We start from the raw sequence: 72,089 nt of genomic DNA on the forward strand, positions 1-72,089 counted from the left end.
ATAAGTACCAAAATCCATCCTGAATCTGGGACAGGGGCTCTTGGCCTGGTGCCCACTGGCCACCAGTGTCTTATCCATATGCCAAGAACCATCCTTGGGATCCCTGGGATGCTCCTTATTCACTGAGGTTCCACTCCAGAATGAGATCACCAGTCCTGATAGTGGTTCCCACTCCCAAACCATCTGCAAGTGACCGCTGAGCCCATTCCCTCTGGGATTATTTCAACTGGATCCTGTGGTGCAAGAGTAAGGCATATCAGGACCTCCTGAAGTGTATGGCTTCTACTTATGAATTCCTGCAGAACAATATGCATAAGCTGCTGGATATTCTCCAGTCATCAGCTCAGGGAGAGTAGACCTCCCAATAAATAAGGGCTCTTTTGGAGCCTGCAAAGACCCTCTGTAATACTCCAGCTTTATTGCCCCCTACAGCGAAAGATTCAGAGATGTGATACTTCATTCCCATGCACGGTTTTGAGGGTTTCTACTCCCACCCGGCCTCTAACTCTTTAACTGTAACTGCAGCAAATAATAGGACATGATAGGGTTTAAATCCACTCCTGAGGACAAAGAGACCAAAAAAATGAACTTAATGGGGAGGAAGAATCATACCTTCTCTTGCCTGCAAATGCACATCACAAACCAGCAAGTGGTGTTCTCTAAATATGAGTGTCAATTAGGTAGCCATGTCTAAGTTTGTTGAAAAGTAGCCAGAACTCTCCGACGAAGAGTTTATGGCATTCACTGAGGAAGGCCATATGGTGGCCAAGATCTCATTGCCGTCAGCTCTGGACATGGTGGATACCCTGGCCAGAATTATGGCATCAGCCAAGATCATGAGGAGCGCCACATTGGCTGCAGAATTCGGGCATTGAGGACTCGCTATTTGATGGCCAGGTTTTGTTTTCAGAAACACACTATGAAATCCTGAACTTCTTTAAAGACGGCCAAGACTCGTTATAGTCTTTGGGACTCTAGAGTCTGACCATGAAGAGATGCCACTAGGAGCAGTCAGCAATTACAGCAGCAATAGCATTTTTTCAGGCAGCCTCTCTCTCCCTGCAAGGCAGCGGAACAACTCACGTAAGGGCCACAGATCCCAGGGGAGAAGGTCCTCTGGTCCTGGGTTTAACCAGACACCTCTGCCTGTCTCCCAGAATCCAAGAAGCATCCATTTTCACTTGTGTACAGGACAGCAATCCTCTGGTGACCTAGCCTTCTCCATCCCCTCTGTTCTTGGGCAGACTGGCTTGTTTTTACCGTGTTTGGGACTTGATTACCATCGACAACTGGGACCTAACCCCATCAGATTTTGTTATGCCACATACGTCTTCTCCATCCCCCTTCCTCGCCACTCTATCCTGTCCCCCTTCAAGGATCCCCTAACAAGACACTGCTCCACAAGACACTGCTCAATCCTAGGAAGCCCTCCACCAGAGTGATCTATTCAGCCAAGTGGAAGCCATTCTCGATATGGCCATTAGCCTGGGGAGTTCATCTGAAGCTGGCTTGTATCTTGGAGTACCTGTTACACCTTTAGTCTTCTGGTCTTGTGCTTAGTTCATTGAATGTCCACCTGCTGGTGATTTTAGCATCAGATCCACACATTCATGGAAAGTCAATGTTCTCAAACCCCATGGTAGTGAAGTTATTGAAAGGAGTAACTCCTCTCCACCTAGCGGTTAAAGAGCTCATTCCTTTGTGGGAGCTTAATACTGTTTTAGCAGTTCTTAAGGGGGCTTCATTTGAGCCTCTGGCAATTTCTTCTTTCTCCCTTCTGTGACAGAAAACTGGCTTCCTTGTGACGATAATATCTGCAGGGAGGGTAGGTGAGCTGCAGGTTTTTGATGGTGGAGTTCCCTTACACACAATTTTCTAAAGATTAAGTAAACCTTAGGCCACACCCTACATTTTTGTCCAAAGTGGTTTCTCAGTTTCACCTGAAAAAAGCTATGTATTTACCAGTGTTTTTCCCTAAACCACAGTCAGCCCAAGAGGAACATCTTCACACATGGACACCAGGCAAAGTTTAGTTTGTTTACTGATTTGTTAGTCCAACTTGTCTTTGTAATGGACAAACTAGGTTGGTTTTGATTTTGCAAAACCTTCTCAATCCTGCTAGACCAGGGTGATTCCAATCCAAGCAAATCATCAAAGTTTGGGTGTGGAATTCCAAAAAAAGGTTTGTTCTGACCTAAGTCTTTAAAAAAAATAAAAAAAATAAAAGGTTTGCTTTACCCTTTCTTGAAGTGCGTAAAAGTTTTTTAAAAACATGTGGTCCTACCTAGTATTCTGGGCTTTGCTGTATTATTCCTTTCTCTGGTTTCACCTTTACTAAAGGCTAATTTCTACACTCCATCACATCTATCTGATTGTCTAGTTTCTTACCAACTCAGCTATCAATTCGTATCTCATTCATCACCTGCCTGTAACTCATTTCTAAAATCCTCTCCCCAGATGACTGTTATATCACTGTCTGATGTGTTCTCCTGGATTCTAAGCTTTTCTCAACAGAAAACTATCTCATTACCATCTTGTTTACACATTTGTGGACCAAATTTTTCTTTGCTGTCATACCATCAATGAAATGACGCGAGGCAGGACTTGAGACAGTATCTTTCAGCAATAACATAATATAATTATCAAAATCACAGGATAATAGATTTAGAAATGCCTCTACTTTTTTTATTTTAGTCTTCAGTATTTTGGATCCATAGATAGTATTTTAGAGTAAAGAAAATTGCTTCCCTGAAAGCAGACATTTCCATTCAGACTTTGGAGGGTAGGTGAAAACTGTGTGTGTATGTGTGCATAATATGTTTATGAAGGGGCCAGTCATAAATCCATAGTTAAGTTTGGGTTGAATTTTGCACTTAAAACAAGGATTCAACCTCTATGTTAGGTAAAAAGAATAGTATGTCTCATCGTCTAAACTGCAGCACTTAGTTTTGGGGTACAGAATTAATTTTCTGAGAATTTACAAGTAAATCCACAAATTAATTTGAGTTAAAATTAATTGTAAAGGGTCATTTAAGAAATTCCATTGATTTTAAGCCCAGAAGGGACCATTATAATCATTCGTCTGACCTCCTTTGTATCACAGGGCATGAAGCTTTACTCAGTTGTTTCTGCATCAAGCTCATAATTTCTGTTTGTACTACAGCATATGTTTTAGAAAGATTTAGCACTGGATGTAACTGCCTTTTTTATTTTGTCCCAAATGATCTCCGTAATGGAATAACACAGACTCATCAAACTTCCCATATAGCTAAAACTAGCTCAAAATTTGCACCAGGCAGTGTCCGGGAGTGGCTCTGTCCTGCTTCCTGCCCTGTTCTGGCTGCCAGGAAGAGCAGCTGAACATGCCGGGGGAGGAGCCAGCGCAATGGGAGGACAGACACACACACACACACAGGTAATGTGGTGTGGGGAGAGGGTGGAGAGAGCACGGGGGCCCCGAGCTGGGGGCAGGGCAGGGCGGAGACACATGGGGAGTGTCACATGGGGAGGTCACATGTCCTTCCTTCCAGTATGGGGGGCATCAGTCGTTTGTTACTTTTGAATGATTTTTTTAAAAAGATTAATGGTCATTGTTTGCCATTATTCTTCCCAAGAGCAAGTTTCTTCTTCAGCATAGGCTGAAAAAGGATATTCTTCAGAGAATTCCACAACCTACTTCTCTCTTTTTTATAATGGCTGCCATCTCCTGTTCTCATTGGAGCTGAGGCCTAGGGTTGCCACCTGCCAAGGTTTTCCCAGGATCACCCCTTTTTGAGGTAGCTGTCCTGGGGAATTTATAAGGGTGCTCAGTACATACTGCCAGCTGTCCAGTGTTATGGGCTCAGGAAGATCCCAGATATCCCAGTGTTTTATATCTCAAAGGTGGTAACCCTAGTGAAGCCACAGGCTGCTCATAGCAAAGATGGCCACTGCCTCCATTCATCTATTTTGGTGGTGGCAGTGGTGGTGGTTATTTAACCAGTTTGGGCCCCATAGTGCTTGGCAGTTTATACATAGATATATAAATGACAGTCCCTACCCACAAAGACCCCTACCCTGAAGACCTTACCTGTTCTTCATAATGCTTCTCTCTGCATCCTGACAGCATGGGGTGGGGGGAAACATCTTCCCAAAGGACAACTTTGCTTCACTTTTACTGAGACCAGTGATGGGTGGTGGCCATTTTGAAAAAAGCCCTTTATTAAGGAAGGGTATCCTGTGCTGTCAGTCCCATTGAGAACAATGGGAGGTGGCAAGAGGCCATCTGACAGTTAAAGTTAAAATAAAAATATTAACTTACGATTCTATGTATCTTCACATCATTGGAAGGATCACATAGAAATGCAGAATTAGGGCACACAGACAAACTGAACTCCACCCTGTGTGACATTATAAGGGGAGAAAAAAACTGTAAAATTCTAAAATCTTTAAAAATCAGTGTAATCTACTTTGAGACTACAAACATCGTAATGTATTAATAATGTTTGTATGGCTATTCCATGGTGTCACTACAGGGCAGAGTTATGGTTGTTAGGGTGCTCCAACTGTGCATTTCCATACCTTAACGTGTTTGGACATTTTTAAAGTTTAACCTTAATTCTGAATTTCCTGGATTTATAGTTCTTGATTTGGGGATAATTCCAACACACTAATAATGATTTTTAACCTTAAATTACTTATAGGAGCTCTCAACCTTAACTCCATCTTAAGTTAGTTTCTGTCTGAGAAAAAAGTCAATGTGCATGCACCTGTTTCAGGGAGTGTATATAATACCTGCATATCTTTTATATGACACAGAAATCCTCGAGGCAGATTTAGCTTGATGGACACCCCACATATCCTGTGAGTCAGGATAGAATTTTGCTGTGTATTGACTTTTCCATTACTATGAGTTGGAGACTATAGACATGTGCACTACAGGAGTGTGTTTCTGAGGATAATACTTCAGAAAACTCTGCTAAGTCTGTGGTGATGGAAGAAACAGAAATGTCATATTATTATGTGAGAAGTGACATCTTGATATATTGCTCATAGCCTCATATAAGGTAAAGTCTTATTAGAAAGTAATAAAAGTGACTCCTGCTTTTCCTCCCATAATTGTGAAATAGGTTGACTTGGAAGTTCAGAGCTGCATTTGTTTACCATTGCTTCTATAGTATATGCAATAAGAGAGCAAAACACCAAGCTCAGAGGTGGACAAATTGTAAGACAGAACACTGTCTAGAGCAATAATATAAAATGCTGATAAACATAAAAAAGACAAATACACTTCCCCGTGGCTACGTGTTTGTGATAGATAAGACAAATAGAGTCTACTTTATCTTCATTTATAGTATATTTGAGATTGAATAATTGCCAAGTTCCAAATGCTGCAAATGATATAAAATCTTTTGAAATGCTGTAGAACTGAAAGTCATCTTGCAATCTAAATCAGAAGTAAGAGCTCAATATGCTTGTGACCCAGATTATATTGGTAATGGCACTGCTATGGTGTTAAGAAATGGAGAGAATACTCAACAATATTACATACTGCACACAATTGATCTTTGAACTGGCTCTTATAAGTAAACTTAAGCACTGCAGAGAGAGTCACATGCCCTTTTGTTGGAAGTGCTAGATTTGGGAAACTATCCAGGAATATTAAGCTAATAATATTTTTCTTCTAAAACACACACATGCAAAAGTAACTTGGCCATTAATTTTTTTTTATTTAACTTTAGAAATGTCTGGCATTTTGTCTATATGAATCAAAAATATTAATATAAATTTAATTTAATGCAATTTAACTTGAGCTTGTCCTGTGTTAGTGATTTTACTCCAGGGAGAACAAAACTGGTTGGATTGGTGAAATTAGAAAAGTTGTTTTATGTCATATTAGTTAACATATGCAAGCTTATTTAACATGTGGACCACAAATAAGTGTAATTACATTAAAACAAGGATCTGTAGCACAGAAGCAATAAAAATAAACTAAGTTGTATTATTAATTTTTGTGTTAAGGGTTTTGAGCCATGTTGATTGGCCTGAATTTTTTGATTTTGTTATGGTACAAAGGGATTGTTTGAAGTAATTTGTCCCCAAGAGAGGCTCACAATCCCAAGCGGGATTCAATTCAGCAAAGCAAATCTAATTTTGTTTGCTTTATGCAAACCAGAAGGGGTTGTGGTTCATTCTGTTTTCACTGGAGGGGAAAGGCACACTAATGGGACCTGCTGAAATGCATGCATTGCAAACATCATACCCCTGCATATATTAAATTTTGCTATGTGATGCACTGTGTTCATCATCTCATTGTGTACACAGATATGCTTTAGAACAAAGCTGTTTAATAGTACAGGAACCTTACTACATTATGCCAACACACTGTTGTATTTATATTTAATGCTACCACCATAATTTCTTCCGTTGGATAAAGTGTGTTGATGTGTGGCATGGTGTGATTGGTTTGGTTTGTTTTTTCCCCAGCAACTTGTTAAAAATAGGCAGCATGCTGAAGACATTACATGGTTAAGCTTTGAGCCATTTGAAGATTAATTATACAGAGGCCTCATAATAATTTTTAATTCCCCCCTCCTTTTTTTTTTACAGCTCAGAGTTAAATAGGAGACGTGCAGGATCTGATTGGGAATTATTGCTTTTTTTGGCAATTGGTCAGATCCAAGCTGGAAGATAAATGGAGAGGAATATCACCTGCGAGACAGGTAATGCTATAGACAATATCTACTGCTTTCACAATTCATTAGTCCCAGTTCCATGTGGTTCCCTTTTAGACTTTTCAGATGCAACATTCATAATGTCCCATAAGTGTTATAGAATTAATCAAATCTTATATCTCACAAACCAAATGTTGCTGTTACTGAAGCCAAGTGGGATGTTGTCATTGATTTCAGTAGAATCAGATTTGGACCCAAAGAAATAATTCATAGGCGACAACAACAACAACAAATCTGATGGCACAGTTATGGGATGGCTGTAGTCATATAAACCAAATTATTTATCTATTGAAATTTCATAATAGTTCTCTATTTCATGTGGTGTAATGTTATTTTTTTTCCAGGGTGTTTCTGTTTGGAAAACAACTTCAGTACTGCAAATAGACGGATACATCTCAAAACCCTTCAATTTGTCACTAGACATTTGGCTGTGTGCCTATTTTTCTCATAATTTTCCAAAACCACATTAATTTACTGAATGACTTTTGTGAATCAATTCACACAAAATTCAGAATGATACTTGTCATGCATCAGGTAACTAACTATTAAAAGTACAAATTACTTGTAGTACTCATTGTGTGGTACAGTTTAAATTTTTGCTTTAGGTGTGTAATTTAAGTTCAAACATAAGTTAGCAATAATGATTCTTTTCCTTCCTAATGCAAGTTCTTTAATGAAACATTGTAGGAAAATTCTTCCTAGTGGATTTGTCTTTTCTGTCTATTTTTTCTTTAATTTATCATCATACGCTTCCTTCTTAATTTCGCTTGTTTTGGAAAACAAGAGACACCTTATTTAATTGAGATTCTGTGGCATAAGAACAATATAGTTTTAATACCATGACCTAAATGATTTGGCTTAATCTCCAAACCTCTCTTCACACAGGAATTTCAATGGGTCTTCTCATGAGTGAGCACTAGTTGTGTGAGCTTAGGTACAAATCATAGGGTTATAATCTTCAAGAAATAATATAGTTAACTGTTCTGCAATTTAAAGAACATAATTTCACCCTTGGCACTGAAAAACATATCTCAAGGTTTAAAAATCCTTCAAGGGTGCTGCTGATCATAGAAATAAGATAATAGGGCCAAGATTCTGGCTTCAGGCCCCTTGGCTGTTGCCAAAGTGGAAATAATAATAATATTAATCTAGCACTGTATGTAATCGTGTGTGTGTGTTAAAGTAAAATCAGAGAATTGCAGAGTAAGTTTTGATGTGATTGTGCTAGAATTTTTCTACTAGGCTGCCTGATAAGCATCTAAATAATTTATCTTTTTTCAGAGATGCTGAGTACCTATTTAAAATCCTCTTAAATGTGGTGGGTGGTTTTTTGGAAGCTGTGGTCAGAGTTGTCATGGGGGGAGGGTGTCCTAAATGGGGCAGATTGCCTGGGCCTCCTATTTGAGAGGGCTCTAAAACTAAATTAACTGAAATTTGGCCTGGCGGCTTCTGTCTAAAAATAGCAGGATCAGGGATGGCTGGACCAAACCCTGAGTAGTGCTGTGACCCCATGCACCACTTTGCAATGCCTGCAGCGGGGTCCCAGGCCCAGCCTCATAGGACAGTAGCTGCTGCCTCAGGTAAGTGTGGGGTGGACTCACTCTCTGAGCCCCCTTGTCCCTCTAGGCTTCCCCACAGTAATAATTTTTTGAAAGGGGTGGGGCTTAGTTTCAGATTTTTGCTCCAGGCCCCCATAAGCCTCAGAAAAAATGTGTTTTCTTTTATACTAATTGGAATATTTGCAAAGGAAATTTGGAATATTTGGAAAGAAACCACATCTAAAGAGATGTCAGTATTTTATGCCAGAAAAAAAAATCTTAAGACTTTGCAAAACTGTATTAAATTCATTAAAGTCCAATCCTGCACTTCTCCCTTAAAGTCAATGGGAATTTTGCTTGTGTCCTTCTGCAGGATTGGGCCTTTAGATTTTATCCTCAACAAAGGGTAATGATGCCCTAAGTTTGGAACTGGAAGAACTGGAAGGGTGGGGGGGGGGGGTTGGGGAAGTAACGATAATAACATTTTGCATAAGCAGCTTTGAAGTGGAATCAGTCAACTAGATCAATATTGGGCTTCTTGTTTCATATTTTGAATTTAAGTGATTTGGGTAATGATGGGTATGTCTACACAGCAATTAAACACCTGAAGCTGGCCCGGTCCTACTGACTTCAGCTCAGGCTTCAGGGCTGTAAAATTTCTGGGTAGGCACTCAGGCTCTGGCTGAGTCCGGGCTTTGGCTAGAGCCCGTGAGGGGGTGAGGTCCTAGACGCCAGGTGCCAGCCCTAGCCCAAACGTCTCCATGGAAAATTTTAGCCCTGCAGCCCGAGCCCTGTGAGCCCAAGTCAGCTGACCCAGGCCAGCTGCAGCCATGCCATGGGTCTTTTATTCTAGTGTAGACATACTGCAGAAGCAAAGCTCCACTTATTGGGTAACTTTATACAGGAAAAATTGAATCATAGAAGTAGGAGATGGGAAGACATTAGATTTCCATGCAAATGTAGGATTGTTCCTTACATTACAATTATGATATAGTAGAATCTGCAAAACATCCATTTAAATTAGGTAGAGGTTAAACAAAACAGAACTTTAAAAAAAAAGTCAAACCTTGTTTACCTCATTCGTGATTCGTACTCCATTTCCTACAGCTGTAAGTAAAAAGAATGGACTCATGGAACATGCATCAGAAATGGCCATTCCCTGGGTTTGTCAGTTATTCTGTTTAGGAATTACATGGCTTGTGTCTCCAAAGTTTACAGTTTGCATATCAGGAAGGAGCTCTGCAGTGTCATCTTGTAAATTCCTAACAAAATAAATAAACTTCAGTTTTGTAGGATTTTCTTGAAGGAAGAATGCTGAAAACGTTTTGTGAAAGTATCTTTGCGCATTGTTAGAGCTGCCAAAGGATTGGTAGTGTTTGTGCTCTGTGTACAATATACTTGCATGGATTTTATTGTGGCAATTATTGTAGTTCATTAACTTTATTACAGCTGAATTAAAATAAAACACAGCCTAACCAACTCCAAAGTAATAAAATCTCCATTGTTTATTCACAGTGATAACTCTTTGCAAATCAAGCATTAGAACCATTTGAAAGGACTGGTCAAATCACTTGTAGTAAGTGGAAGGTCTGTGCTATGAAATTCTTTAGAATATAACATTACCTCATTACACAATCTATTATATTCCTGTTTTAATCATGCCTTCAGTGTAATACTTACAGTTCAAGGGCTCCAGTCTAAGCTTTGATGATAATCTTGAATACCATTGAGTTTGATTCTGCACAATGCAGGTGAAAAGATTTACACATAGCCAATACAAGATAAAAAGTGATTCGCAGCACCAGGAGCACAAGGGAGCTTGATCTTACATTAATGAGAACAAGGCTGAGGAACCAACAACTAGGTATAACTGGAACAGGGCCCAAGCTGGGTATCTCATAAATATGATGAGGAGCTCATTTACTCATTGTTATTCCCCACCTACACCTTCCCTCTTTTATGCCCTCTGCATTTGGTAGGTAGGGAAATGGATGTGCAGGAGAATGAGACTAACCAGCACTCAGTGACAAAGACAATGTGCCCTTAGCCTCACTAAATTGGTGCTTAACCTTATGCCTTGTGCATACGGGGGGATTTGATAGCTGCTTTCAACTACCTGAAAGGGGGTTCCAAAGAGGATGGATCTAGACTGTTCTCAGTGGTAGCAGATGACAGAACAAGGAGTAATGGTCTCAAGTTGCAGTGGGGGAGATTTAGGTTGGATATTAGGAAAAACTTTTTCACTAGGAGGGTGGTGAAACACTGGAATGTGTTACCTAGGGAGGTGGTGGAATCTCCTTCCTTAGAAGTTTTTAAGGTCAGGCTTGACAAAGCCCTGGCTGGGATGATTTAATTGGGGATCGGTCCTGCTTTGAGCAGGGGGTTGGACTAGATGACCTCCTGAGGTCCCTTCCAACCCTGATATTCTATGATTCTATGATTCTAGGTTCTTGCAGAATCCAGTCCACCATGTTATTGCCATAAACCCAAGTCATTTCCATTGAGGTGGGTTTATAAAAACCTTTCCTGTAGCTGTGTTCACGGGGAGTGCAGAGTGGTGGCATGTAACTCTCCTCTCCTCCTAATATCCTTTGCGGGTAGCTGCATAGCACCATTCTGAGATATTCAGGAGACAGCCAACCCTATACCCTATAGACTTCAGAGGTCCAGAGAAATATGCCTGCTCCCCATTCCAAATCTACCTATCTTCAAGAGGCAAAACTTTTCTTCCTTCTTTCCCCACTCCCAAATTTGACAGTAATGGTACTACAGACAGTGCTGTGCCATACTGCCACAGCTGACTATGCTTAACGATATTCTGGGGCTGAGGACACCTTTGTTCTGTACCCTGCTGGCCAAACACAGGGGAGCGAGAGAGGGTGATGAATAGGTAGGCATCCTCTCCCCAGGAGATAACAGGTGGATTTGAAGTTCAGAAGGTTTACCTTGCCAGCCTGCCAACTTGCCCCTCTTCCTTTAACCTGGGTACGTTTTCTGTTTCCTTCCACAGAACAAGTTCACTGAAATGTGTGACCTTCGTTGTCGATAGCATTGTTGATGGACATATTTCTGGTATACATGCTCTTAGACCATGATTGACATTTGGTTTGAATCCTTAGAATGGTTAGTAGGAATTACTTTGTTGATGCATCCCAGTGATCAGCTATTGCTTGACATTCATCTTCATGTCAATTCCATGTAATCACAGTGACACCAGTTGCATCAGAGCACATATCTCATTAAAGCTGGAAGCTTCTCTAAACATCCTTCCTGTGTGGGTGAATTCATGTGCCAGTTCCACACCTAGTATCATCACTTGTGCACACAAAATACCAGATCCAATTCTGTCAGCCTTAAGTAACACTCATATACGTAGGTTTCAGAGTAGCAGCCGTGTTAGTCTGTATTCGCAAAAAGAAAAGGAGGACTTGTGGCACCTTAGAGACTAACAAATTTTTTTGAGCATAAGCTTTTGTGAGCTACAGCTCACTTCATTGGATGCATTCAGTGGAAAAAAAAATGTACGTAGTCTCACTGAGGTCCCAATGGGATGACTCATATGAGTAAATGCTGCTCCATGTGAGTGGCAAAGTCTGGCTTTAAATGAGCACATGTGATGTTTCTCTGTTGTTTTTTGCCTTTGACATAATTCAGCCCAATTGTCATTTCATTGCTGATTGCCAAAGGAATTTTTTCTTAATTCTAGGCTACTCCTCCATTAAAAAAATCCCAAAATGATGCATGTTTATTATAACTACATTACATGTTTATTGTATATTTTGGCATTGTGAGTGCATTTGTGTGACAATACCGAGAGAGGCATATCGAATTCAGCTTGAATCTGTTTTTTGAGCTGCTTAAGAGTATTTTTTTAAAAGATACTTAATGCCAACAGAGGCAATACTTCAATGTATAACATCTTCAGATGAGGTCTGGTACCACTAATTATCATTGTATTTTGAAAATCGGCATATCTTTCTAGCACTGAAGTATGAATCACACACACCACCTTCCTCAGCAGCTTATTGAACCTGTGTCATTTATTCAGATGGTATTGTGAGTTTGGGGCCATGACAGTACATCTGACCCCTTTTGGGTAAAATTTGATCTGGCATTTCATTTCAAAGGCTCAGCCACTAGTCTGTCAAATCTTCATTTTGCTAGTGCCCACTAGAACTGCTGACGCTTGTCTCTAACTCCTGGTGCTTTCATCTTTCAATGGCAATAAACATGTCACACTGCTGAGGTGAAACACAATCTGGAATTAAATTTACTGCATATAAAATATGGTGCCCTCTTTATTGGTTCAAATACTTGTCACTCATAATTTATTTGAAAGTGTATGGCCTTCATGAAGCAAGAGTGCTGCTGGGGACAGGAGCTAGAGAAGTCAGACATACAGCAGCTTGCTAGATTTTTTTTTAAATATATTCCCCCTTTTTTCCCCTTTGCCAACCCTGACTGGTATAAACACATCAAATATGCTATCAACTCCTCAGCCAATGAAGAGCATGCATGTCCACTATAAACAAGCATGAGGATCTTTAGCTGTGCAGCTGGATGCTAGCTATGAAGTGGCTGGAGGAAGATAACCGGTAGTGCTCTCAAAAGAACAAGCCTAAAACAAGTGTGTAAGTGTTTGTATGTGTATGTTTGGAGGAGGAAGGGGTGGAAAGGAGCTGGATTTAGCCCTAGTCCATTTCAATCTCACTTGCCATGCCTTTCCTTCTAGCACTCAACTTTTTATGATTTATTCCAAATACTGTCTATCAGCTTTAACTAATACAGTTCTTGTATGAAGCACCTCTCTAATCTCTTCAAACACAGATGTGGAAGCGCGGCTTAGAGCATGGAGGCCAACAAAAGCACTTTGCCTGTACCAGTGATTAGCTTTGATTGACATAGAACACTTCTGCTTTCACAGGCATACTTTAACACCCATAACTAATTGTTTTAAAATGAGAAGCACTGGGTACTGCAGCTCCAGCTTTAGTAAATATGCAGTACAAACGTATTAGCAGATAACTGAGAGAATACGAAACACTTGATACTCTTTTCTAGCTGGACTACTCCTTTTCAGGGAGTATTTTTCAGCATCAAGCATTCATTCATAACTGTTGAAGAAAAATGATGACAAAACATATTTTGTTTAAACCTTCATTTCCTGTTTGCGCCACCATGCCAGTGGAATGTAAGGCAGACAGCAAGCACATTTTTAAAAAGAAAAGCTAGTTCACAGCTTATTTTTTTCTCTGTTGTAACATCATATTTTAATTTTATTAAATTAAGGGAAACAGAGGGACTGAGCAGAATAGGGCAGCTTGGAGCAACCCAGGTAAAATAAAATGCAAAGTGCGCCAGCATCTTTTCATGCATCAAACCTGTGCGGCAAAATGCATTTGCATATGCAAGTCAAGCAGTTAGATGCCTAATGCAATGCTACCTCATTCTCCTCCTTAACATCTTCCTGTAAAACTCTCCTTTGCTGTGATGCCTACAAAACAACAACAACAACAAAAAACCCAACAACTGCCTACCACAGTTTGCTGAGACCATGGCCTGTCATACTAGCTCATTGTTTCTTTGTACTCCCCATCTGTTTATATCCATCAGTTTTGTCTCTTTTCTTATCCTTAGACTGTAAGCTTTTTGAGGCAGGCACTGTCTTTTTGTTCTCTTTACAGTGCCTAGCACAATGGGGTCCTGGTCCATGACTGGCACTCCTAGATGCTATGGTAATACAAATAATGAATAATAACTACTTTATTTCAGTGTATTCATTTGACGTATTTACAAATTTGGTGCTTAAGCATATGCATAAAAAAATTAAGTTACAATACATACAAATTAGGGCCAGTGACCAAAACCTAAAATAATCCCATTTCCAACAAACTACAAGTTTCCCACTCTCCCTGCCCTCTTGCTCCCCCACTCCCAACCAAAAAAAGGATGAAAATACAAGCTTTGCAGCATGACCTGAAGGTCCATGACTTTATACTCTGGTGGACCAATTTGGGAAGCTAGTTACATTGTTTAGCCCTTTCTGATTAAGCTGGGGACCTGCTGCTGTAGCTCAAGCTGAGCTCAACCTTATGGTCAAACAGGTGTTTTCTGAGGTATCAAGGACCCAATCCATTTAGGGCAGTATAAATTTAAACCAACATATAATACCACACTTGAAAACGAATTGGAAGAGAGGGCAGACACTGGGGCACAGATGTAATGCGATCCTAGTGAGAAACACCCATTAACAAGTGAGTAGCCACAATCTGTACCAGGTGGAATTTCCAAGTGATCTTAAGGTGCAGCCCCATGTAAGGTGTGTTTCAAGCAATCAGTAATCCAATAATGTACATACTGTTGACAGAATAGACTGTTAGGAACTTACGCATTTTAGTCCACGATATAAAGGCCTAAATGTGCAGTTGAGTTACATGGTTTCTTAAAATGACAGACTGTAATGGCTTCTTTGCAGCCATTAAGTAATCTCTAGTGTCAAAACCCTATTGTGAGACTTCTAATGCATTCCAACAGCAAAGTCCTAACAGGGTATTACAGGCAGAAACTGGCACTGCAGCATATTCACAATGAAATGAGGGCAAAGGGGGAGATAGCTGAATTTCACATTAGTTTTTATTCCAAATCCCAAATGCTGGAGAGGCAGGAATTTGCATCCCCCAAGAAAAAAATTCAAATAATTGGTGTAATCTGGAAGCCTTATATTAATTTTAATACCTTTATTGATTTTAAATGTTTTAATAGAAATGTCAATATCAGTGAATAACATGGTATTTTATTTTTGACATTATAGTGAAAACAGAGCAATCAAGTCATCAGAGCTAATTAACTTGTTACAGGTGCATATTCCCAAAAGTCTCCATCAGTTATACATGTGTGAATGAGACAGAGAAAATCAGACAGGCAGAGGGGGGCTGACAAAAGACCAAATAAATGTATGTGATTAATGTAAACACATACAAAATGTAATACCATCTGCTGAATCCATAGGTTGTTAGTCTGAGTGGGAAAGGGTTAAATGAATGCTGTCATTAGGGAGCATTTCCGTCCCTTCTTATCTGAGCTCACATTGTGTACCTTAAAAGTGCAGAAATGCATCAACAAAAGAGAAAACCAATACTTGGTTTATCATGGGCACTGCTTATTCGTATCATGATTAAATTTTCATGATACTGAGCTAAATTTCAGACTGGCTCAGGACATGATTTGGCAGCTTTACATGCCATTTTTGTCCACAGTTGAACAAAAAATGTAAAAACATAAACCATCAAGCAAAAAATAAATTCTGTTATTAGCGTTTACAAGAGAAAAAAACTGATAAATTTTCCAAGAATAAACATCAATTCTGTTGCATTTGAAAATGTTTGTTTCCATTCAATTTTTGATCTCCTTATCTGATTCCAAGGATACTCTGGCCATATTACACCTTTGCACTGTGTCCAGAAGTTATTTGGGTACCACTGCCTCTTAGAAAACTAAGCATTCTCCATGAAAACTACATACAATTTGGCTGAGGGGAGAACAGAGGCCTTAGCTCTTCCTTGCACAAAGGATTTTTTAAGTGGAAGAAATTCTCTTCGTCTCGCCTGAGTAGCGAGGCTGACATCTGGGGAAAAAGAGAATCCTATTCCCATTGTATGCTAGTGATAGAGATTCTTGTGGAGTCTTAATTGTTTTCTGTCTGTCCCTGCTATCCGATACCTTATATGGAGTGGTACATTTCAAGTCTTCTTCCAATTTTTGTCTCCTGACAGGGATCAAAAATGCCTTTTCACATATACTCTGCCACATTTAAAACCCATGGTGCATCCCCTTTTCAATAAAATTAACGAGGTCCTTTCCTTAAAGTCCCTCCAAGAGGCCCATAACTTTCATACTTACCATTCAGATTTCTAACATGTATTTTAGTGAATTGGTTTCTTTAATGGGAGACCCATTGCAATTTTTAACATGGATGATTGGCTAGCCCCTGGATTAGTGTAAATAGACATAGATCCACTGATTTCAAGGGAACTATACTGATTGGTGTCTGCTGAGGATCTGACCCAATATCTCAAAATAGGTTTGCAATAGATTGTTTAATAGCAGAGTGCTTTTCAAAACCCTTCAAATTTATGTCCTACAAACTAATTTTCTGTTTTCTTTTCTTTTGGTCTAAAATAGTACTTGTTAGCAGAATACTGTCCATTTTCTGTTCATCTTGCCCAAGAAAACTTGCATGTGTACATGAATCTTCTCTGCAGCTAAGGAAAAAAAAAACTCTGCTGGCAGTCAGAGAAGGGCAACAATAATGATTAAGGGTATGGACAGCATCCATATGAGAAGAGATTTAAAAGATTGGGACTGCTCATTTTAGGGGAATATGATAGTGGTCTATGAAATCATGACTGGTGTGGAAAAAGTAAATAGGGAAGTGTTATTTACCCCTTCAAATAACACATGAATAAGGGGCCACCCAATGAAATTAACAGGCAGCAGGTTTAAAACAAACATGAAGAAGTAGTTCTTCACACAGTGCACAGTCAATGTGTGGAACGCATTGCCTGAGGATGTTGTGAAAGCCAAAATTATAACTAGGTTCAAAACAGAATTAGATAAATTCATGGATGATAGGTCCATCAATGGCTGTTAACCAAGATAGTCAGGGATGCAACTCCATGATCTCAGTGTCCCTAAACCTCTGACTGTCAGAACTAGGACTAGACAACAGGGGATGGATCACTCGATAAATTGCCCTTTTTTGTTCATCTCTCTGAAGCACCTGGCACTGGCTATTGTCAGAAGACCCAGTCAATTCTGACCCATTATGACCTTTCTTATGGTCTTATGTAGTCCTTGTGCTCTGGGCTCAAGGACAATCAGTATTCATATGGAGAATGACATCTGACACTGATCCCTCTCTCTTCCTCCTCTATGTTATTTTACATTTTTACTATCTAAGATCATTTGATGTAGTCTTTCTCTGTTTCCCTGTACTTCCTGATGCTTGAATCTTCTCATCTTAGGTCAGTGCTGTCGGCCTGGTTTGACATGAGGGAAGTGTCATTTTTTGGAAAACAGGATTAGGAAGGTAAGTAGATCAGCAGGCTAAAAACAGAATGTTTGTGCAACTAAGATAGGTAGGGTCAGTGAGCTTAGAGACAGGAAGTCTGATCTAGCTAAGACAAGGGGAGGGAACACCCAGGGAACCATCTACAAATAACAAGATAACAATGGACAACATAAGTTGGGAATGTAAAAATGAGATAAAAAGTATGTCAAACATGGATGGTGCGTGGACAGAGCATGCTTTAAAGGGATTGGTTCCTACAAAGTAACCAAGACAATCCCAAAATGTGTAATGCAATGAAATGTGTAAATGTATATAAAGGGAGCGGTTTTCTGTGTAACTTTGGATGTGTGATATGTGCTGTACCCGCCTCCTATATTTGAGTCTGATCAACTCAGTGTAGCTTTACTGTATGCCAAATAAAGGAACCTTAGTAACAAAAAACAGAGTCAAACTGAGTTCTTGGGGAACAGAATGGAAGAGGTCTTGGATGCTATCCTAACACAGTGGTGCCATAACTCGGATCAGATCCATTCATCTGGAGCAGCTAATGTATAGTTTACTACAAGTACAGCTTTACTGTCAAGGACCTCAATCCAGCCATTTAGCAATGGCATTGAAAGAGTTGAAATTTTAAAAAGCTCCCAAGGCACTGGGGGAGTAGGTCAAATCTAAGGGCAAACCCTATAGGCTCCCCAGAGAGGGACTGGGGGGAGACTGGGACTGGGTTAAAAAACCAACACGAAGAAATAGTGCTAAATTGTCTTGGAGGCTAACCCAAAAAATGCTTTGTGTCCATGACTGACAAGAAGCCCTGCTTTGGATAGGATGGATTTTCTTCAACACTTTCATCCCCTTGTCTTCACTATGGCCCATCCATTTTTCTCCTGTCTTTTCTGTCCTTGCACCTCTCTCTTCTTCCTTTCTCTTTCCTAGTCACAGTCTCCATCTCACTTCCTTTCCTTTCCAGAAGCTCTTAAGCCCTCTCCAATTCCTTTCATTGTTCATCTTGTTTTTCCTCTTCTGTGTTTTGGTTTCCCTTACCTTCTCTGCCCTTCTTTTTACAATTCATTTCTCGGGCATGTGAAGCCCGTTCCATGAGTGCCCTCTGATTTGTGAACTGAGAAATGCAATCTTGACTTCCATTATTTTAAAACAATGAGCCTGATCTTTGAGTCTGCTCTCTCTGAAGTCAGTTGGAGCAGCAGGCGCTGAACAGATCTGAAAATCAGGCCACTTCTATTTATGGGCCTAAATATGGATTCAGGAGCTTACCATTATGCACACAAGTTTAAAAATGTTGGTTACAATCTTTATTCCTGCAGTATAAGGGAAACTTGTATAGTAGGGTTCATAATTTTTTCTAAACCAAATGTTTACCCTAACAAACCTCTGGGAGACAGTGTGGTTTAGCAGACAGAGAACTGGACTAGGATTTAGGAGGCCTGAATTTTGTGCCCAGTTCTGCTTCTGGGTGACCTTGGGCAAGTCATTTCACTGCTCAGTGCCTCAGTTTCCCTATCTGTATAATGGGGATAATGATACTGACCTCCTTTGTCATGTGCTTTATGATTGACTGCTGAAAAGTGCTATATAAGAGCGAGGTATGCTAATTTACAGAATACAACAGAATCTGATCAAATAAGGAAATGCTATACATAATCCATGAAATACTTTCCATATCAGATTCTCTGAGAAATCTTATGACTTGTACACAAATCAATTTCAAACGCCTAAGCCTCTTATACTCTTCCATAACTATCTCAAAAGAATACTGAGTGAAAATCAGACACTCGATTGCAAGGAAGCCCTTTTTTCCAACCACTACCCAATTCTCCACCCTGGTATTATGTGCTTTGCTACATCTCAGACTGTGTTGCAAGATAAGATTTTCTATGAAGTGAGTCATAGCATGAAAAAGCTGGAGAACTCCTAATTTAGAGGCAACCTGCTGGAGGAGTTGTTATGACTGGAAACATTAGTACCTGTAGGGCAAGAGTAGACCTTCTTTAACCTCAGCTGTGAAATAGGACGAAGCTTAATCATAGCATGCAAGGGTTCAAGTTCCTCAGGGCTTTAGAATTCCTAAGAACTCTGTCATGGCTTATCTTCTCATTCCCACCCACATCCCCGAATGTACACACCTTTCCTGAGGCTTGGATATGCCTCCTGTATTTCTCCAGGTCCCCAGTCCCTATGTTTCTACTTTTGTTAGGAATTCTCCTTTTACTCCTACAACACTCCCTGGCCTCTCTGTTATGTCTCACTATGGCTCTGCTTCCCAATGTTTACCTGGTAAGGAAAAGTGTAAGGCAGAGTGGAGGCTGATCAGAGGGAGAAGAGTTGACTAGGCAGAGTGGGAGGAGAAGGAATGGTCCTCTTAGATTATTGAGTGTCATGTTTTTCCAAGTTCCCTATGCTTTATCTGAATGACTTAAGATAAGCCACAAAACAAAAAAGCACAAAGTAAGGTCTCCATGAGAGAGCACAATGTTTAGATAATTGTCTCCTTTAAAGATTTTGTAACATTCTGGATCAACTCTGCCTTATAAAATGATGGCTTCCCCTGGGATTCCTTAGATATTTAAAAGTGCAGTAAACATTTATATTATTATATACACCATGTGGGCAAATTCCCGCAAAGAATCAGTGGCAGCCTGTCCCCCAAAAAGGTATTGGGGCACCACTGCTGAATCATTGCTGTTGGTCATCAAGTTAATGTCATCGTTGTCTTTTTTTTCTTAACCCTGGCTTGGTTTTATATTCACTATTATCAGTAGTTTAGTTTGTGTCTGTGGATTTTCTCTAGAGAGGAGTGAGACAGATGTATAAAAAAAGGATTGATTTAAAAATCATTATTTTGCCCACTATTTTGTAGCATTTGTGGCCACTACCGCAAATTAACAGCTACCTGGAGCCACAGCTGAGAATTGGGAGCAAAGTGAGGACCAGTGAAAGATAACCACACAATGGGTGTGACTGTTCTGACTTTTTCCTTCTATACCTCATCCACAGCAGTTCCTAAAAAACGCAAGTGTTGCACCACAACAATCACCATTACAGTTGGCATGAATTGTCATCCTGGTTGGCAGCAGAAGTCAGATACTGCCTGAGCATGGAGACTAAACTATCTTTTCTCCCCTGAAGGTGGTTCCACTGGGTTAGGACTGTGGTTTATGAGCTTGGCAATGTTGGAGAAATTCCATAGCTCATGCTAAAGGCAAACCTTTTCTGTTGGTACTCTGAAGACTTTATTTTCTAGAGCTGTCAGTGCAGAACTTTTCAAAACCACTAAATTCATGTAAAATAATGTTAATTAATAATGATAAAAAGAGTGCTTTCATACAGATTTATTTTATATTTTTCCCTTAGCAATAGCCATAAAAAAGCAAACTATTTTACTTGTTGAATGATGTTTATGGAAATATTATTTGAATTTAATATTTCTAGGTTTAGGAGTTAGGGTATGCTTTTAAAAACAATACTATAACCCTTTAAAAACCTTAATTCCTCTTGTGGGGTGAGAGGGGGGAATTTAGCTTTATTTTCAGAACATTCTGTGGGAATATATTTAGAATGAAATTCTCCGCAGAGCAGAGGCTCAGCACAACCCCTATACAATTTAAGCCTTTAATAGCAGGTATAAATGGGACTTGAGTGGTAAACAGGCCTTGGGTGGATCCTGTGCCCAGGAGTAAATGTTACTAAGACTGTGCTGCCCACTATCATTACCACAACAGAGACGCAAACTAAATGTCTACCCCAAATCAAAACAAAATGGTAAGAGGACCAAAACAACAACAACAAACAAACAAAAACAAACGAACCAATGTCACCATGGATAAACAGCAGAGTAAAAGAGGCAGTTACAGACAGACAAAAAGGTATCCTTTCAAAATTGGAAGTCAAATGCTACTGAGGTAAATAAAAAGGAGCATAAACTCTGACAAGTCAAGTGTGAAATTATAATTAGGCAGGCCAAAAAAGAATTTTAAGAGCAACTAGCAAAAGACACAAAAACGAACACCAACATGTATTTAAGTACATCAGAAGCAGGAAGCCTGCCAGTCAGTGGGGCCACTGGACAATCAAGGTGCTAAGGAGCAGTCAAAAAGACAAAACTGTTGTAGAGAAGCTAAATGGATTCTTTTCATTGGTCTTCATTGCGGAGGATGTGAGGGAGATTCCCACCCCCGACCCATTCTTTTTGGTGACAAATCTGAGGAATTGTCCCCGAGTGAGGTGTCAGTAGAGGAGGTTTTTCATCAAATTGATTCATTTACCAGTAATAAGTCACCAGGATCAGATGGTATTCACCCAAGTGTTCTGAAAGAACTCAGATATGAAACTGCAGAACTACTAACTGTGGTTTGTAACCTATTGTTTAAATTAGCCTCTGCACCAGATGACTGGAAGGTAACTAACGTAACACTGATTTTCAAAAAGGGCTCCAGAGGAGATCTCGGCAATTACAGGCCAAACTTTGATACTGGGCAAATTGGTTGAAACTATAGTAAAGAACAGAATTATTGAACACATAGACAAACAAGATTTGTTGGAAAAAGTCAACATGGCTTTTGTAAGGGGAAGTCATGCTTCACTAATCTATTAGAATTCTTTGGGAGTCAATAAGCATGTAGATAAGGGTGATCCAGTGAATATAGTATACTTGGATTTTCAGAAAGACTTTGACAACTTTGACTGTTACCAAAGGCTCTTAAGCAAAGTAAGCGGTCATGGGATAATCGGGAGGGTCCTCTCATGGATGAGTAACTGGTTAAAAGGTAGGAAACAAAAGGTAGGAATAAGTGGTCAGTTTTCATAATGGAGAGAGGTAAATAGTTGTGTCCCCAAAGAATCTGTACTGGGATGTATGCTGTTCAACATATTCATAAATGATCTGGAAAAGGGAGTAAACAGTGAGGTGGCAATGTTTGCAGATGATACTAAATTACTCAAGATAGTTAAATCCAAAGCTGACTATTGAGAGTTACAGAGGGATCTCACAAAACTGGGTGAGTGGGCAACAAAATGGCAGATGAAATTCAATATTGATAAGTGCAAAGTAATGGACATTCGAAAAAATAATCCTGACTATACATACAAAATGATGGGTTCTAAATTAGCTGTTATCACTCAAGAAAGATAATCTGCAGTTATCGTGGATAGTTCTCTGAAAACATCTGCTCAATGTGCAGTGGAAGTCAAAAAGGCTAACAGAATGGTATCAATCATTAGGAAAGGGACAGACGATAAGACAGAAAATATCATAATGCCACTATATAAATCCATGGTATGCCCATACCTTGAGTATCGCATGCAGTTCTGATCTCTGAATCTCAAAAAAGATATTTCAGAATTGGAAAAGGTACAGAGAAAAGAACAAAAATGATATGGGGTGTGGAACAGCTTCTGTACGAGAACAGATTTAAAAGACGGACTGTTCAGCCTGGAAAAGAGACGACTAACAGGATATATTAGAGGTGTATAAAATCATGAAAGGTGTGGAGAAAGTGAATAGAGAACTGTTATTTTCCCCTTCACATGAGACAAGAACCAGGGATCACCCAATGAAATTAATAGGAAGTAGGTTTAAAACAAACAAAAGGAAGTACTTCTTCACACAATGCACAGTCAACCTGTAGAACTCATTGTCAGGGGTTGTTGTGAAAGTTAAAAGCATAACTGGGTTAAAAAAAAATTAGATATGTTCTTGGTGGATAGGCAGAGCAATGGCTATTAGCCAAGATGGTCAGGGATGCAACCCCATGCTCTGGGTGTCCCTAAACCTCCAAGGACCAGAAGCTGTGAGTGGATGACAGGGCACAGATCACTCAAAATTGTCCTGTTCTGTTTGTTCTGTCTGAAGCAACTGACTGCTGTCAAAAGACAGGATCCTGGGATAGATGGTCCATTGGTCTGATCCAGTTAAGGCCAGTCTTCTTATTTTCTTTAAAATGCCAGATCTCAGGCATGTGATTACATGAGGCTCTCAGCTTTCATTTTTTTAAAACGTAATTTTCTAGCCCTCCGAGATGTGGAGAAAAGTTTATCAAAGTAAGGCCTAAAAGTTCAAAAACCAGAAGGCAAAAAGAACCCCCAAATATTATATTTAAAATCTTAATTTTGAAATCAATGTCATGATTTTGGGGCTTGACTTATGAGCTTTGAACATTTATGGTTGGCAATATTATACAGAGCGGTTCCCCCTCCCTTGTCCCAATTTCCTTGAGGACTAAATGGTAGCAAAGGAGTGGTCCCCCTCACAACTTCCTGATCCAGTTGGGGTTTCTATGTCCTTTGGGTACATGTGTGACATTCCCCAGGGTACAGTTTTGACTGTTTGGACAGCTCTGTCCCCTCAATTCTCCAACCTGGGATGCCTTTTACACTGCTTTGCTATGAGAACAATCACTCCTGACATGTTCACACACAGCCTCTAGCATATATATTACTCCCAGCTGAGTTATAGGAGTGCTCTTGGTTAGCCATTCCTGAATTATAGTGCAGGATGACACCAGCAAATTCCCATCTTCATCACGCCTGGAAAAGGAAGAAAAAGAAGAGCTCAGTGTATATGGGGATGCTTGTCTCTTTCTTCAACCGAAGTTGGTCCAGTAAAAGATATTACCTCACTCATCTTGCCTGTCTACTATCCTGGAACGAGCGTGGCTACAAGGCTACAACAACCCTGCAAAACTGTAAAGGTGACATTTTGTTGCCTTATAACCCTTAACATCACTTCCCATAAACTTACTTATGGTGCATGAAAAATGAACAAAAAGTACAAATTAGAAGGCATGATGTTCAGGGTTGCTGAAAGGCTTCACCAATAGTATATTATTTCTTTCTGTGGAACTTTCAAGACATTGACATAATGGCTAGATCTGAACTTTTCTTCCTTCCTTTCTTTTTTTTTTTCAGTGATGGCTGCCAAATTTCATAAGTCATATACTGTTCTGCTCCATAATTAGTTTGGAAGCCTGCAATTGTTTGCGTTTAAGCCAGCAGATAAAGGCTGCCAAACCCCTTGAGCAGAAAAGTTGTGTTAATGGCTATATATTATTGCTTGCTGATTTATTTAATCTCTTTTGATCAAATTGTGAATCTCAAACAAAACAAAGAAAACCAGTGCAATTTTCTTTCATAGCAACTAGGAAATGGCTTTAGTGGACAGGCTGGACACACAGACAAAAGAGATTTTGTAATTGAAAGGCTGTTGCAACAGTCTTGAAGGTCAGTGATGATGCAATGAAAAGTATGCTGTGGGGAGTTATGTACAGTCATGACAGTGAACAAATTCAAAATTTAGTAAAATGCAAAAGGATTTTAATTGTGTTCTGCACTGTGAACTTATGGAGCATTGTTCTCATTGCAAAAGGGGAAACGTACTGACTTTAGTTTTTGTGACTGCATTACATTACACTATGTCAAGCATACGATTAATATGGCTCAGTTTGTTCCTTGATATGGTTTGTTTTATTGTGGGGAAGGAGGGAGATAGACATTACAGGCAAGAAAAGGGGAAACACATGTATTAAAGAAAAAAGTTAAGCGTACATTTGTCAACAGTACACTCAGTTTATTGGAGCGTTTAAGTGGAAGCACCTTTTATGTGCAATAAAGAAAATGTTTAGAATGATCACATTTTATTAATTGTCTCTGTGCACTGTCTGTATAATGCTGCAATTCAAATGTTATGTTACCCCTTTTATAGAGGATGTTTTTTACAATAGGTGTAAATGGAAGATAATTCAAAACTATGATAGGAAGCAGTTGGTTTGACTGCAGTTATCTTGTCCCAGAGGAATCATGGTGTTGTACATTTTGGTATCCCTTTTTATTTCTAAAAAACCTCAGTCCAGATGCAGCTATTAAAAATACTTTTTACTAGCCTTAGAGCAAAAGCACTAGATTTTTACAACCAGTATTACAGTTTGCTCTTATTCTTTGTATCGTTGCTCCTGATGGGAGGGTTCCATTCTAATCCAGTGATTCACTTAAGCAAGTCTTTAACTACAAGTGTGAAAATAGCCTTGTTGGGTATATCTACACCCCAGCTGGGAACAAGCCTTCCAGCCAGGAAGACAGACTCATGCTAGCATGCTAAAAATAGCAGAGTGGACATTGCGGCTCCGCGGAGACTTGGGCTAGCCATCCAAGCTCAGACCCAAGGGGTCGGGTAGGCTTGAGAGCCCAAGTTCCCCCCGAGCTACAACACTGCCATCAACACTAGTTTGAGCCCTGCCTACAGAGTCTGCGAGGCTCGTTCCCAGCTGTAGTGAAGGTATAACTGTTGATTTCAGTGGGACTATTCCTGTGCGTAAAGAATAAAGAGCTGCTTTAAAGGTTTGGGCAACAGACTTCCAACAGGGAATGGAAGACTAGGTGGTGCTGTTTTTATTGTACACAATGAGAATCATCCTCACTCTCTCACTGTTTTTTTACATGCTTGGTGCTGTGTGAATCACAGAGGAAAACATGGTCCCTCACGCCCTACTAGAGCTGACTGCAGGATGACAATTCCATTTTCAGGAGACGTTTGAGATTTCAAATTTTGTGCTTGTTCCTCACTGGAACAAAATCGAAACCTTTTGTCTAGGACCATGGGTCTTGAAGCCTGCTCCACAGGAATCTTAGACACTAGGTAGTGCCGACCTGCCACCCAGTGACCCTCAAGCATAGAAGCTGAACTCTGACAGAGGACTCCAGTCCTGGGATCTGATCTGTGGAATGTTGGAGGACCGTATTGGTTCCCAGTTCTTATTTAAACCAAGCACAGGAACAAGAAGTTGTCCATGCCACTGGGTTCCACCTGCTTAGGACTGCCTCCCTTGCACTACCTGTTCCTACTGCCTGACTATGATCTCATAGTAACTTCACACTGTCTGCCTTCTGAAATCTGAGTTTTGCTTTGCCCACTGGCCTGTCTCAGACCCTGATTGCCTAGTGTCTGACCTGGCCTGGCTTCTAACTCCTGCTCCAACCACTATGTCAGACTGCCCATGTCCCGATCATGACACCTTTCAGAATTCCCACAGAAATGGGATAGTGTCCAAATCTGAGTTTTTCAGACTTGGTTGGTGTCATGGGTGTAGGTGAGGGTAGCCTGGTGGCCAGGGCACTGACTTTGGAGGCCTTCTTCTCTCTTCAAACCTTCCCAACCAGAGCTTCGTTGAAACAGATGCGTCTCTGCAAAACATTTTGACTTCAATGAAACTTTATTCAGACAAAAATATTCCAACCCACTTCACTCCCTACCTGAGTGAGGTTGTTGTGTGAAAGCTAGAAAATTATAGGTATGGACATCTCTGGCTCCCCTATTCAAAAAAGCATATGCTTAACCTTAAGAACATGCTTAATTCCCAATAATTTTAATGCTTGAATGCATTGCTGAATCAGGGCCCGGATGACCAGATGAAGATTGTCACAGGCGTTCTCTGTGTGTGTTTTTGTGGTTTTTATGGAGTTGTATAACTTATATTTGGGATGGACTGACATTAGCAGGCTTGGAAAAATAAATGTTTTCAGGAGGAATTCTGATTATGGGGATAAGGGGGAAGAGTACAAGATACTGTATACATATGGTAGTCACTGTTATCATAAAGCTCAGATATTTAATCTTTCATAGGGTAGAAAAAGACCCTCCAGGCATTTGCCTTTGTAAGTAAGATACTATGTCTATTAAAAATCCTGTTTGAAAATAAAATGTTAGAAAGCTGCTTCCCCACATAAGTAGAGCAACCAGGGCTTAGTCGCTGAGAATTTATATCCCAGAGCCCTCCAGAACCCTCCCCAATTTGGGACTCCAGGCTTCAGCTGTAGGGTGGGGGAGGGGGTTCAGGGGCTTCAGTCCCATGGGGGGAGAAGGAAGCGCTGCAGCTCTGGGCTTCAGCCCTGCAGTGGAGGAGGAGGGGCATGCTGGGGCCTATGGGAGGTGCCCAGGCTTGGGACTTTAACCCCATGGGAGGTGCCAGGGCTCGGGGCTTCTGCCCCACTGGTGGCACCAGGGCTCCCACAGGTTTGAAAATATTTACCGGCGCTCCACTCCAGATCACTCTGGCTGAATTTAAGCCCCCAGGGTAACCAGACATCCTCGTATGGAACTTTACTACCCTTCCCTCCCCAAAAAAGTGTCCCAATTTTTCTCACTTACTATCTGATCACCCTACACATTAGGCAAATTAAATTATTAATACAAATTGAAGGACATAGCACAATATCAATCCAAATTAATAAACTGTATTTTTTCCTTAAAAGGAACCATAAAAGGTTGTTTTGTTTTAAAATATACATAATAATCCATACTAGTGATAGAGATCAGACCCTGGCTAGCTTCAGCAACTTTTATGTGATAGGGTTGCCATGTGTCCGGTTTTTGACCGGATAGCCCGATCGAAAAGGGACCCTGGTGGCTTCGGTCAGCACCGCCGACCAGGCCATTAAAAGTCCGGTTGGCAGTACTGCAGGGCTAAGGCAGACTAGTCCCTACCTATCCTGGCATTGTGCTGCACCCCTGGAAGCGGCCAGTAGGTCTGGCTCCTAGGTGGGGGGCTACAGGGCTCCGTGCGCTGCCCCCACCCCAAGCACCGGCTCCACACTCCCATTCGCCAGGAACTGCAGCCAAAATGGAAGCTGGGGGGGCGGTGCCTGCAAGCGAGAGCAGCATGTGGAGCCTTCTACCCCCTCCCTGCCCCCCACCCCCAGGAGCCAGACCTGCTGCTGGCTGCCTTTGGGGCGCAGCATGGTGCCAGGACAGGCAGGGAGCCTACCTTAGCCCCGCTGTGCCACTGACAGGGAGCCACCTGAGGTAAGCCCGTGCCCCAACCCCGAGTCCCAATCTCCTGCTCCAGCCCTGAGCCCCCCCCAACCCAGAGCCCCCTCCCGCACCCTGAACCCCTCATTTCTGGCCTCACTCTGGAGCCCATACCCGCAGTTAGAGCACTCACCCCCCTCCTGCATCCCATCCCCCTGTCCCAGCCCAGTGAAAGTGAATGAGGATGGGGGAGAGTAAGCCACTGAGGGAGGGCGAATATAATGAGTGGAGGTGGGGCCTCGGGGAAGGGGCGGAGCTAGGGTGTTCAGTTTTGTGCGATTAGAAAGTTGGCAACCCTATTTAGGTGGCCAATAGACATTAAGTTCTTTTCTTGAGGTGACACAGAGAAGGTAACTTTAAAAATTTGGGGCAGCATGGTCCTCCACTGACAGTAAGGGAAGGCTGGGAAGGAGGATGGGCCCAGCGTAGATATTTGCAATACATGAGAAGTAAAGATATAGGCCCTGATTATGGAACTTGCTCTGTACAGGTAGAACCCAGTCATGGGGGCTCCACACAGGCACAGAAGCCCACCTGGGGGGAACTAATTGCAGGATTAGGCTCATAGTTGCCAGGAGCACTTTTAATCCTGCCTAATTCTGCAACTGCTGAAGGTGTCTTGTTTTTTGGCCTTGCTTAGTGGGTGCAACTTTGTTCCATCACACATCCAACATGCAGCAGGCAACTGATAGCAGATGCTGGATCTATTTTTTATAGGAATATGTATCTACCAAATGGATATAAATTCTAGAGCATTTTCAAACAGCATTTCAAACAATCCTGGCATGAAGAATGCCTGTTGATTGCATTATGATTTAACAGCATTCACTGAGGCTGTCTTATATTTTGAGGTTCTTAATTTTTTTTAATTTGTTCATTAGAAATACTAAATGAATTATACAACATGTGCAAACAAGATTATTTCATTTGTGATTATGTCTGTGTGAGAATTAGTCATTTTACTTGAACAATTAAAGCTTCTCCATATGATGCTGTTCTTAGCATTGATTTTTTTTCCCAGTACACTCTGTACTAAGCAATTTGAAGAAAACAAATTAAGGAAGAGGATTTATCGGAAAGCTTCACAAAATCCCAGAGATTATTTTTTTTCCCCTGCCAAACTCAGGTGGATCTGTGTGAGGTTTACAAAAAATAAAGAGAGAAAGAAAGGAGAGGGAAAATAGAAAAGAGTGCAGTCTAAACTCTAGAACAAATTTAATTAGTAGGATCTTAGAGATTCAGGAAAGCTGTATGCCAGTAATCAAATTCTGGGAAACAACCCCCCCCATCCCGCAAGCTCTCATATTTACACTTCCAAGTTTGCTGCCATTTCACATTCATTTTTTTATGAAGTTTGAGCTTTAACATAAAATAAAAATCTACTACAAAATTCCCACTACTCCAAGCTACGGAAAAATCTAAACTATGTTAAGTGCGGCAAACTAACTGGCTTCTGAAACTATTCAGTAATGTTCAACATGAGCGATGGCATTGTGATCTCATTTCTAGGGTTCTGAGAAAGGAGACTCTGAAAAAGTGCACTGTTTTACCCATTCACTGTTGGCCTCCGCTGCAGCTTTTGGAATATTGACATACTTTGTCTGGGACACATGAAAACATTTTGAGGTGTATTGTGCTCAGTGAGTCTGGAACATCAGGCAGCACGAAAGTGGTCAAGACCCTTTTTGTAGTAGTGGTCTTAAGTATCAAAGAGAGTGGTAGGGGAGAAGCAGGAATTGACACTTAAAAGGAGCTCTGCTTAAAGGTTTAGACCAGGGTGGGCAAACTACAGCCCGCGGGCTGGATCTGGCCCGTCAGGGTTTTGGATACGGCCCGTGGGATTGCCATCCCCATGGCGCCGCAGGGCTAAGGCAGGTTCCCTGCCTGCCCTGGCCCGGCACCACTCCTAGAAGCAGCTGGCACCACGTCCCTGCGGCCCCTGAGCGGGGGGGCAGAGGGCTCTGCATGCTGCCCTCACCTGCAGGCACCACCCCCTGCAGCTCCCATTGGCCAGGAATGGGAGCTTCGGGGGAGGTACCCGCAAGCGAGGGCAGCACGTGGAGTCCTCTGCCCCCCCCCCCCCCAGGAGCTGCAGGGACGTGGTGTTGGCCGCTTCCAAGAGCGGCGGGGAGCCAGGGCAGGCAGGAAGCCTGCCTTAGCCCCACTGCGTGCCGCTGCCATCCTGGAGCCGCTCAAGGTAAGTGGCGCTGGGCCTGAGCCCACACCCTGAACCCCTTCTTCACCCCACACCCCAACCCCCTATCTTGAGCCCCTGCTGCATCCCTTCTGCACCCCAAAGCCCTGCCTTGAGCCCCTTCCTGCACACCGCACCCCCCTCACACCCCGCACTCCCTCCCACACTCCAACCCCTAGCCCCAGCCCTACATTCATGGCCCTGCATGCAATTTCCCCATCCAGATGTGGCCCTCGGGCCAAAAAGATTGCCCACCCCTGGTTTAGACCAAGTTTTATAAAAATAGGTGCCTCAGATTAGGCTCATAAATGCATATTTAGGTACCTAAATAAGTGGTTTGATTTTCACAAGTGCTCAACCCCCAGCAGTTCCCACTGAAGTCAGTGTGGAGATTTCTTATTCCTAAAGCCTATCCGCAGGAATGATCTGCTCCCTAGTTCCGATGAAATGCTCAGGACCAGTGTTGTTACAGATCCAAATTAGTATGGAAGCGTAGACCAAAGACATAAGAATTCCGAAACTAGAAAGGGACTCTAGTGGGAGAGGGTGGATGAGGATTTTTACATGCAGAGCACAACTTTCTGTATATGTAATTTTCACAAATATTTTAATGGTTCAAAAATTTGCAGATTTGAAATTCACATAACCAATGGTGAAGTATGAAAAGTTGAGGTTTTGCTTATCTTTAGATTAAACCACAGATGTTAGTAGCCTGGAACGAATGTGTGGGGAGTCACCAGACTGGCCTTTACATATGTGTTAAATGTCCCCAGTTAACTGCCAATAACTCGAGGTAAAAAAAAATCTAGTATAGACATGCCAATAAAGACCGATAGTAGTGGTCGGACAAAAATGTGGCCATTGTGGAAGAACCTACCCCAGAGTTCCAAGCAACACAAGACCACCAGATGTTCTGTGCTCCATTTACTAGAAAATGGTCACTTTTGGGGTATGCATTTTGTGTGTGGATGTATTTTTTAATATGTGTGTGTATAATTTATGGATCCCTATTTAAGATTCTTATCATTTATCAAGATGCTATTGAGACTTGATTTCTCATTTTTCAGACAAAAGGTTAACCTTTGATTGAATTTATTAACTCAATTAAATGAGAAGTAATCCAGAATAAAAAAAAAGCATAATGTCTGAATTAATCCAAAAATGTGTGGTGATGCTTTAACTACTACATTGTAACCTCACATTCCATGATGATGAGTTTAGTATGAATAAATAGATCAGAGATTTTCTCCAGGAGACACCAAACCTCTCACAGGAGAGTCACATCCATCTCTTTCCAGTCCTGGAGAGCTGCAGGGTCACTGCCAATCACACACTCACTCCTTTCTACTCTGCTGCTCCTATTGCCAGGTTTTTGTTCGCTAGCCTTTCACAGAAACTCAGAACTACGAATAGAACCATGTTTTTCTGACTCCCAGTACAGTACCCCCTTTATTGGGCAATGCTGTTTCAAGGTTTTACATAACTCACCCAGCCTACATCTTGGACATGTTCTTTAACTACACCACCTCTACCATTCCATTACACCAATGAGGTCAGCCTGTATGCCCTACACATTTGCTACTCCCACAGCTATTTCCATGCCTTCTCCTACATTCATGCATGAAATGATTTCCCAATTCTAGTCCACAAAGTCCCTACTCTCTCTTCAGTGAAACCCTGTCTAAAGACTTAACTTTTTCTGTTTTGTCAATAAGAAGTGAGTCCATATAATAATATTAGATACATAATATTAATAATAGAGAATATTATTACCATATATATATTAATAATAGACAATATTATATACACACACACACACAAGATTATTTCTTTTGTCTGGGCTGCCATTGGGTTCTGTCTACTGTTTGTCGCATGTAGATTGTAAACTGTTCGACAGAAATTGTCTGTAATTTGTATCATAAAGTCCCAAGCATATTGTTGACACGTAGATGATTTGGCCATTCACTACTGTCCTCAGACACAACCAAGCAATTCCTGAAGCAGTTTTGCATGCGTGTCTGAGGGTGATTTAGGCTTAGCATATAGAATCGTATCTTCTACTGTGAAGGCAGATTTAGATGATATATAGTTTAGTTTAATCACCTTGCTGTTATGTTTACTCTCAAGTAAGTCTAACCTAATATCAACAACAGCTGATGAAGAATGCTACCTATAGTTAGAGAATGAAATATCCTTCTGACACAATCCACTAATTCTTCAATTATGCCTTTTTAGTAAATCCTGTTTTTTCTAGTCACCAAGCAGTGGCTAAAAGCCTCTGAGCTTTTATCTTTATCCTTTTTTCTGTGGGAGCTATTTACTGACTTTCAACACTGGAAAAAAGAAACTCCTACCTAACAGATGCACCACATTCAATTGTCCAATCAATACAAACCCTCTTGGCTGATCATTTGGTTTAATCCAGAAAAAAAGATGCCATGCTTGACATAAATCTCTTTGCTTTACTTGAAAGAATCCCTTACTGAATAAACTATAGTCTCAGTTCGGTCGACAGATAGAGCTCAGTGATCTTAGTCACCTACTGGTAGTTTGCATTATGTGTCCACTTGTACAGTGATGTAATTCAGATGCAAATGAAATACATTTTAAAAACTACATTTTCCCTTCTAATAGAAAATTACTAAGGAAGGGTAGAAATGTCCTTGTGTCCATAAGTGCACTTTCAATTGCAGTAATTCCACAAGCATTGTACATATACATGCATATATTCTTTAACAGCTCCAGTAGAATAATCAGTAAGATCATAATCCTTTTTATTATTGTTGGTATTGAGATTGGGGTGCTTTGGTTAAACAAACAAGTCTAGTCTTTTTAGAATGACAACTCAAGCCATTGTGAGCCCTTATTTTGTTTTCATATTGCAAATTTGACATGTTGCAAAATAATATTGAGCCAGATTTACAGCAAATAGATGCTTCACCAATACTTTTGCTCATGCCAGGCTGAGCCACCAAACCTTAAATCAGTAGCTCAATGTCAGGTTTGTAAGGTACATGGTCTATCTTTAAAAAACAAACAAATACCACATCCACCCTGCATGATACTGAAAGTCTGTTTTCAATAGCCCAGTGATGTTTAACATAGGCTAATACTCAACATGCAAGACATTAATCTCAACATTCATGGAAAATGTCATTGTTCAGTCAAGAAAATAAAGGTATGAGACTTTCATGGTATCCCAAATTAATTTTGAAATGTACAAAAGAGAGAAAATGCCATTAAATCCTACAGTATATTTTTTCAGGAGGGAGGAGGTATATACTGTATGGTAACCATAGCTGCAAAGTTGCAAGCTGGCTAAGTATTTGATGCATCCCATTTAAACCAAAATTGTGCTTGAATTTGCCAATAATGTGTTCGGAATTCTTCCAATTGATACTGTGAGGGTGAGGTAAGAGGGTGCTGTCATAACATATCCGCCCAACCACGGACAGTCCTGAAACATAAAGTGTACCTATTTTGACCTGGAGGCAGCATGCCATAGTTTTTAACTAATCCGTTTCCTCCTTAGTAAAAATAGAAATAAAAATATATTGTGCACACTTCATTGCTGGAACCTTTGACCTCAGCTGCCTGTCTAGCTGAGACTGTGATGAATGCTTTGTGTCTGTTCATTTTTAATTGCTCATAAATTGTTATCCATGAAGCACAAAACTAGCCTTGTCCTCATTTTAGTAAGGGTTGGAGGTCAGCCTAACAGTGATACAATTAAGGAGTGTCTGTGTGTGTGGGTGTGGGAGTGAGGAGGGCAGCAGGGTCACAGAAGGTTGTGGTAGTGAAAGATGTGATACTCCTTTACTAGGGAAATACAAAGCAAGTTCCACGCTTTCAGACAAAAGTCTTTAATGTTTGACAGTATGAGGAAAAGCTCTCTGGGGACATTTGGAAGGACAATAATGTAGAAGTGATTTTTCATATCTGTATACTGTTTGTATATGATAGTGTTGATCTCCTCTATGCTATGGCAGGCTTAGTCCTCTGTGCCATGGATGCAAGTTTTGCCCAGGGATGCATATTCATACTCACTGATTTCAACAGGGAGCAAAGCATACACAAATCTGGATCCAGAAGTAGGCCCTATAGGTTTTTTTTTCCACCCACTAATCCATTCTCTTTTAGCTCTTTTTATTTTGTGCTGTAGATTCAGCTACTCTTCAGTAATATCTTTCATGGCTGGGCTTTAGTGACTGAATTAAGACATTAGGTGATATGGTAAAACCCCATGCAGCAGATGATGGACCTACTTTTGACTGCTCTATAAAAGAATCTAACTCAAATGTAGATGTTGTCAAGCTGTCCTGCAGTGACTCAAGAGCATGAGTACCAACCTCAGGGTAGACTGTTAAGAACCAGGTCATACACCTCAAATTGGCTGTGAGTTCTGTATTTAGATTTCACCAACCAATTATCAAATGTAAATTCCTCGGGTCCTGTAATACCATAAACATGGAGTCACAGACAGTCCCCTTGGGTACTCCAAACTGTCTTGCCACTCAGGTGAGCTTACCTTTGTGATGGATAGTCCCTTACACCAAAGATCACAGCAATATGCAGGTTACTCCCAATCCTAAAGGACTAGTCACTTAACTCAGGTCAATTGCATTTTAGATCTCATACCAAAGACAATGTTTGTAGCCAATCCTATAATAGACTATCTAAAGATTTATTACATTGGAAAAGGAAAAGACAGTTATTTACAAGGGTAAAGCAGGTAAACATATATACCCACAAATGAGTTCCAATCTTAAGTTTCAAAAAATAATAGAAACTTCTATAATAAGCAAGATCTATATGTCCTTTAGAGCTAACCCAGGTTAAGCACTGGGGATCGTTTTTTTGTGCTTAGTAATCCTTGCCCCACAGAGTCCAAGCCGCATAAAGACACAGTTCCTCCTTGTTCGGGCTTTTTATTCCCTTCCTCCCTTGTACTTTGAGCTGCAAACTCAGCTGATGGAAGAAATTCACTTGCATCACTCCTCTTCATTGTGGTGGGGGAGCAATCAACAAAGTTTTTTGTCCTCTTTGATGTTCCACAATAGTTCATCTGGTGTCGATGGGTCTTCCTTGTGGGGCAGGACATGACATCTTCTGTATGAGATCAGCAATTTACACTAATTAATGTCTCTGTCCTGTCTGGTGATTTACTGAGTCACAGAGGCTTATAAAACAGACATTTAAAATGACTTTACAATATGGGACACAGATGTTATAAGTGAGATTAATGCATGCAGCAACTCACAAGCACTCAATAAAGTCTAAACACGAATCACATTTTTATACCTCTAATATTTATTTTAACAATACTAACACACAGGTCAACCAGACTGATTCCAGATTTGCATTTGTCAGCATTCAGGTGAAGCCTGAGGACCTTGGCATGAGCTGGCACTTGGTTTGCCAGTGTCACAAAGCCCATCACAAAGCTACTTATCTCTGGTTAAGCCTTCCTCAAATGTGGTGCATTTCCTTTGTATTATTGGAAATATGACTACTCTCAATTTAAACCTTCTATAGTATACCATGAAAATATGCAACTTCAAAATGCTTACTAAGAAGTAATATTAAGTAATTAACTTGATAGCACTGTGTGGTCTAGATTGCCCAGATATAAACCTTTTAACTGAAATGCCTGAATAAAGAAGGTTTAATGAGTTTGCTTTGATTTTGCCCTACATAGCTGTACTGTGTATGTAAAATACCATTGGATTATTAATATTTATGTACATCTTCCAGTGGTTAACAGTACTTTATCTTGCTTATGCCAAACTGATGTTGGACAGCATCATGGAAATTCACCATTTTCCTGGGAGTTACCTCAGGTAAATTGCTACAAATCCCCTATTTAGTGGTGCTCAGTGATTTACCTTTTATAGGACATTGGAAGAGCAGTGAAAGCCCCAAGTTTTCTCTAGAAGTTTGGCTAGCATGGGCTCTATGAAACAACATTCTTCTCCAGGCCATTGCACGGGCTAATTTTATAAACTGTTTGGTTTTTTAAGTCATCATAACAAAAAAAAAGTATTTGGTACCCAGTTTCCTGGTGCTGGACACCAAATTTTTCCTGGATATTGATAGTGATGTCATTTAGCCATAGGAAGATGGGCAGAGCTAACTGTTTCATAAGAAGTCCAATGGTCTGGATAGCAGAAAAATCTGTCAGTCATCATGAGTCATTTGCTGGCTAAATTCAGCAGTATGAGAGTCTATATCTTATCACCTGTATAGTCATCAGTAGCGGTTAGTAGACTTGAATGAGAGTTACTGAAGTGTCCATAGATACATCTTTTTTATTTAGTATCACAAATCTTGGATGTGAGTTTGGATTTAGAATGCCCCCAAAAGCCACAGTATCACAGGATTTTAGTCTGGGCTCATCTCCTGGTTATTTTTTCTTTCTAAACTGAAATATATTTATTATTGTCAGCTGCAATCTATAGTAGTATTTTCCTTTAGGCCAGCTTAGTCATTTTTTTCCTAAACAAAAATGGTGTGTTGCTGCGAGGGAGAGAAATTGAAACTGTTTCAGCATGTTGTTCTGTTGACTGATTCTTGCAAGCTTTGGCTGTGCTAGTAGTTAAAATCACACAAATCTGTAATGGCTCATCTTGGTCAAGCCAAGAAGAAATTACACGTCAGCCTCTCTGTGTAATGGAAGGCTTATTTAATGTATAACAGATATAAAGCATATTAGCATTTACAGGATTTGGAGATGTAAAAGAATGCATTTATCATACTGATAAACAGGATTTAGCACATTGTCTTGCGATGTTGCCAATTCTTGCAATGTTATCTCAAGTCTCGCAATATTTTATGTTTTATTTAAACCTCAGCTCCTAAAGACCAGTGATTATGTGAAAATCTCAGCTTTGGAGTTTTTTTAAAGTAAGTTTCTAGCTCTGATGGGGTAGACTAGGCCCAAAAGCCCCCTGCCGGAGGCCTCAGGGTTCTGCCACACCCATCCCGGGAAAGGGGAGAGGTCCTGCAAGCAGGCTAGAGTGGCTACAGGGGAAGCAGCCAATCAGGGCCCAGGAGGGCCATATAAAAGGAGGTGCAGAACAGCACAGCAGTTAGTTGCTGCAATGAGAAAAATGGATTGCTGGCCTGGAAGAGCAGCAAGACTACGGACAGCTATCTCTGCTGGCAGGGACTGGGGGAGGGAGATGCTCCTGGCTGGCTGCTAGGGACTCAGTAAGGACTGAGCCTCTGGAGGGCTACAGAAGGATAGTATCTCCAGGGAGGAAGCCCTGGGGATACAGCCCCATGCTAGGGCTGGACTACTTAAAGACTAAAGCCCAAGGAGGGCTAGAGAGAAACACCACCAGAGAGGTACTGATATAGGCTTCTCCTGGAAGGGGTTTGTGCTGTGCAGACAGTGTGACTTGGCTGGAGAGCTGAGTCACTGAAAACCTGCCTGAGAGCCATGGAAAGGGATCTCCAGACCTAAAGAATGCAGACACACCTAATCAGAAGGGAGCACTCATGAGAGGTGGGTGCCAAGCCTGTTACACTAGCCTTTGTGGTTGTGCCTTTAAAAATGTGATCTGACTGCTGTTAAAGGCTCATTAACCAGAAGACAAATGAAAAGATCCCAAAATTTATTTATTTCTCTTAAAAATCAAGAGATTTCTAAATAGTTGTATGATTTTTGGCTGGCCTGACTCATAATTTTTGAACACTTGGGGTTGTGGATATTGGAACATACAGACACTTATTACATTTCTGTTACACTGCCACTTTTCTGTTACACTGCCACTTGAATCCCATGCACTGTTCCAGCCCATGCTCCTACCACCACCTCCCTCCCAAGTACTGTGATGCATAATATTTTAAGTTTTTTAAAATGCATTATATTTGTTCTATATGCACCAAAATAAGCATTTTGAAGGGAAATCCACTCCACCTGCTTCTAGCTCAAGAAACTGGGCTGTATGCAAATATAGGGAAAATCTACCCCAAGGCCAATGAATGCTATGCTTCACAAATACCTATTCCCTCCATTGCTGCTATTCCAGGCTGTGTACTGCAATAAGAATCACAGACACACACACACCCCATGAATTGTGGGGTGTTGGAATCATGCTATCCATGAAGCTCAATTCATGGTCTTTCCACACAGGCTTTATGCAGGTTTAAATAGTGTCAGTTCCATGCCCCAGGGTGAACTTCACCTTTGATGCATAGAAATTTGATATTTTCACAATTAAAAATGTTATAATGTATACATCTTTATTGAAAATGGCAGATATTATGCCCCTCCCATTGCTGTATATTCAGTAAAACTGATTATTTCCATATAGAAGTTTTTTCTTTATTACCTATTGTAATATTTATCAGGAAAGAACTTCAGTGTTTAGCAAAAGTTTAGTTTATTAACAGTTATAATTGTTAGCCGAGCAATGAAAGAGGCCAGAGACTTATTGTTTCACACTGTATCACAGATAGTAGATGTCCCCTAGCTGCCTCAGAGGTAGAGAGGACCAGCAAGGGAAAGAAAACATTTGGCCCTTTTAAGGATTGCACCCCCCTCATGGATGTTCAGTCTTCTCAAGGACTGAGGAGAGTCCTCTGTGGTTGGTTGGTTGGACAGAAGGGTTCAGCATAAGGCTACTGGCTCCCATGCACCCAAGGGGATGGTTTATAAGCCCTTCCCCCGGCACCATTGTGCTTGGGGAAGAAGAGCTCCCCTGCCACCACCCCTCTTGGGGTTAGTGTAAGACTGGGTTTTTAGGCCTTGCTGTGGGTATCATGCTAGTCACATGTGGGACAGGGAAGGAATTTATCTTTTACTACCAGACCAGTCTGGTCAGAGACTGGTCTGGTCAGATTTATCAGTTTTCCTCTCAGCAGCCCAGGAACCTCATAGGTAGGGTAGCTTGTAGAATTCATGTTGTTGGTTAACTGCCAAGTTACAGTCAGTAGGGGGGGTTGGTTCCCGGCCAAATCAGAATTGGAAGCAGACTAGGAGAAGGCATCGCAAAAGAGTAAGGAATAGGATTGGGGCTCTTAATATCTGGTACAGCAAGGAGACCACTCCCTCTCACCCACCCCCTTAACCCTCACATGAGGGGAGGGCGGTGGGGTCTCAGCAATGGGCTTGGACCAGGTTGACAGGGTGGTGTGGTGATGGTAGCCATCCCCCAATATTACAGATTACAAAGGAATGATGACCTGCATGGTTGTTCCCAGATAGTTCCCAAGTGTGTTAATAATGTTGTGGCCTAGTTAAGCCACATTTCTGGGGTCTTGTCTTGTCTTACTGCAGTATCTGAGACCATGTCATTTTTCAGCAAAAATAGCTGTGACCAGCTGTGGTCCTAGAAATGACAATTATAATTAACTTTCTTTCAGATATGTTTGACACATGCATTTTGAGAGGTGCCTGGCTGAGGAGAAACATGTACCAATTTCTTTTAAAATCATCTTATGATGAGTTATGTCGTGCTATGATAGTCTTGTTCATATTGTTTTAGTGCCATGAATTATAACAATATTATCCCTATTCCAAGCAAGAGAGACCGTGAATTGTAAACTTTGGTTGGCCAACACAATGAAAAGATAATGATTCTGTAACAGTCATTACAGGCCATTTCAAGTTTTAAGAAGGGAACTGTCCTGGGCTAGAATCATCCTGTGTTAAGTTGCCTATAAGAATACTTGTCCCCCTCCCCGCCCCCAAAAAAGAGACAGTAAAATGTATTCACCTACTCATAATTTTTCCCTCTCTGAAGTGGATACCTGATGCTCTATGATTCATTACTCCTTGATTGTTAGTCTTCTGTTCTAAGCACAAAAGTTGCTCTTATTTTCTTTTTAATTGTAGTGCTAGCAGGTAAAGCTTTTCAGGGAACGGATTGCTTCTATTTCCTTGGCAAACTGCCCAAGCTGGGTAGACCAACTATAAATTCAGATTAATAAACATTATGAAAGATTAGACATCCCCAGGCAGGATATTGTTTCTTTTATCTACATCTTCACTTATTTAGCAAAAAAAAAAAATGGAAATGAAGATTTGTGGCAAAATGAGATCCCAGTGTGAGGGAATCCCAAGATTTTTCCATATCTCTGTTCTGGAAAGTTCTGTAAAGGAAAAAGAAAAGGTTGAGATATTTCACCATTAACTAGAATCTGATGTGAATTAGGTGATATAGTAAATGGGGCCTCATGAAGTACCAAGTGCCCACTTCAGAGAATGGGAAATTACATATAGATGTGTACATTTTCCCTTTCTCCCTTGTGGGCACCTGCCGCTCTATAATACATTACAACTGGGAAGCAGCCAGCAGTAAAAGAAATCTCCACAAACAGGAGGGACACTTAAAACATCAAAAAAACTGAACCAAGAGAGAAAAGCTTTTATTTGAGGGTGTTTGTTTTACAGCTTTTCTTCTTAGAATCATGGAATCGTAGGTCTGCCATTCTTCTTCCTCCCCCCACCATCTGAAGGACTGTAAAGACAGAAAACCAAAAGAAACACCACGGAACCTCATGCCCACACATCATATCTATTTCAAGTGACAGATAAAGGAATGTCCTAAAGATCAGGTAGACAAATGGAAAAATTATTTGAACGAAGCTCTGTGATCTTCAAGGCATTTCCTGGGCAGATGCCTGACTGAGTGAACCCTCACAGAACGAAGGGGATCTTTTATGAACTATTTGTAGGATTGACAAACTGAATGTAGCTATCAGGAAATGGTGTATGTGGATGCTTGGCAGCCATTTTTAAAGTTACTCTTCTAATCCTAAAATTGCATCCAATTTTTCAAGGATTAGCTTTGCAAGAATAGAATTTGAATGCCCCAGCCACATCTAAAGTGCACATTCTCCTTGCTGTGGAAAGGCTTAGACACAAGAAAGTCAAATAAACTGCTTCAAGTAAAAAACATAATTAGGGGGTACACAATTATGGAGCAGATTGAGAATCAGCTCATCCGGGATAAAGACATACATACATATTTCAGATGGGTAAGGCCCCCAAATTTACTAGCTCTCCTGATCAGTGCAATTGCTAATAGGGAAAAACATTTTACTAGAAAATACAAAAAAGACTCCTCAATAAGTTAAACAAAAAAGATTGAGAGATTGATTTGATGCTTCAGGTATTCTCCTGACAGCATCTCTTCAGAGACACAGCATTTAAAGAATTGAGAAACATGAGGGTACTGGAAAAAAGGACTAGAAGTGGAAGTATGCTACTAAGCACCTAACAGTCAGCTTACACTGATAAGAAACTAGGACTTAGATCCAATCAAGAGCCCATTTAGAAGGAACTCCAGTATAATCCTGATTGTGAGACAAAATGGGATTCATATCTTTTCCAAGGCATCATGAAGATCAAGTTCTCAGAATCCCTTGAAATTCTCATATTTGTGAACAGTCACTAGATCTCATCAGGAGGTCCATGAGCGTTCCTGAATATTCATGCTCTAGAAGGCAAAACTTCTCAGGCCCTAGGCCAAGTGCCTCAGGTGCTGTAGGTGTGTGCAAGCTTGAGAAGATCCTGGAATAGGAGTTTCCCCTGGTCCAGGAGGCTTGAAGATTCTGAACTGATATATGTAAGAATCTGTGAGATTATGGGTCCCTGGACCACTATAGCTTAACTGCTTGAGGACTCAATGATTTAGTTCTCATTCTAATGCATCCAATTGGTGTTTGCTTAGTCATCTGATATTTAGTCTTCTCCTTTGCTCACATGTAGGTAGTTTTAATCATTAAAAGCTTCAAGTACTGAGCTTTTCAGAACAGAAATTGTCCTGAGGGTGTGAGGCCTTAGGAAAAAAACAGCATACAGTGGGCACTACTGTAAATTAAGTCATATAAGAAATAATCAACTCTGCTCTAGGAGCATCAGAATTTTCCTTGCTTCATTGAGGATTATCAATCTGTACTTTCTTGTTCCAGTTTGGAAGTGCTAGTGTGCCACAGAGGTATTATTATTGTCTTTCATGTGAATGGCAAGAGAAGAATAAGAGTAGATAGAAAACTGCTTTCTTAACTGCTTTCCAGTCTTAAGTTTCCTTGGACAGCCATTTACCTTGAATTAAATGGGGCCTATCTGAGCTTCCTCTGGTTCAGAAGATCATGAGGTTCCTGAGTCAAGAAATTCCACTAATAATCAGGAAAGTGCGTAGAACACAGAGATGCATCCCCACTATGGAACAGTTTCCACATGTGGTCACTGTCTTACAAGGTAATTGTAGTCCTTGGAGGGCAAATACTTGAGCTCCTGAAAGGTGTACAAATTATGAAATTTTTCCTTGGGCAACTGGACTAGAACTGGAAATGTCTTCTAAAACATCCAGAGCTGGACCAGATCCTGAGATGGCACTAAGGAACTCCTCTCTGAAAATAAATGAAGTCATTGCTGGACACAATCAGTTGAAAGGTCGGGTCTATATGTACAGGTAGTAAGCTGTATGGGTGGGCTACCTAAAGTCATTTGTGACCTTGTTGTAGAGTGATAATCAGACTGATAAGAAAATAAGGAGTGGGTGAGAAGCCAAAGGGCATCTACTGGACTTAAAATTAGGTATGCAATGTTGCAAAGTAGCAATGGTGGCACTAGAAAATTGGCACAGATTGATAGACTTCCTTGGAGGACAATGAAAATCCTGAGTAAACATATCTAACAGAAAGTTCTGGACTCCATGAAGAAATTGGCCTCGCATACTGTCAATCGGCGTAGACAGAATCAGCACTGGATGCAACTTGTCAGTTGTCTTTCCTACAAGGAAGAATCTGGAATGAACACCCCAAAAATTACTCAGTCAAAGGAGCAATTGCTGCTGGTGAAAAGACATTCACAATGTATCCTTCACTGCCTCTTTACTGGTCCAGAGGAAGGAGAGGTGACAGGAAAGATGAGGGGAACTTGAAAACTATGGAAAGACCCTCTCAGATGGTTTTGAGAGCCGACCTATCTGATGTGGATTTTTAAATTAGATTTGAAGGCATGAAATCTTTGCAAGAAAGCTCTTTTCGAAGGAGGAAAATGGTAGAAGCCTAAGGTATGTGGGGTTTTGCTTTTTGTGGCATTTTTTTCACTTTGTCTTTTTCTCATCCTATTACCCTTTCAGAGTGCTCATCTGACAATGACAGTACACAATTGCATTGTTACAGGGTGAAGTAGCCAGGAAAGGATTAAGGGCTACCTACCTGTCACATGACTCAGCAGGGGATTTCAAGGAAGACTTGCTGGAGACTGAGGGAGGCAAAGGAAAAGCCTCTGGAGTGGCAGCCCACATTTGTCAGTGGAATTGCTTCATTTTGGTGTTTTGTATTTAAACAATTAACTGTGTCATGAGATAAGGGTCTGAAACAGATTTGGGTGTGGCATGTTTCCTTTCTGGACTGGTGAGACAGCCCACCAGCTTTCAGGCATCTTATTGAGAGCTAGAACTAACTACCTCATAAATAGTAGAGCAACTCCAATCTACCGGGCTGCCCAGCCTCACAGTTGTAAAGACTGCTGCTTCTGCAGCTACAGCTTTGCTGCTGCCCTAGTCTGTAACCGACTCTTGAAGAGCCCCCTCTTTCAACCATATGTATAGGACCAGCGGCTGATAAGGGCAGGTGGGGGAGGGAGAGAAGCCTCATGCTTGAAGCCTCATGGTCATGAAGTAATGCTCTGTGCTTTAAAGCCTTGCTGAAGTGGTTTTACAGCTGTGCAACAAAATGGCGCACTCTCCTCCCTTGATGCTGACATTTTAATGAAAGATCACAGCTGTTCAGAATGTCCACTGGAGCTGGCAGGTCCTAGCTGCTGTCAAGCTCAGTGAAATGGGAGGCAAGGCTGATGTGGCACACATGATAGGAAACTGAGAGAAGCTAAGCTTAATAGCTCCCCTAGCAGACTCCAGTTATTTTGGTGGTCTTTGGGCACATGTAGGCTGGCAGTATGGGGTATGCTACTGTGCTGTATTAGTAAGAAAAGTAATTAAGTGTGGTAAAAAAGCAGGCTAGGTTAGCTCACACTGTCCTAAAAAAGGCCAAACAGAAAACCGGCCTACTGGCACTGCAAGGCTAACAATGACTAGGCTGCCCTTCTGCATCCTGAGAAAAAGAAAAAACAGAGAAAGCAGTGGTAAAATGCAGATCTGGACTAAGCCACACTTGAAAGCGCCAGGGCAATAGAGGGTTAACTTGTGCCATTAGGCATCATGGGATGGACTGCTGTGCTGATTCTCAGGAAAAGCCAGTAGAAGGATAGAGAAAATGGTAGGTCAGGCCATGCTGCGCAAACCCATGTCTGAGGGAGCTGAGAGAAGGACAGGGTCAGTGCATAGAGTCTTCAGGCTGCCCTCATGTAATGGTAACTGCCAGTAAATATGGGGAATACATGCCATCTGATTATTTGTTTGAGTGGGTTTTATTTGTTTTTAAACATTTGGTTACAGTTTCAAAGCCTGTGGAAGTTGGAGCTGTTCTCAAAACTCTTCTCTCTACCATGGGAACACAGTGGAGAGGGAGAAAAATAAAATAATACAAAGGAAAAAACTCCTGCCTGGAGATAGACAGGCATGTCCTTGAGCAACTTCTTACCTCTTCACAGAAGAGGTAGAGGCAATGCATTCTCTGAACAGCTCCACCTACGGGCACCGCATTGTGAAGCTGGAGAGAGAGGTTTTAAAAACAAAAAAGAGGCTCCTTCATGCTTGGAAGATGAGAAATAAACGGGCGAGGCTTCTCCAAGTGAGCTCTCCTGGAAGGAATAGGAAAGTAATTCCATTTTCCTTATATTTTATTTCTCAGTCATTTTTAATTTGTAATGTATTTGAGATGGACACCTCCAGAGAGTGTATCAACAAATCCTCAGAGTCTGTAATTTTGTTCCCTATTGGGGCAGGTTAAAATAAAGTTACTCTGACGAACTGTTAACATATTCCAAGGATTTAGTCCTTTTTTGGGCCACCTACAAACATTCAAGAAAATGATGAATAATGGTGGACATGTCTGTAATGAATGGCAAAGACCATTTTGTTTTGTGAATGCTATGTTCAGTAGCCTGCCATCTATGTAGGCAAGGCATGCATTGCATGCCCTGCATGCCTGTCTGGCTGTGCGCTGTCCAGCTGGTGGCCAGTGGGCCCAAAACGGCCCAGGGGACAAGTCCATCTGGCCCCCATAGAGGATGCCATTTTGTGCTCAGTGTAACCTCACATGTGCCATGTGTGCGAGGTCATGCCACATAGTGTATAACCTTTTGGACCACCTAAGGCATGCCAGTGAGTTGTTACATGCCTTACTAGAATTGTCACAGCCTGCCACTGGCTATGTTGTATTTCAGCTTTCATTTGGATTTAACCTTCTCTGTCATCTTCATTTGTTCTGTAATTTCCATTTTGGAAGTAGAACATCCCTTTTGTGTTAGGGGCTGGGCACCTAGATGAAAGACTATGATTGAGAGAGCCATCAAGTCAACCAGTGTCGACTTTCTCTCCACTGCTGGCACAATAGATTTTCTACCAGCAGGGCCAGGGACTTTGATTGGACTCTATACAGAAACTGTCTGGAGGAGAGGCAAGAACTTCCTGATCTAAGCATATGGCAGGGAAAGCTGCGATTTCTCTGCCTGACCACATGGCTAGAGAGGAGACACTTTATTTAAGGAGGGGCATTTCTGGAATCGGGAACCATTACATCACCACATGCAAGCAGACCGGCCAAGAAGGCAAGGGCTGCTTGGTCTAATGGATTCTGACCAATCCTGGGAGACTCAAGAGTGGTGAGATCAGACTGACTGTGTTGTGTTCAGGAACTGTTTATTTTTTCCAAAGATCTGTAACGTTCTAGTGCTGTTCAAAAGTTAGTTCAGAAATTCCTGTGCTACATCTTTGATCCTTGCTTGCCTGTCATGTTGATTTAGTCCTAAGAGAAGCACAGGATCTGGTCAAAGAGGTAACTATAGTTGAACCACGCAGTAATAATGATCACAATGTAATTAAATGTAGCATCCTTTTAAGAGGGGAAAATGCTAGACAAAAATCACACCAAAGTAACATTTAACTTTAAAAAGGGAAACTACACAAGAATGAGGACACTAGTTCAATGGAAATTTAAAAAAAGCAGTCACAAGGGTAAAATGCCTACAAGCAGCAAGGAGACTACTTAAAAACATCATAAAAGAGGCTAAAACTAAATGTATAGTTTAAATAAAAAAGACAGTAGGAAGACCAAACGAATTCCACTATGACTAAATGGCTGAGTAATGGAGGCTGTTAGAGACAAAAAGACATCCTTTAACATTTGGAAGCCAAATCCTAACGAGGAAAATAGGAAGGAGCACAAACTCTGGCAAGTAAAATGAAAAAGTATAATAAAGCAGGCCAAGAAAGAATTTGAGAAGCAACTGTTAAAGACAGAAAACTAACATTGAAAAAATATTTAAGTACCTAAGAAGCAAGCAGCCTGCCAAACAGACAATGGGGCCACTAGTCGACAAAGGTGTTAAAGGAGCACTTAGAGAAGACAAGATCATTGGAGAGAAGTTATAAGAATGCTTTGCATTGATCTTCATTGTGTGGGATGTGAGGGAGATATCCACATCAGAACTAGTCTTTTGGTGAGACTAATCTGAAGTATTGTCCCAAATTGATGCATCAGTAGAAGAGGTTTTAGACCAAATTGATAAACTAAATAGTAATAAATCACCAGGACCAGATGGTATTCACCCAAGAATTCTGAAAGAACTCAGATATGAAATTGAAGGATTACTAAGTATAATATGTAAACTATCAATGAAATCAGCCTCTATACCAGGTGACTGGAAGGTAGCTAATGTAAAGCTGATTTCTGTAAAAAGGGCTCCAAAGGAGATGTTGGCAGTTACAGGCCAATGAGCCTAACTTTGATACTAGGCAAATTGATTGAAAATATAGTACAAAATTATTCAAGATAATTATGTCCAAAGCAGACTGCAAGGAGTTACAGAGGACAAAACAGGTGACTAGGCAACAAAATGGCAGATGAAATTCAATGTTGATAAGTGCAAACTAATGGACACTGGGGAAAATATCCCAACTATACATACATAATGATAGGTTCTAAATGAGATATAAGTAATTTTTCAGACAATGCAGAACTAATCTGTGGAACTCATTGCCATGGGATGTTTTGACAGCCAAAGTTATAACTGAGTTCAAAATAAGATCTAGATAAGTTCTTGGAGAATATGTACATCAATGCCTATTAGCCAAAATGGTGAGGGATGTAACCCCAAGCTCAGGGTGACCCTAACCCTCCAACTACCAGAAGCCGAGAGTGGAAGACATGGGCGGGTCACTCCGTAATTGTCCTGTTCTATATCCTCTCCCTGAAGCTCTGATACAGGCCAGTGTCAGAGGCAGGATATTGAGCAAGATGGATGACCCAGTGTGGCAGCAATTGTGTTCTTATGTTATCCTTAAAGGGACTAATTGAGACATCAAAGCTCCTACAGCCTGGTAGAACTCTGGTGGGGAATGAGTATTAGTGACTGGGAGCTCAGGAGATCTGTGGCAGTGGTTCCATGGTCGAAAGTGGCTGGACTGCAGGGTTCCACTGCCCAAGAATGGTTTCAGACATGGGGTATGTACATGAAAGATGCTGAACTAGGAACAGAGACCAGTCACTATCAGTCTCAGGAAGCTTAGAAGCACCTGTTCCCAGGATGTGGGGCTGTTTACAACAAAGAAGGGGAACTTGGCCAGGCTGGTAACAAATGCTGTACCACCTGAAGTTGCCTTTAATCTAAAGTTCTATAATAGTAATGCTGCTAAGTACTGAGATGGCCAAAACCATTCTCTTTGGCAGCAGCAGAAGACATGAAAGAAATTTTCTTAGTCCAGTTTTGTATCATATGGTTATTCATCTTCTTAAGAATGACACAAAAAATCAATAAAAAATGGAAGAACTTTATAAATGGATCTTTTCCTAATTGAAAGGCTTAACATGACTTTTGGAGGAAGAATAACATACCTTAGCTCTGACCTACTTCAAAAGTCTAAAAAGTCACTTTCTGAGTACTTGTTTCACTCTTGCCTTGGGCCTTCTGCTTGTTTCCATGAAGATAACTTTATAACTATTCCTCACCCGCATTTTGATCCAGGAGAAAGGCTTCATCCTTCAATAGTGCACGTAATAGAATTGGTCCGATCTGAAGCATGAGAGTGCACATTTTTATCTTGGATCTTGAATCTTGAATATTTTACAGTTCAGGCAACAGAGTTTAGCTAAATTGGTGGTGGTGTGACTAGTAAGCTCACCACCCAAAGAACACTCTAGCCTTCATGTGGCCCTTGTGCCTGTAATAGAAGTGTGTTGAACTATGGTATAAAACTTACATTCTTATTTGATTAGCTATTGGGACAATTAATGCTGCTGCAAAATTTCATAGTTCTGCTTCAAGAGTGAATTTCCCCAGCAATGTAACGGTTTCTGGCACCTGCGTTGTTCCCACTGCAGTTTTCAAACCTTGGCATGTTCCCAGTGCAAATACTTCAACAATATTCACTGCAGCTGTAATGAACTAGCTAACTTAGCCACGGTGAGACTGTGCCTGTAAATGGCATAAATAAAGTACACGGAAGTTAACAATACAGTATCTGGTAGGCAGGAGGACTTTCTATACAGGGAATGTGTGTGAAAGTAGGCAAGTGTAGGAACAGAGAGACTCACAAAAAAAAGGGGGGGGGGCGCGGGGGTGAAATCCTGACCCCTCTCAAATCAATGGCAAAATTCCAACTGACTTCAATGGGACCATGATTTCACCCTGTGACTTTATGGTCAACATATTGTGTGACTCCAAAACCTTGTATTAAGCGTCTCTTACTAAGGAACCTAGAAGATAATGTCTCCTCTGTAGCAACAAACTAGAGCTCAGAAATTTCCATTCTGTCAGCCTGCACTTGAATCTTTGTTTCCTCTGACCGAAGAGCTTAGGTTATATAAAGTTATCCAATCTGTCTGAATTTCTTAAATCTACAAAACTATACTGAAAATTTGGTGAGAACACTTTTGATTGCAAGATTTTGACCACATGTTTCTGACCTAGTTGGAATTGGGAATTACCTAAAATCTCATGAAGTCTATTCTCATTTATTTCAGATTTCTGACACCAAAGACCATGCTATAAATTTGGCTGAGTCATGATTTTTTTTAGGTTCACTCATCAGTAAGCATACTCTGCTCAGCTTCCCTTTGGACACTCAACTCTTTCACATGTACTGCTATCAGAGTGTAAATCATAATGATAACAATTAAATACAAAATGTTACTGTATAATTCATAATGTCATACACTGAAAATTTGTACACTTTTCACATATGAAAAGTCAGGAAAATAAAAAAAGTTTAGGTTTAAAATTTGCAAAGCTCCATGTCCTGAATATTTATGGTATTTACTGTGTTAATTATATAGAACCTACTGCCATAGAAACCAGGTGCACTCAGTTAAAAAATATTCAAATTACATGAGCAGCCACTCTGATAGCACTAAGTCTGCCAATATCATTCACATAGCTTAAAACCCATGTCTTAATAGACCAAATGTTAACCCCACAACATCAAATTAGCAATAAAAAGTAAAAACGAAAATAAGCAAAGACCAAGATTAAACAAAAACAGTCAAAAAATGTTACATAACATAAGTGAACCTTGTATATTTGCTTTCCAACCTCATACTTTGGTGCCTGTCCAAAGGGCCTGACCCAAAGCCCATTGCAGTCAATGGAAGTCTTTCATTGATTTCACTGGGCTTTGGATCAGGTCAAAAGGAAGCGAGCTGCAAATGCAGGGGCCCAGGAACTTTTAATGTAGGGACTGAGCCAGCCAATTGTGACTGCATGGCAATATATAAGGCAAGAGGCAATCACTCTCATAACTGGGTCACACAGTATTCAGGGTTATAAAAATAGTCACCAGCACCTTGAACTGTATGCAGAAATGAATAGGAAGCCAATATAAAAAGCTGAATATAGATATTTGGTGTTCATAGTAGCATATCCTGCTAAGGATGGCATGCAACAGTATTATGCACGTGCTGAAGCTATTGGATGGTCTTCAAGCCTAGCCCTAAGTAGAGATCATTGCAGGATCTAGCCTGGAGGTGGCAAAGGTGCAACTGACATTTGTGAGGTGTACATCAGAGAGGAGTGATCACTGGCTCCTAGCCTGCTGCAGAGGTCAGTGAAGCTACAGTCCATTACTGCTACTTGAGAATGCAGGCACAGCAAAGAATCCAATAGGTCTTCTACACCGTGAACACTTTGGTGAAAAGTTGGGGATAACTTCCTCAACGCTTGATAGTCATCTCAGCCTGCTCTTTTAGAAGCTTCTTCCTACAAAGAAGCATCTCACCTATCTTGTCAGGAAAATCAGTTCACTATTGTGTAGTTTCCTATCTTGGCTGGGCATTGTGACAGCAATGAAAATGTATCCTCTAGATTTTACTAAAAGAAGATGAAGTGCACACTGTCACCATAGCCCAAAATATCTCAGCACTTCCCCTGCTGCTTTGCAATTACCTACACATAGATGAGTAAGATGGTGTGCAGAACTCCCTGGGATCTCTCTGAGGAAGGAGTAATCCACTAGTTCATAAATCCCACATACAACTCAAAATGCCTCGTGGTCAATAATATCAAAGGCTGACGTTAGATCCAATCTGCAAGGTTTAAAATAATACAGTCCCATTTCCTCCCTTTCACTTTGTCTCTGAGATGCCTCTCACCTGCTTCAGCTAAGATGACACATTTGCAGCTTGTCCCAAAGGCAACACTCGTGGCTGATAGGAGAACACAAGAAGTGAGGTTTAGCCCCTCCCATTTATCCCCGTGAAATCCATTGAGCCTTTTACCATATGACTTCCTACTCCCCTGGAACTACCCAGACATGAGATAATCAGAGGGAAGAGTCAAGATGACATTAAAAAATATAGAGCACACACACTAAGGAGAGGTGTCAGTTGGTAATCCCAGTTCCATGTTGCAGTTGAAAAAGAGGGACAATGATGGACAAAGGTGTACCATTTGAGAAACAGCAAATTACTCTTTAATGGAAGCATGCCATCTATTTCTTTTCCAGGCACTGACAGTATACACATAATGATACAAACTATAATAGATTAAAGTACACAGATATTTGAGGAAGCAGTGGATTGGGCACCAGACTGAGAGTAAACTGTTTTACCCATTAGTTTGCCACTGACTCACTGTGTGAGCTTGAGCATTGCATTATGCTTCAATTTCCTCCATCTGTAAAATGGGGATAATGATGCTTGTCAGTGTCTGTAAAGTGCTGTGACTAGAGCTGGCTGGGAAAGATAGTTTTTCCCTGCAAAAAATGTCAACAAAATTGTCTATTTTAATTTTTGTCAAAATTTTTCTTTGAATATTTTAAGGTTTTTCATACAAAACCTGAAAACTGGAAATGTTTGGTTTTCAGCAACCAAAAATCTTTTTTTGTTTTGTTTTGTTTTCAGGTTTTCTATGGAAAACCCAGTATTTCTATGATGAAAATAGAATTACTTTGCAGAAGGCCTTTTTCCATTGAAAAAAGTTTCAAAAGAAAACTTTTGACTAGCTCCAGATTTGACATCTATGAAACATGCTTTTATATAGATGTGTGTGCTAAATATTATTATGTATAATGTATTATGACACGAGGTATAGGCTAGTCATTACAGCATATTTATTTCATATAAGCTTCTTTCTTTACTTCTGAAACAATGTTTAGTCAACAAGACTCATTCCATGTTCCTCATTCTGGTACAAGACCAGGAAAGCTAAACCGCAGACTGAGCATGGTGTTTTGGTTGTGATACCACAGGCAGAGCTTGACTGGGCTGCAGAGTAACTGTGATTAGATTAGTTTCTATTTCTTTATCAAAGAATGTTTCTGCTGCTTTCCACTGTGATTTGTGTAATTAATCTGGTGTGTTCACGGAAATTACAGTTTTTAAATCTTTATAATGAAAATCAGCATGGTGACAGAAAGTGGATACAATTGCTCAACGCAAGTATATCTCTGCAGATAGTGTCACTGATGAATGATGGATAGTACACTGCCACCTTTTGGCTGTGGAGAGGAGTAAAAAGTAATGGTTAGAAAGTTTTGTGCTTTTTAAAAAATGTAAATCAGATATTTTGCAGAGGCAGCATTTAACAGCTTCCCCAAATGCAAATACTTTGGAATTGGTGACCAACAGTAGTACTACTTATATTAGTCTTATGCAGCTTCTTGGAATTGCGTAATAAGAATTTTTGACTGTAGCCAATCTTATATATGGGGACCTGTATGTGAAATAATGGGATAATAATGTAGACTGCTGTTAACTCTAGTGAAGAACAAGTGGAATCAGGCTGGTGTACACAGTCACTTCAGTCTGACTGTGGTACATTCTTCCTGCCTTAGGAATACTTGAGAGTATCTTGTGTTGTACTCAAATAGTGTTTTCCAGAGGAATGATTTATATACAGTTTGTACTTCATGCTCTTTTGAGCACTTAGCTGTAAATGTTTGCCTCAGTGCCAGTGACTGTGAAGTGATCTCATTAGGGAGAGAGTGACTATTATTAGCCACAGAATTATTTTCCAACTATATAAAGAAAATGAAACTCTGTAATTTCTAGAGAGGAGCAAAGATCTGTAACCATCTGATCCAGAGCATGAGAGTGCTACCTATTCAGACATCATGCCCATCCTATCTGCCCAGTGTGGTAGACTGTTCCACAGTTCCTCTATGTCTATTTAGTTTTCTATAGTTGCCATCACTGTGGTATCTAAGTGTTGTTTCAAAGATACTGAAAAAGAGAGTGCTATACAAATTGTCCTCCAATCCTGTAACCCTTTATGTATGTCAGTGGCTGTTTCTTGTGCAAGTAGTGGGGTGGGCTTATTTGCATGAAACCTAATTCCTCATGGGCAAAAAGGATGCAAGATTAGACACATGGGGTAAAATTCTGGTCTGATTGATATGAAACTCTGCAAGGATTTTACCTGAGATCTTTAGTCACACTTTTATTCATTTCAGGAACAATAACCCAAGGAATAGAAAAGTGGCAATAGCCCTGAAGATGCAAAAGGTTTTGTAAATGAACTTGTAATTTAAAGTAGCTCTACAGTATGCTTTTTCCTAAGGCAATGTTAAGCAAGGCACTGGAAGCGCTTCTGGTTTTATTTTGACATTCTACACAATATGTGATGTCAAGATATCAGCTGTAAAAAAGACGAACAAGTTAGTCTCCCCTTTTAGTTTTCAAAATGTTTTCTTGTGGTCCTTTGTTTCGGCACAATAACATAAAACAAGCTTTTCTGTTGGTTTAAAGCTTCTTCCCCCCAACTATTCTCTGCCTCACAGCTTTTTAAGCTAATTGTGTCTAGAGCAGCTAGCAGCAAAATAAAAAGATAAAACAGAAATGATCTGGAAGCTAGGGGACTCCTAGTGAGTGTCCTCTTAACTACCTAATTCAGCCGCCTATGTTGCTCTGCGTTCGTCTCCTCTACTCCCCCTTTTACTATGGCACAGTGCCTTTAGGTTGCCCAGCAACCACTGTAGTACTGCTGCACATGCGTGTTAGGTAGTAAATTCTTATCATGCTTTATTTTCTTCCCCTTTTTAAATGTAGAACTTCATAACAGGACATTTTCTTTTCTGATGGCTAGATAACATCTGTGGGAATTTCAAAAGCTGCACAGTATGCCTGCGAGGATGTAGACAATTCATTCTAATTCTTGACAGACACACACTCCACATCCACATGATGTGATGATCAGTTATAGCCTCATCTTTTAGATATATAAAAAAGTCCCTGTAAACTGAAAGTGAGACACTAGAAATTATATATTTTTAACAGCAGATCCAGTAGTAAGAGTACAGGTCCTGGACTAATTCGGTCTACTTTTGTGTAAGAAATCAGACAAAGCCTTCTGCCTTCCTTTCCCCTCCCTTGGCAAATCCTAGTGTCCTGCTGCTTTCATTTGTTTTTGATCTGCCTCATTAAAAGACTATTGATGGCTTTAACTATTGTCCTTGTTTAGGTGCTGATTTACAAGCACTAATATCTGACTGTGCTGAGATTAATGGGAGCCCATGGAGTTTACGATTATCCTTAGGTCCCTTGACCACACATGTAGGGGTTTTGGTAGGGGTCATGCACTCTTATGAAAAACTCCAAAGCAGGCTTAAACCTGGGAACGTTTTAATAGGATTGAATGTGTAATAGGATTTGGCAGCTTGGCCTAAACTATTTTTTTTTAATGTGGAGTCATTATTATCTTAGAATAAAGTAGTGGATTTTAGATATTTTTAAAGGGCAAATTGTTGTTACTATCATTTAAATGACTCATAAAGTGTAAACTTCTTAATACAGAATATTAAAACAATGGGGAGACCTGAATATGCCTTGTACTGTGTGTTAAATCAGAAGGTGAAAAGTAAAGATTCAGATTCAGACTAATAGAATTTCTGATGTGATTATCAGTATATTTTTAGGTAATAGTCGTTAAAAATTCTGAAAGTCAGTGGGAATCTACTGGCATTTATTTTTAAAAAATTTCAAGAAAGTAGTGACTTTTTTGAAGCAAGAGTTCTGCTCAATAACAAAAGATTCCCATGCTGACTTCTCCCTTACTCAAACAAAGGCACGTAAGGGTATGGTAGACAGTGATGTAATAAATTAAATGTATTTAAAATAATACTTCAATCATAGAGGAAATTAAAAGGGAAGGTATGAAAAAACCTAGAAGTGAATTATATCAATAATTAGATAGAACTTGACAACTTTTTTTTTTTTGCACATGCTGTAATGGTGTTAATTCATTTTATAGTTTTACATGTTATGTGATATCTATGCTATGTTGTTTAGCTTGTTATGTAACATGCTTTTGTAAATTACCAGAACATCCTTTCAGAGGTGGCCTCATTAATTTTTTCTAATACACCAGTAGAGCAGCTAGATATATGTGACACTTGTCCATAGGGTCATATCAGCGCTGTATTCCAGAACATAAACTGTAAATCTTATGGGCACCAAGGAAGTTATGTTGGCCTAGAAGGTGTCATGAAAAAGTAATGGGAAGCTAAATTACAGATTCAGTTTGACTGGCTTTAAAAGTCCCAATACAGCAGAACTTTAAATAAATTTGAGCTTTGATTAAAGCTATAATGCCAAATTCTGCACTGACTTGTACCCCGTGCAATGTCAATGACTTCAATGGAGTGGCATTGGCTAGAAGACAGGGCAGATTTTGGCATATAGCCTGTATTTACAGATTCAAAGATGCCTCTATTACTTCTGTTTTTGTAGGAAAAACTGAGTTAGAAAACGCTAGTAATAAAGGTACATATATATCTAGTATTGTTGCACCTTGCATTATTATACTCCAAAAATGCTGCACATTTATCAAAAGCTTTCTGCAAACAAGGTGCTGTCTACTTGGTGGCAAAGCGTACCCACGTTTTATGGCAAGATTCATTTGTTTCCATGGCACTTGCAGCAGCCTGGAAATTCTGTGGCGTACTCAGATAAATGCCAAATAATTTTGTATTGAATTAAATATGAAAATGAATACTATGATCCATAGAGTATCCCTTGTTATTATTTGTAATATTAAAATCAATTTACTCCACCTTTAGACTGTCAATCATCAATATGCTGAGTATGAACAGCACATAACTGCACTGTAGGAATTGTCAAGGGGTGATTTTTGCAACTGGTTAGGAGACATTTGGTCTTTGGAAGGGAGTTGGGATTGTGGGATAATAAACACAACAGCTGAAGTGTCTGCTTAACATGATTAGCAAATGAAACAGTAAAGTATAGACAATTGCATTGGCATCATTAGCTTCCAGAGTTAACACCACACAGACACGAATGGAGCAGTTCACACCTCTCTTGGATTTCTTGTGTCGGGTTCTTTGCAGACTCATGAGGACATCTCTGCTTCAGTTATATGATTAGAAGATTTGCTTGCAACCATGAGGAGCTAGACACTTTTTAAAGAAAACTTAAAATCTGGATTGCAGTTCTACAAATTGGTGTGGAGACTGCAACAAATTTACCAGCCTCAGAATTTCAGAATGTACAAGGCCTTGCATGTAATATAGTTTTGAGGCTATCTTTTTTCCCCAACAAAAATGCTCTCTCACCCATTATTTTCTTTGAACTCACATTATACAATACTCATTAGTTTTTCAATGTCTGCCTGAAATAGGGATCTGGATGAAAATGAACTGGCAGTAACTTAACCCAGATAAGAAGGATCTGGTTTGCAGAGAGGAGAATTTAAAAGAGAAGATGGAGTCTGTTTCTGAGCCATCTACTGTGGGTGAGTTTGCTCACCTTTTGCCTAAGTAGCGTACAAAAGTTTGGGTCCTGTTGGATACATCATTGCTCCTGGATTGTGAGGAAGCAGTTGTGATTTGCAGTGTTGTTGGGTAGGGGAGGGGTGTTCCTCCAGCCACACTGCCCAAGATGACACTAGGAATACATTTGACCCATAATGAGATAATCAACATCCCCTGCTATAAACTGAAAGATTGGCTGCTTGTTACCGGTTTTTGTTTTATTTTGTTTTTTAAAGCATAAACTGAACTAACTCCTGGTTCTATATTAATCTGACTCTATGTATTTTCTTTGTATCGTAACTCAGAGATACTATGTGGCAAATTATAGCCTGGCCTGTGTGGGCATACTGGGTTGAGAATAAATAGGTGTGACAGTGGGCAGGAGAGCACCCAATTGGTTTAGTCTGTGCTCCTTTTCCCACACTCCATTACTTTCTCCCTTCCCAGCCTCCACTGGTCCCAACACCATTTTCTCATTTCTGGAGCCCTGGTTGCTCACCCCCCACCCCTAAAGTTCTCCTACCTGGACTAAGAATCAGGAAGAGATTGGGGGTGGGGGCATGCGGTCCCTGCATTGGCTAGGTAAGATTGCTGTCTATGGCTGCTGCTATGCTAAAAGAGAAGATTCAGTAACTCTCCTTTCACTCACTTGCTCTCCTTCATTACTGGATTGAGAAGGAAAGGCAGCCGTGTTCTGGCTGACTGTCTCTCCCATCTTCCTGCTTCTCCTGGGTCTTTGCTATGCTGCAAGAAACTTGCCTTGATGTGAAGAGGACCAAAGTAAGCAGTTAGTAACAGCAGGGATGCTGGTGCTGCCAGGAGGATCCTAACTTCAGTGGGGTAACCACAACCTCTCATCAACACAATCCGAGAGCAGCTGCCAGTGCAAGTGCATTTCTGGGCAGCTCATCACTTTATATGTACTGGGGCTGGGAACAGAGGGGCCCTCTAGCCAACTACACTGTAGCTGGAAGAGAGATACAGTCCCAGACTATGAAAAGTGACATGGATGTGGGAGAGATAAGAAGTAACTATGTGGATGAAATATATGTATCCACAACCATCCTGCAGGGTGAAGTGACTTTCAAAAGATGGTGGCAATGTCATCTGCTTTCAAGTGTGTGCCTGTGAGACCTTTAAAAATACCAGCTTAAAAAAAGATAGAATGCATGTGTGAACATAGGCAGTTTCTGTATTGATTGTGTTTATTGTTCCCATATCATATGGTTTGATGAAGTTTGATGAAGAAAAGTATGTACACTTTAAAATTATAATTATTACGCAATTTTAATGCTATCCCTGATATTTACTGTAATTAGGAATTACAATAAATATCAGGGATCGCATTAAAATTATTTAATAAAAGATATTTGAAATGTAAAAGTGTTGTACAGAATCTCTCTTCCAATATGTAATCTTATGAATGGGCATCCCAGAATGAAATACGACTGAAGTATTTAAATTTTGATTTACAATGCACACAGAGGTTCATTCTGGATTCTTCTAAAATACTTGATTTTGATTATTAACAACGTACAACTTTTTATATATGCCACTCAGAGAGAAAATGTGCACCTTAAATGTTGGGGAAGGGGGGTTAAATGTGACACCAAAAATATAGACCAAAACCTCATTATGCATGTATATGAAAAAGAAAAGTGGATAAAGGAAAGAGATTACAGTAGCTTAATCTGTAACATTTACACTAGCTTAAAATTCAAAAGCTATAGCTAATTATCTCATTTGAAAGACTGAGCAAAATCTGACCAAATATCTATGACAGAGTCTAATTTGTCATGTATCCTATATGATATCTTTTCCATAATAGCTAAATCAATGAGACCCAACTGCCAGTCATTGATCTAATGGACAGATGGTGATTTCCATTTGATAAGGATTAGGGTTTTGGCAATGAGGATGGCTTGAGGTAACAATTTTTCTTGTGCTGAAGATATTCTTGAGTACTGTCTTCCGATTTTAGTATGGTAAATGCAGTTTTACACAGAAATTGTCATTTCTACTTAATTACTCATAAGTGCATGTCACAAATTTTCTACATTCAGAATTGTTTACAGAGTGTTTAATAAGGTCTAATATGCTTGTCACATTACTTGAAGCCATAATCTGCCTTCTAATACACTGCATATCTTGGAAGATCAACTATTTCATAAGCAAATGCAATAGCTGCTTTTCCAAAATACATTAGGTTGTTTAGCATGTATTCTTTTCTATAGCCCTCAGTATAATTTAAATGAGAGACGTGCATAATGCATATTTATCTGAAATTGCAATAATGTAGACTACATTCCAAATGTTAGGATTCTCTTGTGCCACAATCCAGTTGTGTGAAGGGAAATGTGTATCCCACTGCTGGAGATGAATTCCCCTAACAAATGTGTGAGACTTATATAATTCGCTTTCTTTCTTTCCCTCCTCTATACTTTGTTTAGTATGCTGTCTATGTCTAGATTTTGACCTCCATCCAAGAGATAGCTGTGTGTGAATGGTGCTGTACACATATACCAGTGTTTTTAAGTGTTTTGCAGACGCACTGGGATGAAAAAAACTCTCTCTGTGTGTATTTAAAATATCATTGTTTTGATATTTAATTGAGAAATCCTTTAAATAGCTGAAATTATACACTGTCGAAAATCACTGAAGTTAGTGCAAATTTGAAAAGATGCACTGTCTTGGCTTAGTTCAGATAAGCATTCAAAAGTTTGGATATTTATTGCAAGATTATCCAAAGTAACTGACTCTGCAATATTGGTCTAGAAATCATTTTATTGATAGGCTTATTCACAAGATATCCAACACTTCTACTTTTGGTTGAGCCAAGAAGTAAATAAAAATAAATGAATAAAACATATATTCAAACCTTAATAAAGGGTTAGTTTCAGTTTGATCCTAGAAATGGGTCACTGTTTGGGCAAAAGGGTTTTTTATTTTTCTGAACCAGTTATCAGTCCCACATTCAGATCTTAAGACTAAGCCAGTTAAGAAAACACATTGGAAGATTCACTTTCATTTCAAACAGAGAGAAAGGAATCTTGAAGAAACTTTTCTTTCCATCAAAATACACAGTATTGCTGTATATATATTTACTGGATCCATACAAAATTTAGAGGTAATGACAGAATTTGAATTTTAAATAATATCACACTGGTAGTACATAATATTCACTAGGTAGTTTTAGTCAACTGTTTTCCATTACATTATATACTTTGAATATGATGCTGAATGAAATGTTTATGCTGTGTAATATTAGTGCAAGGGATTTTCAAATTCTCATGTGTTTGGGCAGGTTTGCCTGAAGCATCTGTCATTATTCCCATTTTGAACTGTAATGGATTGCAGGATTGCCAACATGTTATTCAATGACCTGCACCAGTCTACAGAATGATTGCCCTGTATTATACAGATCATTATGGATGAGTTACATGCCATCAATCAGAGACTATGTTGTTCCTACATATTTCTGAGTCTATGATTCAGCAGGGAGAAGTGCCCCATCGTAATGCACATAATGCATCTATCCATTGCTGACTTCTTGTCCAGTCTCTGTTGTCCAACCATAAGAGAGCCATTAGACATCCATGTCAGAGAAGTGGGAGTGATAAGTGGCCCATTCCTTCCTACACTTAGGTAGAACAGTCTTGTATAAAAGATCTGTGATAAATATGGAGGTCTTCTTTACTAATTATTAATAGCGTCTCCAGTCTGACACTATCATGGTATGTCTGAATCACATACGGGAATGGATATTTCATTCTACGGATCTGTCTGGGTAGCAGCGCCTATCCACCTAGGGAAAAAGGAAGAATGAGGCTGTTGAGAATGAGAGAGTTATGTATATTATTTTTACAGGTATCATATGAATCTCAGTTTATCTGTTTGTTATTATCCTGTCTGACTGCCAGGAGTTAAATCATAGGACGTTGTTAAGGGAGAAGCCAACAGGAAATGAAACAAGAGCAAAGATAAGGCTCCTTAAGGGAACAATGGAGGGAGCTATTAATTGGGAAATGCCTCTGCCTACCTCCCAACAGGCTGGCATGGTTGACTTTTCCCAAGGCTCACAGCCTAGATTCAAATGGATCCTACACCTTAAAAATATCGACCTGGGGAGAAGGGGAACTGCGTGGGCTGTCAGCTGCAACCTCTATAGCTTAGCCTCTGGCAGCCAGAGACAGAAAATGCAACAAGCAGGCTGATTTTCCCACCCCACAAATGGGAATAAGCTGGATCTAACTGAGCTATGGTTAGAGAGGTGATGCTTAGGTAAGGAAATACTCATATAGAACTATTTGTTGGTTTAACCCACTTTTCTAGATGCTATGTTCCTTTGGGCAACTAGAGGCTACCTTGTTTTGTAGAGGCTGTTTACGAATCATTTAAGTCAGCTGCTGTCATAGGCTCCCAGAGCAAAAAGGCTGACCCTCTTGAGCCAGTTGAGTTAACATGGTTGGTAAACAGGGAGGCTGGAGCCCTGAGACTAAGTCTAAGAGTGGTTAGTCCACATGGTTCCACTCAAAGCAGGGAAAGGTAACAAAACCTGTCCTGGAAGGGGTGCACTCAAGAGGGACAGAAAGGGGTCTAAAGCATAGCTTACCCAGTAACCATGACCGAGGACATTTCTGATAGTTGCCTAACAGCTTACACTTCAGGGTCATTAAGAGACAATACCAGAGCAAGTAGCTTTACTGTCTGTAGCTCATTTTCCTTGGGCAGCACTCAAAATCAGTTTGAACAGAGTGGGTCAAAGGGAGAAACAGACTAAGTCGCAAAGACACACAGGAGGAGCTAGACTTTGCTGGGAGAATGTGAGTTGGGTCTGTTCTGTTCCTGTAACCTAAGAGGGAACCCTATCTAATTTAGCTTGTAGTGAAGCATAAGAAAGATGTCATCTACATATAAACTGTTTGCTTTAAAATCTTTTTTCTCTAATGCTTTTCTCCACTAGTAAATAAAAATACTTTGTTTTAACAAGGTTTTTGGTGAATATATCTGGTCACAGGTCCCAGAAGGGAAGAAATACAGGTCCGTGAAACCCAGGGGGATAAGTGGCTGGTATACACAGGGAAAGGCACCAAGCTCCCAGTCTGAGTGGAAGAATCACAATATTCAGCTCCAAAACAGGTAACAGCAAGAGTCCCAAGATCTGAGGGGAGAGGGGTGAACTCAGAGAGTCCAGAAAGGGGACAGACCCTGTAGCAAGAGGAGTAACTGTGACAAGACCAAAGATGAGAATCAGCATGTCTAATATGAAGCATTGCCTCATTCTCATTGCTTTATTTCAGTCAGAAAGCCCCCAAGATGGCAGGAAAATAATGAGATATTGTAAGATACTGAAATGAAGTTCTTGCAATGATGCCCTGCTCTGATATGACATCACCTGCCAGCTGAATAAAAGTTAAGCATGAATGTTTGCTCTGATTTACTTAGCTTTTCTGAATGATAATTAATCTTTACATGGCATCCTGCAAAATTCTGACTTAAATCCAGAAGAGATCAAATATAGCAGATGCTGTCGGTGACCAGGACATGGGCAGTTGTGCCAAGTGATTAGAGTAGGAGTTAGTAGTCAGAGGCCAAGTTCAGAGCTGAAGCAGAAGTCTGGAGTTGAAGCCAAGGGTCAAAACTGGAGTCAGATGGCAGAGCCGAGGGTCAGAACCAGGTAAGGCAGGAGCAGGGCTGGGAACAAAGGAGGCACAGGAACTACTGCAGCTGTGGGCAAATGCTTTGAGCATCTACTGAATTACTGCTGCTGTCAGGCTTAAGAACTGGTCTGCTGACGCTTCCAACCAATCAAGCAGCATATTACACACCAGTTGTAGGTTTTCCGGGGAATGGCTTTGCTGCAGGTCCTGATTCCTGACAGATGCAAGGGTAGAGCAAGAAACTGTAAGACGTCAGTGCTGCTCCGGATGGAATTAAAATAGCACAAATGAAACCTGTAAAAACTATGACTTGTAATTAGGGGGGTTTGCTAAATCACCCAGCATGTCTGCCAAACATAAAATAGCACAACTACATCTGACTGCAGGGTCAGGAATGGTTGATAATTATATGTATTGTTATGTACAAGACCACTCCAGGAACCAGCAGAAATCCGTTGTTTAACATCATAGGCTACTTCTAAAGATGATGCTGAATTGTACTCAATTTGAGGAATGCTTAGGGGCAGTCTATTAAGACAGTCTCTTAAGAAATTGTCTAATAAGGCTGCCAGATATTTTAGAGAATGTGTACAAGACTGGGAGTAAGGGACATTTCTGAGTCTGATGACACTATTCCAACAACTCAGTAGTTGGATTACAGATTCTGTCATGTGTTTTATCTGGCTCAAGCATTTTGCAAGCATTCCTCATTTGTTCCAACTGCCAAAGTGACTGGAAGCAGTTACTTGCTTTTGGTGCTTGAGGGGGAAAAACCCCTCACTCTTGTCCAAAAATTCCACACCCAAACAAACTAACTTCGGCACATCCTGTGTGGCTGCATGGTCAGGGTTTATAATGCTTGCACTAACTTGTTTTCCCCACATAATTAACAAAAAATTATCCTCTTCCATTTCTTGGCTGTGTAATCTGAATTGCCATCCTCCCTCCACTAGAGTGCTGCCCACTACAAGCCGTTCCCTGCTTATCTGGAGTTGTCTGTTTCTCTTGCCACATCTGACACAGTCCTCTCAGGACAAGGCAGTCGTCTGGATGAGTACAGACACTCATTCCTTCTTTTCTAAGATATCCTGTCCTCTCTCCTTCCTGGTACCCTTTAGTCCTCTGCCCATTATATTTCACCTTTTAGCCCAATTTTCATTAGGAGTTTTTCCCCAATTTAATTTCTTTGAACATAATCTCAATAACTGGTCGGTCTCTGAATATGAATATCATGCAACTCTATAAACTTTTTCACCAATCTCTGCATAGTGGACCTGAGCCAGGTACAAACTCACAAGGGGACTTTTACCAGCTTTTATATAATGCTGGCCATTTTTCTCCCTTCCTCCTGATTACATGGATTCTGCAAGAGTATAGCCAACTCTTGCATACCACCCACAAGTGGCAAGAGGAATGCTCACTCCAGCAGATCTTATATGGTACATAGGAGATGGGATTCCTTTCTTCCTGGACACCTAATGAGGTCTAGAGATTTGGGGACAGCAAGGGATTTAGTACACCTAAGATCGGGACACCTATTCCCATGAACCTATAAGGTGCTTGGTAGTGGACCTCCACCTATAGAAGTGCATCAGTGCCCTGGCAAGCCTTAAAAGACTAATTGGGGGGAGCCTTTTAAGGCTTGTGGAGAGTAGGGAGACCTTGATAAGACTACTAAGCACTGGAAGGGAGTATGGGAACCCATGGCCTACATTGGGCAAGGAGGGTGGTACACTCCAATGGCCTTCTCAAACTTAGCTAGAGGGACAAATGGTGCGGTAATAAGCCTGTTAGGATGTTCAGGAGACATAGAAGGTGTAGATGCTGGAGGTGTAGAAGGTGCAAACCCATTCTGCTGCTCTCTCCATGATTCTCTTCACTGCTCCCTCTTACTCTGTTGTAGCCCTTTCTCCATTGCTTCCCCCCAACCAGCTGGCAACCTACCTCAGGTATCCCTTGTCTGCTGTCCCTTGAGTGCCATGCTCTCCTCAATCTGCTCATACATGTGCGCACACACACACACACACACACACACACACACACTTCCTGCAGACCTCAGATCCACAAGAAGAGAGCATCTTTATTGCTCTGCAGGATGGTGGGGCTAGGGCTAAGCAAAGAGGTGAGTGGGGTGGCAACAGTGCAGGGAACATACCCACATGCCCACATGTCAGATAGATGTATCCAATACATTGCATTTGAAATATGTCTCATTGTCTCTTCTCAAGCTAAGATATGGCCAAAAAAAAAGCATTACAAGAATTTTTGTAAATGAAAAACTTTATTTAATGTGGCTTAATTTCCAGCTGGGTCAGAAGAAATCCTTTATCCTGATAAAAAGTCTCTCAAGCAATCAATTTGCATTTTGAGGTTTGAAAATATAGGTACCCAGAAGTTATTTGAAGCCTTATATTAAGCTTATCCAAACTGATGAATCATTCTAACTTTACTATTTAAAATTGTAATAACTTTTAATATTAAAATGTAGTCATCTAATCTCTGGTGCTGTGCAGTAGATCTTGACAAGAGGAATCCCGTAATCTTCGTTTGATCTCTCCTCTTCTTTCCATTTTTCTTTGCACAAAGTGACAGAAAATTATTAGAAAACATTTTGAACTCTGGTGAAACTCTGTTTTCTGGGCATAGCATCCCAACCACTGTATTCCTAAGCAAATAAGATGCAAAGGCAATTTGTCAAAAAGCAGATGTTCAAGCCTGGTAGAAAAAAGCAGCAGACAGTAAGTAGTTCAGATGCATGTTTGGCTTCGTTGACTTGTTAGCACCTCTACAATGCAAATTGTCTCATGTGGACCCATGAATGGGACACACATGGCATCCCAGTGAAGAGCAGTCCAAGAATGAATTCTTGCATACAAATAAAGCTACGGTAAATGCAGTGAAAGAAACACTTTGACAGATTGACCAAACATACCACTGAGGGAGAAGAATGCAGCATGCATAAAGCAACTGCTGTCCAGGAATCAAAGTGCTGAAAGTTCTGAAGCAATAGGCACTAATACCATATGGCCCCATGACTGAAAATGACTACACTACATAGAGGGAATAAGAAGACACAACACCACTGAGTTTTTGCTAGAACTAATGCAAGTACATATACTCTGCATGAGAGAGCAAAACACCAGTCCATCAGTACGCATTGATGGTTGCATGGTGGCTCCTGGAAACTTCCAGCTGCAAGGAAGGTTGTCATGGTACTCTGCCGGTGGTGGAGCCTACCTTCTCTCTGGATACTGCTGACTCATCCATACCAAAAATGATTTCTAAAGTACTCCTGAAGAGCACCTTTTCTTTTCCCTTTCGAATGGATTCCCTTTAGATTGTACCAAATGCCAAGTATTTAAAGAAAAGAGAAACTCAGTAGGGGAGAGACCAGACCCTTTTATAAAGTCTTCATCCCTTTTGTGCTGCTTCAATCCTAAATCAGCTGTATGCTGGGCAGATTCCTGCAGGCACATGCAGTTTCACCACTATGTCATTTATCCTTGCAGTTGTGGAAGGTACACAGGCTGTTTACACTTTTACTACTATGTTATTTTAGCAGGGTTACCTGGCAAAAATCTTTGTGTCCTGTGTACATGACAACTTCCACATTGCAGCCAGCAGTATAGCTATGCCAGTGGAGAAAGACGCTTATGAATTTTCCTGGTGTGGACAAGTCCTAAGTAACCAGTGTCATTATTCCCGTGTTGAATTTGCAAATTAAATTAGTTTGTACTATTTATATATTTATTGGTATGCCTTCAAAGGGTTGACATTTAAATGTATGTGGAGAGAAAAGGTGATAATGAAAGCTCCAAGTTGGCTTTGCACTGCAGCCAGAATTTTCCCCTTTCTCCCCTCACTTTGTGTGCCTTTCCCCTTTCTCTTCTTTTCTTTTTCTAAGAAAAAAATTAGTAAAAGGACATTGAAAAATATGTTAAAAGTACATGATTAATGAGCTTAGATAAAACACTCAGACCCCAAAACAATGATGTGCTTATACTGTACTAGTCATTTTTTGAAAAAAATTTTAACTCTGGTGCATAGCTATGAGGGGCAAAATGTTAATATCAGCACTGTTTATCTTGCTTCTTTATCCCTTTTGATGTGTTCATGGTAAGTTGTACCTGGAAAAAAAAATCTGGATGTAGTGAAGCGACTAAGCTGTTGTGAATAAGGCACCTGTAAAATTACTCTCTGGTCCATGGTAGGCTGAAGTTTATATAATAAGGTCTGAATAACTCTCCCTGGGTAAGACTTTTATGTAAAATATCCTAAGGTTCAGCCCATCCCATTGTCCTCCAAAGATTCAGACTGAGTCTTATGTTGCCAAAACTGTTTTGCTCAAATGTTTATTATTATAGGTGAGGTTGACAGAACCACCTATTATTAAGGTTGCCCAGCACTTCAAATGCTTGTAACTTTAACTAACTTCAATCAACTGGGCTTAAATTTTCCTTGCTGGGTGTCTTCCTCAGGCTGGATATTTTTTCTTTTCTTTTTTTTTTCAAGTGAAAACAGCTCTGCCACTTCTAAAAATAAGGCTAGTTGTGGTGTTGTGGTGCCCATGTTAAATTCTGGTGAACTTTTTCTGAAAAGCTCTAGTGCCCCCATGCTGTGGAAGGGGGACTTGAAATTTGGCAAGGGGTAGTCTTTGTGTCAAGGCTGTGCCTTTTGCCATCCCTGTGGAAATCTGACTGAATTTGGCCAAGTTTTAAACCTTTGAAAAAGCATAGATCGCACATGCTAAGGAGAGACTTCTTAGATTTTAGTGGCTAAATTCCTCAAAAAATTCCAACTGCACTGTGCATGCTCAACCTGGGACTGAGCAGAACTTTCCCTGCAATTGCAGCTCTGGGTTACTGTGGGCTGTGCCAGGGCCAGACTACTGGAAATGAGAACAGGGAATCTGTTTCTCCTGTGCTCTTGTTGACTCCTGATGCTGATGCTGAGGCAGCATGGAGGAAGAAGCTGCCTGCTTCTAATACAGAGGAGACAAGAGACAGAGCTTGGAGAGGGGTTGTAGGAGACTGGGACAAGGAGCCTGGGGCAGGGGCAGGTGGGGAGACAACACACTTGACTGGGACTGGAGGCTAGCAGTGGAAGGGAGGGAGTTGTGTTGGGGGGAAACTGAGAGTGGATGGGCAAGAAGATTGGGACCCATGTGTGAAGACGCAGGGAGCTGAGGAGTCATAGATTTTTAAGGCTAGAAAGGACCACTGGATAATCTAGTTTAACCTCAAAGAAGTTGAGGACTGTCTGGGCAAGGAGATTGGGACTGGGAAGTGGTGGGACAGGAGGAAGAAGAAGTAGGGGAGGGGAGGCAGATCTGATGGGGAACCAACACATGGGGGAAGCATTGGGATTGGGTGGGCAAAGAGATGGGGCAAAGAGCCAGGAGGCTGGGGAGGAGATTGAATAAAGGGCCCAGAGAGGGAGACAAGGACTGGGAACAAGTGAGGATAGGAAACATAGGCGTAGAAGGGCAACTGGGAAGGGAGAAGAAACGCAGATTGGGATGATGAGCCGAGAGGGGAGGAACTGGGGCTGGCTAGGCCAATCTGGGGCAACGAGGCAGGGGAACAGGGAATGGCTGGGCCAGGGACTGGGAGTGAAGGGGACAGATTGGAAGAGAGAGAGTAGAAGTTTAGGGGGGATGAGCAGAAGAATCTGTACCCTCTAGAGCACACTCCCTGGTAGAGCATGGAATGGAACCCAGGATTTCTGAGTCTCATTGTTCCTCTGACATCAGCAAACATTTGTGAAACCCATTGGGAAAGTGTCCCATCGCCCTCTAGCACTGGTCCACATAGAAAATGGCAACCTACTACTGCTATTTCAAGTGGCAGAGGTCTGTGTAGTGGATCTAACGTTCCAAGCCTGCTGATGACCCTGATAACTCCTGCCTGATTACAGTTAAAGAAAGGAACTTCTCATGGTTAAGGCAGTTGAATGCTGCCTGGGAATTGGATTCTATCCGTGCCTCAGCTACAGAGTTTCTGTATGATGCTAGGTAAGTCACTTAAACCAGGCTTTTCACACGTGGTCACTAATTGTGTGTTCCTCATTTTTGGTGCCGGACTTGCCCCCCAGGAGTCTGATTTGCAGAAGTGCTGAGCACTCACAGCTACAACTGAATGAGAGCTCTTCTTTGAACACAGAAAGTGCTATATAGCACTAAGGGCTTGTCTACTTGAACAAGTAGTTCACTGAAAGTTGAGGTGTGAATCTACCCCCACACTAGTCTGCCATGGACTAACTGTCCACATGGACCCTACTGACATGTATTCACAGTTTGTTAATGCCCTTTGGTCCAGTCCAATTTCAAAGATGACTAGATCAAAGCACATTAATAACCTGTTAATGTTCATCCGCAGAATCCACATGGACAATTAATCTGCAGCAGGCTCATGTGGGGTAGATTCACACTCCATTTTACCACAGATTAAATGTTCATGTAGACAACCCCTAAGTAGTTTGAAAAATCAAGTCCTGGCTTTCTCAAATCAGAGACCCAAAATTAGTGGAAACCTTTGACCTTAAGCTCTCTGACTCAATTCCCCATCTGTAAAATGGAGATAATACAACTCCCTCATCTTACAGTGTGAACATAAATAAATGATTTGTGAATCACTCTGATACTATAGTGATGAACACCATACAAGAGCCCATGAGGAAATGAATAATTCTGTCTTCAGAGCAGGGATTGAATAGTGTGCAGTAAAGAAGGCCAGGGAGGGGCACATATTGAACAACGAGGAGAAAACAAAATATTGAAGAGCTGCTCATTCAGTAAGCACCATCTATCATGTGCAATGAATGAGGCAGGGGTCCTATGGAGAAAACCAGTATGTGATCATATGCATAAGGGTGCTGGAGTAAGATGGCACAGCCAACCTTAAACCTGGCATTTCCTAATTTTGGAGTGCCTGACATTGCAACCTTTATAATGTTCTTTTAATGTAGTTTTTTTGTTTGTATAATATTTCTCTAATTTAACATAGACATAGCAGCGTCACTTTTATATTATGCAAAAGCATTATACAAATATAATTGTTAGAGGAGAATTGAATGGCATGATACTCTATGCCTTTCCCATAGGGCTAAGGGAAAACTCATGGGTGGGACAGAGTTGGGAAGCTTTGATTGCTACTGCCCAAATTATACCTGTTCTGTAGGATTCCATGCAGTCTCCAGGGCTATCTCCTGCTTCACAAAAACAGTAAATTCACAGTAAAAAACGTTAAAGGACTTTTAAGAAAAGGGAAAAACTATAATTACTATAAATGTAAGTTTTCTGTTGGGTCACACATCTTCATTTAACTTAGTGGTTTAGCAGTTCCTAAAGGAAAAGATTATAGTTCTTTGTTCTTACACAAATAAGTTGTATTCTTTATCCTCTGAAGAAGCTGATAATATGATAGGTGCAGCTCTAAGGAATAATTATACTAAATGGCCGTGTATACCTCAAAAGACAGAATACATCTATTATGCAGAATTCCCTACAGAAATCTTAGAAATCTTATATGCATTGATTGCTAGTTAGCATTAGAAAGACTTCTGCAAGTTGACTTTACCAAGACAGCAACTATTTGCATTAGGAAACAGGCAACATCAGCTAGCTGATAAGAATATAGTAGAGTCATGCAATTAATATAGTTATGTCTGTTAATTAGTGTTTGCTGACTGTCAAAAGAAGATACCTGTTAACAACACACTTATTTTCCTGATTAAAGAGTAAGGCCCATCTTATCAAATTGAAGATGGACCCACTTTTGATCTAATTAAAGCTAGCAAAGTACTGTATACTGAAAATGTATACCACTCTGACATACATTTGCATATTCATAAGTAAGATAGATTGATATTTTGCAATTAACTTGGACCAACGAGAATAAAGCCTAATTAGTAAACATGCTTTCTTTATTAACTTTGAGGGCAGGCTTTTGTTACATTATAAATTAATAACAGAAAAGGAGGGTCTTTTTTGAGAAAAAAGAGTTATGCCATGGAGTTCTCTCCTGTCTCATTCAAACTCCATCTACTTGTAATTTCACATGACCAATTACTTGAGGACTAGAACTGTACAAAAGTGGTGAGAGAATCCTCTACAAATGGCGAATTTCTGCTTGGAATAAATTGTCGAGTTTACTCAAAGGTCACATTTTGCTATTGTTGCTGGATACAGTGCTATTTGGTTTCAAAAATGGTAAAACTTCCCTTTGAAACATTTACTTTTTGAGGCAAAATGACAATTTTTCCACCACTGAAACTGAGCGGGCAGCAGCGCTGACCAGGAGACTGGGCGTTCTGTCCTCTTTCCTGCCTCCAACAGTAGTGAGCAGCTAAAGCTCTGCAGGATCACAGTGTCGATACAGTCTCTTCCACTTCCCTCTAAGTCTACCCCCAACACCTTATGATGGGTCCTTTGTTCTTCCCCATCCAGTGGCTGCTAGAGGGACAATTTGACCCCCCTGTAATCTGCTCACTTCCCATGCTGTGGGATAAATTGCTGCTTTTAAGCCACAGCTGTCCGTAGAGGGTACTGTGAAGCCTCACTGACACAGGAGGAGAATGTGCTTCTGTGCCAAATTCTTTCCAGGGCTGCTACTTACACTTGAGAAGTGATCAGTCTGCTTCATGCTGAAGATGGGCTTTATTTGTTTCTTTGTGTATCAAGCAGGGAAGGTAGGAAGAGGAATGTGTATACACATCAATCTTCCAGCCAATTATTATGAGTCTAGTATCAGAGGTTTTAATAGATTATGGCCCTTCTTGTTGGTATTGCACCCTCATTATTAGAATATAAGAATGGTCATACTGTGTCAGACCAGTGGTCCATCTAGCCAAGTATCCTGTCTTCTGACTGTGGCCAGTGTCGGATGCTTCAGAGGGAGTGAACAGAACAGGGCAATTTCGAGTGGTCCATCACTTGTTATCCCAGTCCCAGTCCCAGATTCTGGCAGTTGGAGGTTTAGGGACACCCAGAACATGGGGTGGAATCCCTGACCATCTTGGCTAATAGCCACTGATGGACCTATCCTATTTTTCCAGTCCATTACTTTGCACTTATCAACACTGAATTTCATCTGTCATTTTCTTGCCCAGTCATTCAGCTTAGTGAGATCCCTTTGTAGCTCTTCACAGTCATCTTTGGACTAAACTATCTTGAGTAATTTTATATCATCTGCAAATTTTGCCACCTCACTATTTACCCCCTTTTCCAGATCTTTTATGCGTATGTTGAACAGCACTGTTCCCAGTACAGATCCATGGAGGACCCTGCTATTTACCTCTCTCTGTTCTGAAAACTGACCATTTATTCCTACCCTTTTTTCCGATCTTTTACCAATTACTGATCCATGAGAGGACCTTCCCTCTTATCCCAGGACTGCTTACTTTGCAGAAGAGCAGTCAAAGGCTTTCTGAAAGTCCAAGTATACAATATAGACTGAATCGCTCTTGTCCATGTGCTTGTAAACAGCCATTCCCAACATATTATGTTTATCTTTGTGTCTGATAGTTCTGTTCTTTACTATAGTTTCAACCAATTTGCCTGGTACTGAAGTTAGGCTTACCGACCTGTAACTGCCAGGATCACCTTTGGAGCCTTTTTGAAAAAATCAGCATACATTAGCTACCCTCTAGTCATCTGGTACAGAAACTGATTTAAGTGATATGATACTACATATCATAGTTAGTAGTTCTGCAATTTCATATTTGAGTTCTTTTAGAACTATTGGATGAATACCATCTGAT

The 72,089-nt window shown here is 40.6% G+C and overlaps 1 long non-coding RNA gene across 1 annotated transcript; it reads left to right on the forward strand.

Moving 5' to 3' along the window:
* Positions 1–11,280: 11,280 nt before the first annotated feature.
* Positions 11,281–56,618, forward strand: LOC141983921 (uncharacterized). Its single transcript, XR_012638578.1, has 3 exons — positions 11,281–11,374; positions 17,275–17,339; positions 56,538–56,618. It is a non-coding gene; the product is annotated as an uncharacterized LOC141983921 (long non-coding RNA).
* The last annotated feature ends 15,471 nt before the right edge of the window (positions 56,619–72,089 follow it).

Source organism: Natator depressus, chromosome 3 (assembly GCF_965152275.1).
Source record: "Natator depressus isolate rNatDep1 chromosome 3, rNatDep2.hap1, whole genome shotgun sequence".
Taxonomy (NCBI): Eukaryota; Metazoa; Chordata; order Testudines; family Cheloniidae; genus Natator; species Natator depressus.